This window comes from Gekko japonicus, unplaced genomic scaffold (genome assembly GCF_001447785.1).
Source record: "Gekko japonicus isolate JY-2015 unplaced genomic scaffold, Gekko_japonicus_V1.1 scaffold484, whole genome shotgun sequence".
Taxonomy (NCBI): domain Eukaryota; kingdom Metazoa; phylum Chordata; class Lepidosauria; order Squamata; family Gekkonidae; genus Gekko; species Gekko japonicus.
The window spans coordinates 978135-1049197 of NW_015168059.1; the positions used below are offsets into that span (position 1 = coordinate 978135).

The window sequence follows — 71063 nt, forward strand, 5'->3', positions numbered from 1 at the left end:
AGTCCATGGTAATAATCCAATAGCCCCAAGTCCATCTTTGCCAACCATGAGCTGAGCTCACAAAGCAGTCCTTTGTTCTCTCCCAGGCCACATGGCAGCCCAACATCTCAGATAGACAGACGCAGAGTTGTAGAGATCATAGCAGGAACAGAAGAGAGAGAGAGAGAGTTCTCCCATAGGGTTTAAGCAGATATATGGCAATTCAGTCTTCAAATTAGCTCGGGCCAGGAGCCAATTGAAGTAGACCTGGGTGTGCCCAATGGTAGGGTTGTCATGGCTACAATTTCTGAATGGTCAGTTGTCTTGGAGGCCACACCTGCAGTTGTGATCCCCCAAGCCCCAACTTCCATTGCGTACGTGCAGCTTCTAGCATGCTAGCCTAGCTTCCAGCATGTAGGTGTGAAGGTATATGGTTTATGGCATGGCAATAGAGCTTCTCTGACCAAATGGTCAGCCATTTGGTTTCAATAGGAAATCAACACAGCAGGGGCACATTCCAGGGGGAAAGGCAGGGGTCTATAGGAATCAATTTCTATACAGCTCCTGCTCTCTCTGCTTGTTTTATTGCACCTGAAATGCAGCCCTTGGGGGACAAAGGGTGGCTTTGTGAACTGGATGCATGCTTGCACAACAGGATCACGAAACTGCGGGGGAAATCGGGCGAAGCCGCGAGTCAAAATGCAACCCCGCAGCTTTGGGTGTGAAATTGACCAATAGTATCGGGGCAAACGGCGGCGCAACATCGAGGCAGCTCTAGTGCGAAATCAGCCCTGGTTTCTAAACTCGAACTAAATGGGGGTGGAGACTCCCTCTCACACTGTGGGGGGCAGGAGAAGCTGGAACTTCAGTCCAGGTTTCCCTTCCACATGGACTTCACAACCGATGGCGGGGGGGAGGGGCCGGGGAGTGCAACAAGCAGCCGCCTTTGTGCCAATCACAGGCACCCCTCTGCCTGTCCAGGTCTTCTGCGCTTAGGACTGCAAGTTTCCCAGTTCCCTCTAGCTGTCCCTTTAATATCTGTTTGATCTGCAACCATGATCAGGTGATGGTATGTAGCTTAGCTCCCTGTTGCAAAAAACAAACCCCAAACCCTACCATTTCTGCATATTAAGTCTTTACTAAAGGGACAGCACATGCCCCCCCCCATCCCAGGCTGGCCTCTGCCCACCTCCCACAGAGCAGAGGCTTATTTTTCCCAGCTGCTACTTCCCAGGAGGGCCACGCCCAACTCCTGCCTCATAGACAGCCCCTGAGTCAGCAGACAGGCAGCCTCCAGCCCCAACAGGTCTCGCTTTCCCTCTGCCTTGCTGCAGCCGTTGTCATTGCCATGCAAAGTTCGGATGGGCACCCCAGTGAGCTTTCACAGCGGCAGTAATGAATGATTGTGCAGACTCTCCTAGCTTTGCTGGTAGTGGAAGAGGAATCCATAATCCTAATTCAGAGCAAAGAAAATGGAATCAAACTGGCCAATCAGTTCTAGCTCAGCCGTTTCATGCTGCAGTCTCCTGGTGAAGGGGCTGGGTTTTTTGTTTTTTTTTTGGTGGATAATACAGACTTGCCAGGGCATCAGCAGCAGAAGTTCTGGGGAGACTGAAACTGGTGGCTTGATGGTTTACTTAAAACATTCCTGGGCTGTTTTTTAATTTCTTTGTTTACCAAAAGCATTCACGAGGCGGCTTACAAAAAGTTAAGAATACAAATGTAAAAGAAATAGAAATTAAAAAAAATTAAAACTGCATTAAAAGAGGACGAGGTGTCCTTGCAAACTCACCTGAGCAGGAGAGAATAGAACAGGGTAAGTCCTCCAAAACTGGAGGGTATACAAAAGAACTGGAGGATATACAAAACTGCGTATGCAAAAGTGGGAATCAAAACTTTTTTTGGAGTGGCGACTATCAAGCAAAGCTGTTGGCAGGGTCTGGAACCAAACAGATGTAAAAGTGATCTTGAGATTATGCAGGGTCATGTTAGGCAGGTATGGAGGCTTTTATTTATTTTATTGCATTTATACCCCGCCCTCCCCGCGAACGGGCTCAGGGCGGCTCACACAGAGCACAAAGTGCATACAGTATATAAAAGTTAAAACAGTTAAAAATCGGTTCTAACGGATACACATATAAAACTCCCAACATCTTGCATAGCAGAGGGGAAGTCTAGGGTCATGGAAAGATGTTACCCAGCCCTCCGGCAGTATCTCTCTATGAAGGAGCAGTGGTGGAAGAGGCCGTGGCGGCTCCTACTCGTAAGCCTGGTGGAAGAGCTCCGTCTCACAGGCCCTGCGGAACTGCACAAGGTCCCGCAGGGCCCTGATCTCCTCCGGGAGCTCATTCCACCAGATAGGAGCCGCCACTGAAAAGGACCTGGCCCTTGTTGCTGCAAGCTTGGCCTCCTTAGGTCCCGGGGTCACCAACCGGTGTTGTGACCCCGACCTAAGTGCTCTTTGGGGAATATGTGGGGAAATGCGGTCCCTCAGGTATGTCGGACCCTGGCCATGTAGGGCTTTAAAGGTGAGCACCAGCACTTTGAAGCGAATCCGGTATGCTATAGGCAGCCAGTGCAGCGCTTTCAGTACAGGTCGGGTGTGCTCCCAGCTAGGGACGCCCACCAACAACCTGGCTGCAGCATTCTGCACTAGCTGTAGCTTCCGGATTTGTGACAGAGGCAGCCCCATGTAGAGAGCGTTACAGTAGTTTATTTATTTTATTTTTATTTATTTACATTGCATTTATATACCGCCCATGACCCCTAATGGGTCTCAGAGCGGTTTACAATGTACTGCTACTGGTATAGTTGCAGTAGTTAACCTACCTAGGGCCACAGATTTTTTTTTTTAGGGGGGGGGACTTCCCTACTGACACCCTTGTTGGCGGTGCGTTCTCTCTTCTTTCCGGCGGGGTATGCTGGCGTCCTTGGCTGACCGGCACCACCTCAGGCGGCTTGATGTTTTTCCTTCGTGTGCGACCGCCCTCCGGCTTCCGTCCTTCCGGCTCCTGCCGTGTTGCGCCATCCTGCGCTCGCACCACCGTGGCTCCGCCTTTGTCAGGTCCGGTCATGAACTCTGCTGCCGCCACCATTGTTGTTGCCGCTACCGTCTCCGTCGCCGCTGCCAACACTCCTGGCCCGGAACCAGGAGGTGGGTGCCCCCTGCCGCCTAGGGCAGGTACCCATTTACCTACTTGTATTTACCTTTAACTGTTTAATCAGTTTAAACCAGAAAACATGAAACTGGAGATTGCTGGCCTATCTGTGACTACACCACACCTGAACACGCAGTTCTAAATATTGGGACCAGCCAGAAGGACACCCTGGGTATTTTCTGAAATAGAGTTAACAGTGGAGAATATGGTTGAGGCAAGCCACCTGAGCGGCATCTTTCTCTGTTGTCTCAAGACACGACCTGCAGAGTAGACTGGTACTGTGGTGTATTCAATCTGAAAATGTGAACTCACTCATTGAAACACCATGTGAAGCTTCGTCCTGGGCTAGGATCCAAATCCCTCCAATCATATTGGTAGCCCAGGAAGAACCAGCCACTCAAGTACCAGCAAGCTCCCTAGGCGGGAACGTCCGTGATTGGTCCTTATGTAGACAACCTAATTGGTTGGTATTTGTACAGTAGGCGTGGCTACATTAGCCGGGAGAGTTTAAAAGTGGAACAGCTTCAATGCAAAAGCTGTTCTGGCTATTCATGTTGATCTGTTCGGAGTTGAGTTACGAGTTGCGGAATAAAGCTGAACTTTTGCTGAAATCACTCCCTGACTCTTTGTTAAGCAGCCGACTTCAGGTACTGCCACCCCTTTGGTTTCTCCATATTCTGGGCATGTACAATGTGTACACAGGCCCTGATTGGAGGCAAACCAAGTTCTGCCCACATTGGAGCCACTGGGCTGCCCCTAGGCAGGGATGACGTTATTTTGGATGGATTCCAGCCCCACACCTTACTCTGGAACCGCCTGAATCTGGGAGAATTCCAGATCTGGGTCTATAACCCCCCCCCCCCTTGTGTTGTAAAATTTCAGAATTTCACATGCAGTCTCAAAACTGTAGATCTGTTGGCTGCCAAATGAGCTGTCCAAGACAGAATTTCAGAAAAGATTACCCCAAGATATTTTAAGGTGCTACACTGATCTAATGGGGGGGGGGCATCTATGGCCCACTTAGATTTGCAAGGTCTTTTTCTAAGGACCATCACTTTGGTTTCAGAATAGTTTACCTTTAAGGCCTCTGCTCTGCAGTGTTTCCTTAGCTTTTGTCGTATCTGTTTGAGGCCATGCCTGTGAGAGGGATCAGAACTGTATTGTCACCATGTAAAAGAATGGATATTTTACAGGAACCTAAAAGAGGGGCCGTGGTGGCTTAGAGGTTAAGACGCTCCCATCTCTGGTTCCAGCTCCTGCCAACCTAGCAGTTCGAAAGCAAGAAACTGTAAGTAGATAAATAGGTACCACTTCGGTGGGAAGGAAACAGCATTCTGTGTGCCTCGGCATTTAGTCATGCCGGCCACATGACCACGGAAATGTCTTCGAACAGCGCTGGCTCTTCGGCTTTGAAACGGAGATGAGCACCACAACCCTAGAATCGGATTCGACTGGCTTTCAAGCAAGGGAACCTTTACCTTTAAGGATTCTGATGAATACAATGAACATCAGACCCAGGGCTATTTTTGGGCAGGAACGCACAGGAACGGAGTTCCGTCTGGCTCCCAAGTTGGCCACGCTCAGCAGGACCTGTTTAGCATAATAGGCCACACCCAACAGCAGGCAGGAACTCATTCAGATTGGCTACATTAGGGGTGTGTGGCCTAACATGCAAAGGAGTTCCTGCTCCAAAAAAAGCCCTGATTTTTGACAACAAACAAGGTAAACAGAATAAGAAGGAAAAGGTGGGTGTGGCTGGATGAGCACACTTCTGATAACATGGGGTGTGTGGCCTAATGTGCTAATGAGCTGTGTTGTCAGGGGTGTGGCCCAATATGCTAATGAGTTCCTGCTGTTGGGTGTGGCCTATTATGCTAATGAGTTCCTGCTGGGCTTTTTCTACAAAAAGAGCCCTGACAGGCCTATACTGTAAAGCAATATATCACAATATCCCATAAAAATAAACAAGACAATAAAAGGGAGAAGAAAGAACTCCATTATAAAAGGCAAACATTCAAAATATAATAAAGAAATACACATGTAGATAAGCCCCTGCTTGTACCATACAATCTCCTCATGATCAGCCTCTCCGCACGAACCTCACGATTGCAGCCTTACAATTAATTTGGAGATCAAGAGGATTCTCAACATCTCCTTCTATCTTAGGTCTTCCAAGGCTTTACTGGCGCCCCGTGCCTGCCGGGGGGGGTATTGCCCCTGCCCAGAGCCAAAGGCACCGCCGGAGCCCAGACGTTTCATAAATGGTGTTCCAGGACAGGCTGTGGGTGAACTGAGGCCTCTTAAAAATCACTAGAATAAACAAAGAGCAGCAAATATTTATAAATGACGAGTATCCATAGACAAGCAGCGTGACCGCACTATGATTCAAGAACAGTTGAGCATAGTAAAGTGCCAAGTTTGAGGATAAACATTGTCCCTCAAAAGCAGTCAACTCAAGACCATAATGGAGAAACCTTCAATCGTTCAATACAATGCCATGTGAGTCTAAATATTTTCTTAATCTCCAAATATTATGAATGGTCAATAAGCAATTGGATACAACTAAGAACTGCAAGGGACTGCGGTGGCTCAGAGGTTAAGATGCTGAGCTGCAGACTGGAAGGTCGGTAGTTCGGCATGACGGAGTGAGCTCCCGTCTCTGGCCCAAGCTCCTGCCAACCTAGCAGTTCGAAAGCAAGAAATTGCAAGTAGATAAATAGGTACCACTTCAGAATTGCCTGGAAAACTTTTTTAAATTGCCTTCAGTTGAGGCCATATTCATATCTTGATCAAAATATGATCCAATTTCTCTCTCAATTTCCCTTAAATACATGCTCTCTTATTGATTTATATCCTAACTCACTTAATAACAATTAACCCTATTCTAACCTCAGTTGGTTAAGTTACACCTATGTCATATAGATAGATCTCATAGGTTAGATAGATTTCATAGATGTTAAAAGTTGTTCAAAACATTTTATCCAATTACTAATATTCTCAATTAATTCAATTGATTCATTGGTTAGTCTGGATCATTAGGTAAAGGTAAAGGTAAAGGTTCCCTTGCTCGAAAGCCAGTCGAGTCCGACTCTAGGGTTGCGGTGCTCATCTCCGTTTCAAAGCCGAAGAGCCAGCGCTGTCCGAAGACGTTTCAGTGGTCATGTGGCCGGCATGACTAAACACCAAGGCGCACGGAACGCTGTTACTGGAATGATGGAATTCCCTCCCCATGGAGATTCATCTGTCCCCGTCTATTGTTGGATTAAAGAAGAAAGCAGATGAAAAGTGAAAATATTTATTAGGACTTCATAGTTCCCTGCACATTTCATAGTAAAGCTTCTTCCACAGTTCTTCTACAGGGTTTTTCAGATTCCACCTTGAGCAATGAGGTCCTCATTGAGGTCTGCCGCCAATGCCTGGCCTCCCTGTCTCCTCCCCTTAGAGAAGGATATGGAATATTAACACCATCTGACTAGTTGATCATGCTGTTTTTATTGTTTTTAAATTTTACTTGTATATTATAAGATTTATTAGAATTGTATTTTGCAAAGGCCATTTTGTATTTGCCTTCGAGTTTCATGGACAGCTGTTGAATCTGAGGAAGCATTAGGGTTGCCAAGTGCTACCTTGCCTCGGAGCGGGGGACCATAGAGTTTTACCTCGGATGACCGTGGCCCCACCCCCAGCGTGACCCGCGTGGCACGTCACTCGTCGGGGTGGAGTTCCCCTGGGGCCCGATCCGGCAGCGGCGGGGAACGGGCCTCTGGGGCGGTGTTTTCCCCGTCCCCCGGGGGGACTTGGTAAGCCTAGGAAGCATGTGTTAAGCTCAGGCTTAACTTTCTATTTCGTTCAGTTCTGTTTCTTTTCACCTTTGCTTGTCATTTTGAATTCCTAAGGTGGGACTATGTTGTTGGAGTGCATGGGAGTAGAGGCCATAACTTTCCTGAAGATGCGCCCCATGCTGGTTCCCATGGGACTGACCTTGGAGTATCTCTCTGCCAGCCTAGTTTAGATAGGGCACCATATATCTTCCTGTGTTGCCATAGTAACGCCAGGGGTAGGTGTAACATGGATGGATGTGGAATTTTATGCTTTTACCTATATCTTGCAATTTTCCATGAATTTCTCCAGTCCTAACAAAAGTTCTTGAACCCACAGCATCATATCTCTAATAAAGCATTACACTGCCAATAGTGTGTGTGAATTAGCTGGGGACCTGGCAGCATGCCTGAGAGAAAAGCACCCACACCTTACAGGTTCTGGGGGTGGACTGGAGTATTGTAAACTGGCTCCAAGTGTGAGGTCCTCTAAGACTTGGCTCAAGCTTAGAGCTGAATCTGTGCATGGCTTACTTGTGAGACTATTGTTGTTGACTTTTGCTAAAGATCATGTTTGTGAGGGCTGTAAAGACTCCTCTGGGTAACTATAAAGAGAAAGGATACAGGAGATCAAAAGATAAAGGACAGGAAAAAGCCTAGTTCTGCTTTCTGTCTGGTTTCAACAATACTTTCCACCTTAGAAATTCAAGGCACGGAACCATTCAGGAATGTGCTCCATCTACTGCCAAAAGAAACACACAACAGCTGCCAGGCTTGTAATCCTTCTGCAGATTCCATTCCTTGGAGGAAAAGGAGCGTTTGCCTGGCAACAGTCTCCCCCTGGTGCATCAGAGTAGGGGGTCCCCAACAAGGTGCCAATGGGCACCAAGGTACTCATGGACTCCTTTCCTGTTGCCCACCAGCGGCCAGGAGTGGCTTTTGCCCAGCAAAGCTTCCGATTGGCCACTGGAGATCTGATAGGCTATGCAACAAGAACAGCTAATGACACGGGTATGGCCACAGCGTACTCTGTACCATCTAACATAGCCTTGGAGACGCTTCCGCCATCTATCTGCAACAGCACTTTACGTATAAATGTGATTGATTGTATTTTAGATTTTTGCTTTGTTGATGCATCCATGTTTTATTGTATTTTTTTCTGTTTTTAACCTGTTGTAAGCCGCCCTGGAGGAGCTGCGGTGGCTCAAGTGGTTAAGACGCTGAACTGCAGGCTGTGGAAGGTCGGTAGTTCAGCAGTTCGAGACCCGAGTTGCCGCATGATGGAGTGAGCTCCCGTCTCTAGTTCCAGCTCCTGCCAACCTAGCAGTTCGAAAGCAAGAAATTGCAAGTGGATAAATAGGTGCCACTTCGGTGGGAAGGTAACAGTGTTCCGTGCGCCTTGGCGTTTAGTCACGGCGGCCACATGACCACGGAAACGTCTTCGGACAGCGCTGGCTCTTCGGCTTAGAAATGGAGATGAGCACCGCAACCCTAGAGTCGGACTCGACTGGCTTTCGAGCAAGGGGAACCGTTTACCTTTACCTAAGCCGCCGTGAGCCTGCCCATGCAGGGAGGGCGGAATATAAATCAAAAGTATAAATAAATAAATAAAATGTTGCTTTTGCATCAGGCGCCACCACAGCACAAGGATCATTACAGCACATGGACCATCAACTATTATGTTTCAGAAGTCATGAGTAGACAAGAACTGTCACAGCTCATTAGAAGACGTTTGAGAGACTTTGACTAAGAGAACACGTCGATTAGAGCCTGCAGAGTGTGCTCAACCTTTTCAGTAGGCATTCAGCCTCCAACAGCAGTGCCAAACTACTTATCTGAGATCATTCTTCCGAAAGTATAGAAGGGCATGCATGCTAGCACACCTGAATGCCGTACCTTCAGCTGTGATGTCAGGAAGATTTAATGGGATTTCATACTCAGCTTGATTCTGTAATTGTGGCAGCAGTAAAATTGACTCTGTGGATCATATTTTGCTTGATTGTCCCAAATTTTCAACCCTAAGAGATGACCTGATTTCCTGTAGTGTATTCAAAGCTGCCTTGAATGCATGATATGTTGTGAAACATCTAATTGAAGTGTGATGTAAAGCTTCGTCCTGGGCTAGGATCCAAATCCATCCAATCGTGTTACTAGCCCAGGAAGCACCTAACCAATCACTTTCAAGCAAGCTCCCTGAGCGGGAACATCCGTGATTGGTCCTTATGTGAACAACCTTATTGGTTGGTATTTGTACAGTGGGTGTGGCTACATTAGCCGGGAATGTTTAAAAGCAATGTAAAGGCTGTTCTGGCTATCAGATGTTGATCCGTGTTGGAGTTGTGTTCGAGTTGAAGAATAAAGTTGTGTTCTTGCTGAATCACTCTCTGTGTCACGGTAGAGCCAGGGAGGCAGGCAGACAGGGGGAGTCACAATACAAGTCCAAAGGTCAGCCGGGAGAGCAGTCAGCAGAGCATTAAACAAGTCCCAAAACACCAGACAAAGCCGTAGTCAAACATTACCAGAGGTCAGAGTACCGGGAGCAAAGCCGAGGGCGTGGTCAGGTTCAAAGCTGGAAGTCAGGAGCCAGAGCAGTCCAAACACAAGCCGAGTCCAAAAGCCACAGAGTCAAACAGGAATCAAGGTGCAGAGCTTCTGGCTCTACGAACGAGGTTGCCAGCACAAATTGCTCATGGCCAGAGGCCCTACTAAATAGTGCTCTGGCCCATTAACTCATTAGCACCTTTGTGCGAGGTCCTGGCTGCTGTTAAAACTCAGGGCTCAAGGATCTCCGCCCTCTTGAACGTGCTTCTTTTCGTCGGCTAGCCAGCTCCTGACGTCTCTGATCCCTAAGCCTACTTACAGGTGGGGGAGATGAAGGTGGTGAGCTGCTTATGGCCTGCTCAATCCCAGGTGCAAACCGTCCTGTAGTTGACTCAGATTGCTGTGTATCCTCCTCAGTACTTACAGTAGGTGCAGATCCTGATGCTTCTTCAGCTCTTAAAGGCACTGAATCTTCCCCTCTTAGGCTGTCAGGAGCTGGCTCTGGGGCTGAGTCAAGGGCAGGCATGACACTCCGACTGCTTTGTTAAGTGAGCGACTTAACATTTCCCCTTCATTTAACCAGGGCTTCCTCTCTCCAGAAGCAAAATCATCCTGGTTACTTAGAGACGAAGACAAACAAACTGCTCTGCATGTGGCAGAATTTCTAGCAGGTGTTGTCAGATCACATGTCAATTTTTGCAGTAGTAACCTTTAAGTTCCTCAATGCTTTCCTGTGGATTGAGGTTTATTGTGGGACGTGGGTTTGCTGCCTATGACTCCAGCTGCAAAACCAGTTAAGGTAATAAATAATGTGTGGATGAAGATAAGCTGCGGTAGCCATTTCGTGGCTGGCTCCGCCTCCTGCCGCAGCCATTTTGTGGCTGTGCCCGTCAGCCTGTCTCAGAATTCCAAAGGTGCTGTTGGGATTCTTAATTCAAGGTCGATGGTTGTATTGCAAACACAAGAGCCACACTTAGTAAAATAAAATATCTTTATTATAAAAACAAAATAAAACATGGGTATGTTACTTTGGATAAAAGAAATAAAATAAAAGTTACATACAGCTACATCTTTCTATCTGTCTTGGCTTCTAGAAGAGAACTACCTCTTTGGTTCACACAAAGGGCCATAAACGTGTGAATACATTAATGCTAGATCAAAGCATTCCTACAAACAAGATGTTAGCTGACCAATACAAAGGTTACAGGTCACTTCATCAGGGTAAACAACTCCCACAAACTTTCCCGCCGTTGAATACATTATGTAACGTAACATCCTGTTTCCTAACAAACAACATTTAACTCTGTAATGACTGAAGTGTAAGCAACTGGCCATTCCAACAGGTGCCCACAGGCTCAAAAAGGATGGGGACCCCTGCATTGGAGCTAAACGGAAAGCCTGGGGAAGGGGAGGTAAAGACCCAGCAAAGAAATAAGGGTGGTGCTGGGGTTCTGGAATCTGGCCGAGACCTCAGGGTGAGAGCACCTCCCTTAGTAGCCCTGTTTAGTTGACGGCTGGCCGGCACTGGCTTAAAGGGCCATCCTTGGGATTCAGCCACATAGTGACCAGTCCATGCTGGTCACGAGGGAGGAATTCCCTGCAATGAGGCAAACCCAGAGGATGGCAGCCAAAGGGCTACGAGAGTTCTTGAAAGGCAACGGCTCCCGGTAATCCGGTGCTCCGTGCCAAACATGAGTGGGAAAGTGGCGTAGGAACAGCAGCCGTCTCAGAAGGAGCTGCGTAATGCCTCCGAATTACAAAGCTCTCCTCACCCCATTAGCCAGAACTGATGCCATCTCCCTCGAGGCAAAGAGAGAAGAAGCAGCGGGCACCAACCGGCCTGAGTGGTATTCAGTTAGCTGGTGGAGGTCAAATTTCAAAGTCTGCTTGGCTTGCCCAGATCTTGCCATGTCTTTCTCTCATTGGAGACTTTCAAAACATCCCACACATTTGTGCCCATCAGTTTGGCATAACAGTTTCAGGCTTGGATTTGAACGGTGCAGTCCTCAGCAGAGTTATCCTATTCTGCATCAATTGGGGGAGGGGGATGCCCCTGTAAATTACCCTTTTGCCAGCATAACAGCCGTTCTGCTGATGGGACGATATTTCTGTTTGTGGAGGGGGGAAGGGTGATTTTGGCTGATCCCCCCTCCTCCGGCCCAGAAGCTGCAGTTGCGAAAGGATGCTGCAGACAGAATGTTACTTGGGTCACTTGGACCAGATCACTGCCATGTTGACCCATCTGCACTGGCTCCCAAATCAGGGTGCTGGCATTGACCTTTAAAGCCCTATATGGGCTGGGCCAGGTCTCCCGCAGGAACCCCCACCCATCTGCTCTAGCCGTCTTCGGAGGCCCTGCGTCCGGTTCCCCCACCATCCGAGGCGAGACAGACGGTGGCCCAAGAAAGAGCCTTCTGAGCCATGGTGCCCAAACTCTGGAATTCCCTCTCTGGTGAAACCCATCGGTCTCCCTCTGCCATCGTCTCCCACCAGTAGGTGAAGACTTGTTCTGTTTCAATTGGCATATTCCCCCCATATTGTGAGCCCTCCACCCTGGTTGTGTTTTTCATTTATATGTCTACATAGGTTCAGGAGGGTAGCCGTGCTGGTCTGAAACAACAGAATAAAGTTTGAGTCCAGGGGCACCTTTAAGACCAACAAAGTTTAATTCTGGGTAGAAGCTTTCCTGGGCACGTGAGAGGTTCCCTTGGACTCCAATTTTGTTCTGTATGTCTACATGTTCTTACTGTAATGTTAGATATTTATATAGACATTTAAAATTCTGTTTTGAGCGTCTTAATACCTCAATGTTCACTGCCTTGGGGACCCATTTGGGCGGAAAGGCAGCATATAAATGCCTTAAATAAAATAAGTTGTAGACCCCCCCCCCCTGTTCCTGGAGCTTTATTGACCCACAAGAGCACAATTTGGGGGGCACAGAAGGAGGGAAGCTACTTTCCTGTAGTGTGACTCCTGGGGTGGACCGGAAGGCTACAACGGCCTTCGAAAGGGCCCCTCCCACACCACGCCTCCCTGAGAGAGGGAGAGCCGGGTGCCACTGGTGAGTAAGTCGGGAGGCAGCAGGCACAGGAGGCTCTCCTAAGCCAGGCAGCGGCCTCCTCACCTGCCTGGCCAGTCAGCCCAAAAGCAGTGTTGTGGCCCAGGTGAGGTGCCGCAGTCTCCTGTTACCTGGCAGCAGCTGGTGCCCAGCCAGGCCAGTCTCTTTGCCCCCAGGCCAGCTGCACCCCCCCCCCCTCCGATTTCCCCCAGAGATTCTAATGGCCAGTCCCACCCATCCATGCTGCCCAGGACTCAGGCCTCGCTCGGTCTGCCCCATGCCAGTCTCTCCTCAGTGTATCGTGCTCAGTACCTCTGCGGTCTACAAAGAGCTTTCTCTGAAAAGAAGGGAGATGTCTTAAACTAGGAGTAGTGTTGGATTCTCTGGACTAGGTACTGCCAGGGAACCGCGGGAAAAACAGCAGAGTGCTCAAAGGCTTAAACGCAGCAGAGTTCGGGGCTGGGTGTGGCGACAGACTCACAAAGTCACACGGAGTCAGCAGTCAGTTCTAAAACCAGGGCTCTTTTTGTAGAAAAAGCCCAGCAGGAACTCATTAGCATATTAGGCCACACCCCTGACAGCACAGCTCATTGGTATATTAGGCCACACCCCCATGTTACCAGCAATGTTCCCTCTAAGCTGTGGAGTCTTGTGAGCAAAAATTCTACTTTGTGAGCTACTGGCATTAAAGTTCTGAGCAAGCAATTTGGCTACTGCATAAATTAATTTGTTCTGGAGCCATCCTTCCTGAGCTAAGACAAAAATGTGTGAGCCAGAGGCTAAAAAACTATGAGCTAGCTCACACTAACTCAGCTTAGAGGGAACACTGGTTACCAGAAGTGTGCTCATCCAGCCACACCCACCTTTTGCTTCTTATTCTGTTTACCTTGTTTGTTGTCCAAACCCAGGGCTTTTTTGTAGCGGGAACTCCTTTGCATGTTAGGCCACACACCCCTAATGTAGCCAATCCTAATGAGTTTCTGCTGTTGGGTGTGGCCTATTATGCTAATGAGTTCCTGCTGGTCGTGGCCAACTTGGAAGCCAGCCGGAACTCCGTTCCTGTGCGTTCCTGCCCAAAAATGGCCCTGTCTAAAATAAGTAACATTTCTTAAAGGAAATACGTGGTTGAGAGGGCAGGCAAGAGATAGATTGCCTGTTCTAACTAGCTAGATGGTGTTGGATGCTGGACGCATGTCCAGCCTCCATGGTGCAAGATGGAGATCAAGCACCTTCTTCGTGCACGGGAGAGACAGGAGAGTGTGAGAGCAGAAGCAGAGGAAATTGCCTCTAGGAGTAGCATCCTACTTCAAAGGAGAGGATCAGATAGCAGGAAGGAAAGGATACTCTGTATGTCCTGGACTCTCTATCTGTCTAAACTCTTTGGTGCCATCTTCTCAAGGCTGAGGCAGGAGACAGCGCCAAGCCCTCCACTTCTAACAAGTAGAATGCGTCCGGAGGGAGAACTGAGGGAAGACATCTGCCATCTGGAAACATTCTCTCCTGCTGCCAGGGGTCCGAAGCCCAGCCCATGGCTCGGAGTGCCTGACCCAGGCCGGATGGATTCACTCACCTAGGAGGTCTTGTCTGCTCCGGGTCTTTGGGTTGTTTTGTTGTTGTTGTTTTTTAAATACTCTACTGTATGTACATTTATTTAGAAGGGTATTTTCTGTAAGCCACTTTAGGGTCCCCCATCAGGGCTCCCTCTAAGCTGTGGAGCCTTATGAGCAAAAATTCTACCTGATGAGGTACTGGGATTAAAGTTGTGAGCCAGCGATTAGGCTACTGCATAAATCAGTCTGCTCCTCTGGAGCCCCATCCCTTCTTGAGCCAAGACAGAAATGTGTGAGCCAGAGGCTGAAAAGCTGGTAGCTGGCTCACACTGACTCAGCTTAGAGGGAACACTGGTCCCCCTTAGGGAGGAAAGTGGGATGAAAATATACGAAATAAGTAAATCTCATAAACCAAATGTGGTGAAAAAGAAGAAAAAAATGAATCCATATAATCAACAGGCTCTTAAAACCCCTGGTTTATTAACAATAAGTTAAACAAAGTAAAACTCTTAAATAACATCAGAGGTTCCTGCCCCCTGCATACATATTACATATTCATTAAGAAAAATGTACTTACAAATCATTAGGAAAAAAGTAATTGCCAAACTATATATTAAAATATTCTTCATTATGAGGGGCAGCCACTTGCCAGACCTCATCTTTGTTGTTGTTGTTCCAAAGCAGGCCCATAGCTACGATGGGGCATTTTGGGGCTCTGCCCCCTCAAATGTGAGGCATGCCCCCAGACAGCCGCTGCCCCTCCTCCCTCTCCCTCCCATGACATTAAAAGGGCCCTCCATGTGGCCTGCCAATCAGCTGAACGGCCCTTTGAAACTTGCAGGAAGGGGAAGGAGGGGGCAGCTGCACACCTTCCCTGGATTCCAAGCAGTGGTTTTGCCCCTTGGAGCTCAGGTGTGGGCAGCCCCTGGTTGAAAAACACAATTTAAAGGGAACCGTTTCAATTTTTTTCCAGGCAAGGACTGCCTGCACCTCAGGTGTCTTACACGACCTCCCACCAGCTGCCCAGGAGGGCCAACGAAGAGGGCACAGAGGCCAAAACCCTCCTCTGATGTCACCTCCTGGCACGTGGGCTTCAGAGGTTGACTGCCTCTGAATATGGAGGCTTCCTTAACTCTACGCCATGGATGTATCTGTGTCAGCTACAACTGTTACGCTAGATCCAGTAATTTCAAGAATGGTCCTCTTAGCAACAGCAATTGCTTCACTAACGGTTTTGCTGGAACTAGAAAAGGAGCGCATGATCAGTCCCGGGTAACCTTCCCCCCTTTCTGACGCCCTCAAACTTTTTTCCGTGTTTGGAGATCATAAGGGCTGGTGGCCATTCGTTATTTTAAAGAAGAAAAAATATTTTAGACACAAAAAAAATCAAAATGTGGTAAAAGCTGAACGGAGAAAGTTAAGTGCACTCGAGAAATGCAGACACCAACATTTCAAAACAATTTAGCACTTAGATCTCACTCTATTCGATACAAAGGGACTTCAGCAGGCTTACCTTTCTCCATTAGCCCGTTAACAGCTGACTTTTAAATCTCTCAAAAACTATTGACATATTATAATACCTATCCCTGTGAATAATAATACCATGTAAAGTACATCAGCTGGCAAACACTCAATATTTAAATGTTAAATATAACACAGTAGTTTGTTCCCAATGGAGAATTTTTGTATCATCCATGGAGATAATTTCTGTTCAGACAAACTGGGATGAACATTAACAAATGACCCCGTGAGAAGTCTGAAAAGCTACCCCCGAGAGAGGCTAAGATCAACTCCAAGGCCAGACTGGGCGTTTCAATGCACTGCATTGTAGTTAGGCTCAGTATTCACTAGTTCGGGGTTCCACGCTCTGGTTCCACGCTCCAGGTCCCTGCTGGGAAGGAAATGCTGCTTTCACTTAGGAGGGTAGTAGCTTTTGAAGTGCACTCCGTTCATGTGGGATTCGATCCAAGGGAGGTATCTGGTGACCCTGGTGTAGACGCCGGGCTTCCTTTCCTTGGCACAGCCATCTCCCCAGCTGACAATGCCGTAGAGCACCATCCTGTTGTTGGACTCACAGACCAGAGGGCCCCCAGAATCACCCTGATACGGCAAAACCAAGAATGACAGTTACACTCTCCTATGTAGCTATGAATGCGTTCTAGCACCAGTCAGAGACTGGACATGGGATTTATACTCCGCGCTTTACTCAGGGCCTCAGAGTGATCTCCCTTCCCCTCCCCACAACAGACACAACAGAGAGCTCTCTTGAGGACTGCTTTGGAGAGAACAGCTCTGAGACAACTTGTGACTGGCCCAAGGTCACACCAGCAGCTGCATGTGGAGGAGTGGGGAATCAAACCCGGTTCTCCCAGATTAGAGTCCACTGCTCTTAACCAGGACACCAAACTGGCTGCAACCTGAGGGCTCTTTCTACCACCACCCATGAGAAGCTTGGGGTGGAGGAGAGCCCGGCCCTGAAGACCCCAGCTATATGTGCCTTAGGAATATGCCATTCACGTGGCGGTTGCGTTTGCCCAGGAGACAGAAAAAGTGCAGAAAAGGGCAACTCGAATGATCAAAGGGTTGGAACACTTTCCCTATGAGGAAAGGTTAAAGTGCTTGGGGCTCTTTAGCTTGGAGATAAGACGACTGAGGGGTGACATGATTGAGGTTTATAAGATTATGCATGGGAAAGAGCAGGTAGAGAAAGAGGTACTTTTCTCCCTTTCTCACAATACAAGAACTCGTGGGCACTCCATGAAACCGCTGAGCGGTCGGGTTAGAACGGATAAAAGGAAGTCCTTCTTCACCCAAAGAGTGATGAACACATGGAATTCACTGCCACAGGAGGTGGTGGCGGCTACAAGCATGGACAGCTTCAAAAGGGAATTAGATAAGCATATGGAGCAGAGGTCCATCAGTGGCCCCTATTAGCCACAAGGTATAGATAGGGACTCTGGGGCAAGAGATGCTCTGTCTTCTTGGTGGTTGAGGGGGGGGAAGAGTGGAAGGGGTTCTGGTGTCCTGGCCCCACTGGTGGACCTCCAGGTAGTTTTGGTATTTCTGGCCACTGTGGGATACAGAGTGTTGGACTGGATGGGCCTTTGGCCTGATCCAACATTGGCGTCTCTTATGTTCTTATGTTAAGAGCAGAGGTCCATCAGTGGTTATTACCCAGAAGGTATAGATAAGAACTCTCAGACTGGGGCAAGGGATGCTCTGTCTTCTTGGTGCTTGGGGGGGGGGGTCAACAGTGGGAGGGCTTCCAATGTCCTGGCCCCACTGGTGGACCTCCTGATGGCACCTGGTATTTCTGGCCACTGTGTGACACAGAGTGTTGGACTGGAGGGGCCTTTGGCCTGATCCAACATTGGCGTCTCTTATGTTCTTAACTTAGAAGTGACTCCTCAGCCCGACTTACTTGGCATGCATCCGTCTTCCAGCGTGGGTCTCCAGCACAGAACATGTTGCCGTTCAGACCGCGATTGTGATAGTATTCATCCCGGCACACAGACTGGGATATCAGATTCACATTGGTAGATTTCAGAATTCTTGCATACATAATATCACCTGCAGGCAACAGACATGGCATCCGATTAGGAGGACTTTCCCCAGGGAAGTCTAATGCGATCAGCTTTCCCGATAGCAAAGCCCATGGATGACTTTCAAGGCTTGGGGGGTCTTGCTGTGGGTTTATTTAAAATATCTACACCGTAGTCCCTGGGGCCAATATTATGCTTTCAGGAGCGAAGTTTTCAGACAAATCATACAAGCCAAGTTTTCAAAATGTAGACACTTGTTTGTTGCCGGCACAGGTCCCCGAGGAGCCAATCCTGGCCCAGCGACTGGACTTTAGCAATGCTGGGCACCACTCAGACGTACCATGCAAGAAAGGAAAGAGAGTTCACTTACTGCTGTTCGCTTTCCCGTAGCCAGAAACTTCGCACCGGAAATTGTCATTCAGTACTAGGTTTTCAGGCGGCAAACAAACGGTTTTGATAGAGTTCGACTCTTCTGCACACTGTCCTGAAGACGATCTGATCTTCAGAAGGGCTAAAGCAGGAGCAAGGAGTTGATTTTATCAATACAACCTTCAGCCACCGACTTTGATTAAAAGCAAAGATGTCTAAGTTTATAGGTACTTCCCATTGCTCCTCTAGATCATTTAGCTTTCACATCTTACCAGGGCGTTTTTTTCTGGAAAAAGAGGAGCCGAAACTCTCAAGAGGAAAATGAAGTTTTCAATCTGTATACTAACAACTCATGAACTTTTAAACATTTTTAAAAGAATTTTGTTGAAGAGGTTCTGGAACTACATCCCGGCTCGTTTCCCCAGGAAAAAAGCCCCGCATATTACTGTTGTGTTCATACAAACACAATTGTTCTTTGATGCTTGTGACACTTGCTTCTTACTTCTCTCTCGCTTTGCTGTTACTCTCCCCCCCCCCCCAAAGCCTGGGAAAGAATGCACTGTGCCACTGGGCATTAGGTATGTGCATTCGGTTCGTCCGAACCGAATGCACCCCCGAAAATGGCCCATTCTGACCCCTTTCAGGCTGCTGCAGGCCGATTCAGGCTTGCCCCCGAATTTCGGCAGCAATTCGGCCCCATTAGATCCTATGGGCCATTGAACATAGGGTATATTCTGGGGGCTGGAGGGGAGGGGGTTTGAGGGAGAGGCTCCAAATTCACAGGGTAGCTGCTGGAGCCTCTCCCCAAGATACCAACCAAGTTTGAAGAACATTGGGCCAGAGGGTCCAATTCTACAGGCCCCCAAACAGGTTGCCCCTATCCCCTCCATTGTTCTCTATGGTGGGAAAAAGTAACTTTTCCCCCCACCATAGAGAACAATGAAGGAGATAGGGGCAACCTGCTTGAGGGCCCGTAGAATTGGACCCCCTGGTCCAATGCTCTTGATTGGTGTCTTGGGGAGAGGCTCCAGAAGCTACCCTGCGAGTTTGGAGTCTCTCCCTCAAGCCCCCTCTCCTCAAGTCCCCAGAATATACCCTATGTTTTCGCCATTGACTTCAATGGCCCATAGGATATAATGGGGCTGAAATTGACATTCGGCTGGCGGAAAGACTCTTGAATAGGCTGGTACTGATGAAACTGACATGCCGGAGTCTTACCGCCAGCCGAAATTGATTCTGCCCGATTCGGCGGAATCCGAATGGGCCAATTTTTTTTTTTTTTGCACACCCCTGCTGGGCACATAGGAAACGTGTAATTAAACTGGAACTTCTTCAGTGGTCTCCTATAGAACTCTTTCTGCTTAAACATGGCCCTGTTTCTACAAAAAACATGTGAAATATGCCAGTGACTGGAAAGGAAACTTGGGGCATCACCTTACCAATGTCATTGTCAAGATTTTGAGATTCTTCTGAAAATCCCTCATGCGGGACAACACTTTCAACCTCAAATCTTTGTTCATTCGCTTCATCAGTGGTCAGCGAGGTCTTTCCAAGAACGACTGTGAACTGGGATGGGTCGGGACTCCTGAAGAGAGCAAAAGGCACACAGCCCTGAATTTCAGCAAGATTTCTAAAGCAGTATTTTCATGAAACAGTTTCCCACGGCCCTTCCGTCACTTTTACTTTGTTCTCTGATTTATGGAATAGTTTGTGTTGCTTCACCATTATAAAATATACATCATTTTATATATATTATACTGGTCAATATTTTTATTAAACAAATAATACTTGTTAGTTGTTGTAGATTTTCTGGGCTGTGTGGCCGTGGTCTTGGCATTGTGGGAGCGGACGTTTCGCCAGCAGCTGTGACTGGCATTTATTTTTAAACTCCTTTCCTGTTGAAATTGTGTTTATGTTTATGAATTTCAATGGCTTCCCTGTGTCACCTGACATGGTAATTGGATGTGTTGTCCAACCTTTTAGTGGCTTGGAATAAGATACTGTGTCCTCTTTGAGTTAGGCTATGTTCCGCCATGGCTGATTTTTCAGGTTGGCCAAGTCTTTCATGTTCAACAGGAAAGAAGCGAGTTTAAAAATAAATAGGGCATGGTTTCTTGTCCTGAAAAACACAAAATGTTCTACATCTTACAATAGCACTACAGATAAGATTAGAATTTCAACAGCCAGCCCATATGCAAAAGAACCTCCTCAGGAAAGCTCCTCCATTAGCATGTCACAGCCTGGGAAACTCAGCCCTACCCCCACCTTCCTGAGTAGATATAAAGTATCTGCCTACCATTTTTCTTCTTCTCACCTTGACACAGAGAGCACTCCATCTTTCTGTGTTATACCTCTGAGGATGCCAGTCAGTTGCTGGTGAAGTGTCAGGTCCTACAATGCCAAGACCACGGCCATACAGCCCGGAAAACCTACAACAACTAATGAACTCCAGCCGTGAAAGCCTTCGACAAAATAATATTTGGCATTTATATAGTGCTTTCAGCACTTCGCACACAAATCAACTTGTAGTCCTTACAATAGTCCCGCATAGCGGGTGAACTGTGCAGTGGTTAGGGTGTTGACTCTGACTGGGGAGATCACGGATTCAAATCTCCTGTCTGTCAAGAAGCTGACTGGGTGCCCTTGAGTCACTGGGAGACCTCAGACAGTTGTTGTGGAAATAAAATGGAGGACAAGAGAACCAGGTATGTTCTTTGTGAGCTCCCCAGTGGGAGGGCAGTGTCAGGTTCCTTAGCCAGGTCACACCACACACAAGGCTTTATAAGAAGATAAGTGCTTTATCAGTAGTCCATTACTAAAGAACGAGTATACAGCTTGTGTCAGGAATGACCTACAATATGATGAACCCCTGTCTTATAGTGTAATCAAACTCCCCCCCCCCCCAAAGAGCTAAAGCCAATGAGTATATTTCGTGCGCGTGGGCTGCAAGAAGCAAGCAAGTGGCTGAGCGCCTAAGCCGTTAACTTTCCCAGGCAAGTTAATTTGCAGCTGGAGAACGACAACAAGGTCAGGCCAGAGATAGCAGCCAGAAGCTAGACAGGGAAGAGCTGGGAACGAGGAGGAGGCGGTGCACCCCTCCACATTCCGGTTCTATGACAGGACTACCTGACAGGCAGGGCCCAAGAGTAACAGGAGAAATGTCAGTATTATTGTCCTCATATTGCTGAGCTTTGGGATGCCGAGGCTGTGAGACTGAGGGCCTCGTGAAGCCCAACTTGTGAGTTTGTGGCTGGCATTTTGGGACCTGCGACCGCCCAGATCACGGTGTGTTTTCATAGCTGCTGGCCTCCTTGAGTCTGGTTAGCAGAGGTGGGGGTGGGGGGTGGGGTTTGGATCCGGCCTCCTCCAAGGACCCTTCCTCCCACTTAAGGAGACTCCCTCCCGCTCCAGTGGCCCTTCCCCTGATGGGAGGCATTTTGCCTTCTGCCTCAAGCAGATTTCAGGAGCAGCAGCAGATTAAGTTTTCTAAACAAATAACATTTGAGAACCACTGGGTTAGACTGATTAAGAACCTTCCTGTTGATTTGATTTGATTTGAAAGGCGCCCTTAACATAGCAGCAATTTTGTTTTAAGAAATCCTGACAGTTTTAACGCAAGTATTTCCCCCCCAAACCCCACAGTGGGCACAATCATCTTAGAAGAGGCACCCCCCCTTCTTTCTCATCTTCTAGAACGGGGAAGAAGAAGAAGAAGAGATTGGATTTATACGCCACCCTTCACTACCCAAGGGAGTCTCAGAGCAGCTTACAATCTCCTTTCCCTTCCCCTCCCCACAACAGACACCCTGAGAGGTAGGCGGGGCTGAGAGAGCTCTGATGAGAGAACGGCTCTTTTTCAAGAACAGCTCTTCTCAGAGCTACGGCTTGCCCAAGGTCATCCAGCCAGGTGCAAGTGGAGGAGGAGTGGGGAATCGAACCCGGTTCTCCCAGATTAGAGTCCGCACACTTAACCATGACACCAAACTGGCACACTTAACCACTACACCAAACTGGGGGTCCTCAGCGTGGAGTGTGTGGGCACCTGCCAAGTGGTTTTTGAAAGTGGTGGGTGCCAGGTGGGCTTTTGCCCAGCGAGGCTTCTGACTGGCTGTGCAGATTTGTCAAAAAAAAAAGTTGCTTTAGTAGCCGCTTGGCCACCCCAGCACAAGGATCTAAAGGTCAGCTGCAGCCAGGGCCGGCTCTATCACTAGGCCAGCTAGTATCTGGCCTAGAGCGCACTGGCCCTCAGGGGCGCCAAACTGTGCCCTGCCCCCCCCGCAAGCCGTCGGCGCCAGCAGTCAAGATGGAGCCAGGCCGGGGCTTCAAGGGGGCGGCCCTGACGCGCCTAGCCACCGGCACGTCAGGTAGCAGCTGGTGATTTGCTGGGCAAGCCGAACTGCCCGGCCGGTGATGCCGACTGCCCTGCAGCCCGCTCGGTGAGTGGCCTCGCGCTCCCCAAGGGCGAGAGAGATGCGGGAGAGGAGAGGGGCGCTGGCGGGGGTCTCCTGGGAGGGTTGGCTCCAGCCGCGCTCAGCTGCTGCGCTGCCCGGGAGCGTCGCCTTTTGTGCGCCAGCTTAGCTGGCGGGGGGAGGTGACAAAGAGTCGCGGAGGAGAGGAGGCGCCAGCCAGGAGCTTGGCGGCAACTCTGGGCCAGAAGCGGCGGAGACAAATGGGGAAGGGTGGATATTTTTGAGGGGGAAACAGGGATTTCGCTCGGTAGCGCGGCGGACAGCTCCCCCCATCCCTGCCAGCGCGCGTGGCGCACCTCCTCCAAAACGAAGAGTTTTTTTGGGACCAACCAAACGCCCCCCCCCAAAGTTCTCCGTCTGAGTTCAGGGTCCACTGCCTGACTCCCGCGGAAGCGTGTGCGGGCTTCTGCACGGCAGCTTGTGGAGTTGGGGGGGTGCGTGTGCCTCTCTTCCTCCCTCCCTCCGGTGGAGGGGCTTCGCTTCCCCTTTCTTCGGGTCCCCCCAAAGCTCTGCCCCGAACCTGGGCGCTGCACGTGATGAATCGAGGCCTCTCTCGCTCTCTCCCCAGGCACGGGAGCGGCGCTTTCCTTCAGGCTGGGCTTGGGTGACGACGAGCAGCAGGAGAAGAAGCCCAAGAGCCGTGTGTGCGTGTGTGGGGGGAGACAAGGGTGTAGACTTTCCAATTTCGGGGGGGGGGGCGGTCAGGGGTTGAGACATTTCCTGCCGGGCGCACGAATTTCCGACTTGGAAGGACAGACCCTCCCCTCCTCTCTCTGTCCGCAAAATGTGTGTGTTTTTCTGCAGCTCCCGAAAGCAGTGTTCCCTCTAACCTGAGTGAGTGTGTGCTGGCTCACAGTTTTTTAGCCTCCAGCTCACACATTTTTGTCTCGACTCAGGAAGGGACGGCTCCAGAGCAAACTGATTTATGTGGCGGCAGAGGGGGGCGGGGACTCATCGGGATCCTTTTCTCCAGGTCCCGCCTGGAGGTTGGCAACCCCCGTAATTGGTGGACGAACGGGCGGGGGGGGCGCCAGAAGGTAGCCCCGCCTAGGGCACAAAAACGCCTGGAGCCGGCCCTGGCTGCAGCCGCCATTTTGTAGCTGGTCCCACCTCCTGCAGCTGCCATTTTTGTAGAAGCCATTTGGTGGCTGTGCCCACCACACTGAGCCCGAATTCCAAAGGGCCCTGCAGGCTGAAAAATGTTGGTGGGACCCCTGTTCTAGAAGGCGCCTGTTCCTACACATACATGCAGCCAGCTAAAAAAAAAGTAAAAGCTAAAGGTAAAGGTTCCCTTGCTCGAAAGCCAGTCGAGTTCGACTCTAGGGTTGCGGTGCTCATCTCCATTTCAAAGCCGAAGAGCCAGCGCTGTCCAAAGACGTTTCCGTGGTCATGTGGCCGGCATGACTAAACACCAAGGTGCACAGAACGCTGTTACCTTCCCTCCAAAGTGGTACCTATTTATCTACTTGCAATGTCTTGCTTTCGAACTGCTAGGCTGGCAGGAGCTGGAACTAGGGAGCTCCCTCCGTCATGCGGTACCCGGTTCTCGAACTGCTGAACTACTGACCTTCCACAGTCTGCAGTTCAGCGTCTTAACCACTTGAGCCACCGCAGCTCCAAAAAGAAAGTAAGCATATTTTTATTCCTTAGGAAAGATCGAGTTATTCATACTCTTTTTATCCATATGTAAATGCTACTGGAAAAATCATGTATTTAATTTATTCAGATTCCTTTATAGCTATGCCTTTATTGCTATGGATCGGGGCAGTTCCCGAGGGAGGAAAAGCTGCCATTCTAAACAAACATTTGTACGTTTTCAACCATTCAAGTCAAGAAAAAGTTGTATTTATGCCAAAAGCAACTGATAACAACATGAAAAGTGACTTATCCCAGACCTTCCTGAGGCACACTTTCAGAGGGGAGCCATGTTGGGCTTTGACTCTAGAAAGCTGTAGCATTTCTGTTTCTCTTTCCCACCTGCTGACTCCACCGCTCCTCTCCACAGTCGGCTCACCAGAGTTTCAAAGACAAAGGAAATCACCCCACAACTCGGAGACCCTTTCCTCGGCAAGTCATGTGCCGTGGCCAGGGTTACGCTGCAGGCAGTGATGCACACACAAGGAAAACGCACAGGCCTGTTTCAGCCACATGTGCTGTGCATCCCAATTATTATCACTTACTCCGGTGCCGCATGACGGAGTGAGCTCCCATCTCTAGTTCCAGCTCCTGCCAACCTAGCAGTTCGAAAGCAAGACATTGCAAGTAGATAAATAGGTACCGCTTCGGTGGGAAGGTCACAGCGTTCTGTGCACTGTGGTGTTTAGTCATGCCGGCCACATGACCATGGAAACGTCTTCGGACAACGCTGGCTCTTCGGCTGTGAAACGGAGATGAGCACCGCAACCCTAGAGTCGGACTCGACTGGCTTTCGAGCAAGGGAACCTTTTACTCCGGTGCAGTTCCAAGTTTGTTTTTTTTAAAAAAGCCCTGCTCTGGATGTTGACCAAAAGTTGAGAAAATGGACACATCCGAAGTGGTGTGAAAGAGATGCTTACCTTCCCTTGAAACAGTGAGCCGCCGTAGCAACCCAGCAAGGATCAATGAGCGTTCCGCCGCATAAAAACCTTTGTGCGGAATTTCTCTTCATGTACTGGAAGATGGTGGCTATCCAGGGCTGAGATTCGATTTCTGCCTTCTGCCCACCCACAATCTTGAAGTACTTGCTAAAGCTCCTCTGGCCACACGTGGCTCCTGGTGGGGGGAAAGGGAAGACGTTCAGGTGGAGGGGCTGTTTCCAGAACTAGGCAAGAAAGACCCTGCTCTGGTCGCTTCACAATCCCAAAAACACTTCTAGGTTCACAGCAGTAGGAAGAGCCCCGTACCCCAAACCCTCTTCAGTTGTGGCTGACCCTCGTGGACTTCTAAGCTAAACCCGAGGGCTGAGGCTCATCCGACACACTCAGGAAATCACTTCCTGGACTGTACCTCTTGGGGTCCTCTGCTTTGTAAATGGTAAATTTGTACATTGGACAATTATGCTTCTTCACTCAAAGATGAGGTCCTTTTATGGAACAGGATAAAGCCGGGCAAAAATGTAAAATCAGGCATACTGACATGACTATAGACATACATTTAATACCAGGAAACCCAAGGTTCTTTTAAACACGGTTATTACAGCTGTATAGATTTTCTCTATATAAATGTTTTGTGATGTTTCTACTCACAAAAATGAGGCTTAGGCTAAATTCGTTGCGCCTAAAATACTGCCTGGCTGTAGACCAAGTATTCTGATACCATGCAGGAGTCCCCAGCCTTTCTGAGCCCACTGGCACCTTTTGAATTGGTGGGGGGGGCAGCCACAAAATCGGTGCTGTAAGAGGCAGAGCCGGCCATGCGACGGCCGCCACGCCCCACCTTCAGACAGTGAAGATCCTTGAGCTGCGGTGGCTGGAGCCACGTTTTTAAAAATCCGCACAGCCCATCGGATCCCCAGTGGCCAATTGGAAGGCTTGCTGGGCAGAAGCCCCCCCTCCCCCCAACCCCCTTTCTACAAACACTGAGTGGGGGCACCAGGAGAGGTGTTGCGATGGCACCCGTGGGTACCGTGCTGGGAATCCCTAACAAAACGGATATTCAGAAGGGGACCACCTCATTGGGCACAGACCAAAAACACCGTCTGGGAAGGACAGGGAGAGGGCCGCGGCTGTGTGGCCCGCAGAAGGTCCCGGGCTCAATCCCTGGCCGCATCTCTGGCTGAAAGGACAAGGCAGCAGGTGCCGTGGAAGACCTCCGCCTGAGACCACGGAGAGCTGCTGCCAGTCTGAGCAGATTATATGAACTCTGATGGGCCCGTGTGTGTGTGTGTGTCTGATTCAGCAGGGTGTGTTGAGGGGTTCACATGAACCATGCCATGTGATTAGCAGCACTACTTTGCAGTCAGGACATACATTGCAAATAAAGTGCATGTACATTCGTTTCCCTTGCGCGGCTAGATCACAGGACTGTGTCGTTCTTGGAACAGATTTTGGATTTCTTTAGTCCTGCCTTGAGTTTGAGATTCATAATATCTGCCACTTGAAGAAGTAAGACATCACTTACGTTTGTGACAGTCTGCTATGTCACAGAAGGTGGAAAAGGTTCGGTACCCCCTCCTAACGTAACACCACGGTTTATCCCGGCCATCTGGATTTCTGTAAAACAGTAAAGCGATGTTTGTACGGATCCTTGCTAGTACTAGAACCCACCGACAGAGGGCTGTCAAGTTCCTTTCATCAACAACAGAACATCATCGAAGATGCTTAGGCCATCCACCAGTTCAGTAACAATTCTTGTTACGTACAACCAAACGCCTCGCAGAAACACAGGCGAAGGAGAACAGGACTCCAGCAGTATTTTTAATAGCTGTCGAACAGACGGACTTCAGCAGGTGCCTCAGCCCACATTCTGTCTCTTGCACAATTTTTAAAAGTATAGATGCCCCATCCCTAAGTTGTCCCGTGGTGCCAAGTGGCAGCATGATGGTAAAACCATAAGAACCACAAAGATCTGGAGAATTCCTAGAGAATCACGATGTGACTTCTGGGTACAACTGGAAGTGACATCATGACACGGAGGGACGTTGGTCCTTGTCCCCCTATTTTTGCTCCTGGGTGTCGGGTGTTACAAGTCAAAACACTTCAGTATTTACAGGGTTAATGATGTTTGTTAAGTCACATGTTTGTTTGTAACCAATCTTGGCCCAACTTTTAGCTGACCCCTATACACCAGAGTGGTCACAAGCCATAGTGAAAAAGGTGGGTACCCTAGGTATTGATCTGGAACCCCTCTATAACTGTGGTGAGGTAGCAATCTTGCAGGTGGTTAGGAGGAGAATTTGGGATATAGAGGCGCAGACCATTAATGCCGGTAGTCTTGGAGTTTGTTCTCCCTATTCATTACCCCTCCTCCCCTTGCATACCTCCATGCTACTACCGTATATCGCTAATCTGACAATCCCAGTTTTTGGGAGGGTTTTTATGCTTGCAAGGTTCAACCTTTTCCCCTCAGTAGTGGTCTCCGGTAGATACAGGGGTGTTCCGTACAAGGATAGACTTTGTAACTGCAATCTTGGGGAACCTGATTCTATCACCCATATTCTCTTTCGTTGTCCTAAATATTTCGCTATGCGCAATGTTTTGATCCGCCTGCTTCTCCCTTTGCAGAGAGATTTTCTGGATAGGGATTTAAATTTCTTTCTAGCAGACAAGAGTCCAGCAATAACACTATCTGTCGCTGAATTTTTGACTTATGTATGGAAGTCAAGAGTAGTACTTTGTAAATCTTGTAAACCATGTTAGGATTGCTTTGTATTTTGAGATATTGGGAATATTGGTTGACGTTGTTTTAGTACTACCCCTTAAGTTTTTCCTTTGTTCTGGTTTATCTGTGTTATGCCAATAGAGGTTTTCTGTTCTGTCTGTAACCAATCTGTTTAGACAATAGAATGCCTGGGAACTTTGGAGCTAGTTTGCTAGTCTGATTGGAAACCAAGGTGTCAAGCATTTAGCATATTGGTTTTCTCCTCCTGTTCTTTGTTCTGACCAGAGAAGGAGACACCATTAGGCTCTTCCCGTTTTACCTTTAGCTTTAAGGATGTAGACATATTAGCTCTTTGTTATTTTTCATATCCTGTGTACCTTTTTCCCATGTTAGGTTTATAGTAAACTTTTATATTAATAATACACGCCATGGACTCAGTCTCTTAATACTCTGCTGACTTACTCAAAAGAAATCCCAACATTGGGACAAAAAGCCCTGGTGGGGTTTGAAGCCTGGGCGTGGAAGTTTGGCCACTGCCCCCGGACAAATGGCAACCCTGTTTGTCCCCATCAGTATCCTAAAAGCAGAGGTCATTTCGGGGGGGATCGCAGTGCCCCCGGGTATGGGGGGCGGGGCACATGACGAAGCCCCGCCCCCTGCTTCCGGCCGCCCTGCTTCCGGCCCTCATTCAGCCAGGAGGAGGCAGGAGAAGAGGGAGGGTATTCAGCAGTGGAGCTGCAAGGCCAGCAGCGGCGTCCGAGACCGTTGGGGGCGGGGTGTGTGGCCTTATGACACACTCCCTGTGATGTCAGGGGGTGTGGCCTTATGACACACTTCCGGTGATGTCAGGGGGTGTGGCATATGCTAATGAGTTATGCTAATGAGTTCCCCTAGCTCTTTTTCTACGAAACGACCCCTGCCTAAAAGCACTAAATTATGTCCTTAGTAACCTCTGTGAGAGTGGAAGGGACGAGTCCCCTTGTGATTCTGAGAGTGACCCATGAGACGGCCTTGGAAGAGCCAGCCAGCTGTCCTCCGGACTGCCCTTCTCAGCTAAGGTCCTCGGAGAAGGGGAGAGGCTGCTGGGACCCATGCCGCTCAAGGCACCCCAGAGGAACTACCAGCACAGTCACACAGCCAGCCGTCTGTTTTGATCCGGTACCTGCAGTAGTTGTGCTTGCCTAGCCCGAGCTCCATGGCGCCTTCCATGCCACTGTTGTACGGCCACCTCTTCAGCAGAGGGGAGTCCCAGTTCAGGCACCGCTCGTTCAGGTCGTTCACCGACTTGGTCCCTCTGTAGTCCTCCCCATTGCCCGTGTAACACTGACTTTCGGCATCTGAGGACAAAGGTGAAGGCCACAGTCAGTCCCGGTTGACAACTGTGAATTTGGCTGCTTCCGCAAGGATATTTTGTTCTACGTTATCCCCCAACCATGATGGTGTGAAAGGTTTCCACTTAACATTGTCATGGGGTCATCCACCTTCTGGGGTTCCCCATGGCTTCATTGCATCTTTCCCCCAGTCCTGCTTTGGTACGAACTTTCCAGACAGATCATACTCAGAGGGGGTTTGCGATCCATGGGGTTGGGAACATGCACATTCCTGCATCTCCCTGCTCACATCCAACATCATTTGCTTCCCTTCCCCTGCCACCAGCAGGTGGCTGCTGCTTCTTCTTTTTTTAAAAAAACCCGGTAGCAACTCTATTGCTTTAGGGGCGGGGGGGGGGATAACAGTAGGCAAACCTGCTTGGAACGGCCCCCTTGAACTCAGAGAGGCTTCTGCTTAAGTAGATTTGCATTGGGTCATATCCTGGCATTGGATCGCAATTAACTTTTTTTAAAATGTTTTTTTTATTTTTTTCAATTTTTAACAATTCTAACACTTCAAACAGTGAACAATTTATCTTCCAATTACATTCACATCCTGTAAATAGTTCCTGAGTATGTACAACGTTATAACATGTTCAAAGAATTACAATACATTACTCATCACACTTCCGAATATGTTTTCAGTAGAAAGATAACAGACTTGGCGTAAACTTAATAGTAACATTAGGAAGCAATCTGAACTATTGGAGCGGTAAGAAAGAGAAGAAAGAAAAGGAAACTTCTATTATCAACTTACAATAACAATTACTTCATATCATTCGACCATTTGGAAGATTTAATGTGAAATATTAGAGCTAGTGGAGAAGAAATAAGTAAATAAGAATGAGATTTTGCGGAACTAGTCATTACATTAATCTTATATCCATTTGTGGTATTGAGACCACAACTTTTGAAATGGCATTACTGGACCAGGTAGCCCACATCAGCGCATAAAACCAGTATGCCAAGAAGAATGCTAGTTCCGAGCAGTCGGGTGAAATGTAAATGGTTGACAAGCACCATACCTATTTCGCAGTGGTCTCCACTGTACCCTGGGGGACACAGGCAGCGTTTGACTCGAGAAAAGAGCTGATAGGAGATGCACGTTCCTCCATGTAAGCACTTGCAGTCTGGAAACAGAGGACACAAACGCACTGTTACATAGCACAACCGTGTACAGCTGCGTGCTCTGCCCCCAAATGTATGGCCCCGTCTCCTAAGGGGCAGGGAGGGGTTGGGACCAGGGAAGCCTTGGGGGAGGATGGGGTGTCGAACCCGCCTCCCTGGGCACCTCTCCCCACCCGATTTCCCACCAGGTCTGTCATGAGCAGTGTTCACGCTAAGCTGAGTTTGTGTGAGCTAGCTCATCGTTTTTTAGCCTCTGGCTCACAGATTTTTGTCTCAGCTCAGGAAGGAGGACTCCAGAGCAGACTAATTGATGCAGGAGCCAAATCACTCGCTCACAACTTTAATGCCAGTGGCTCATATGGTAGAACTTTTGTTAACAAGACTCTACAGCTAAGAGGGAACATTGGTCATGAGTCCTGTAGGTGGGCGGGGGGGGGGGGGCAGTGCCTTGTGCAGCGGCTGCTGGGGAAGCCTCCTTCCCCCTCCCATTTGTCCTTGCTCCAGAGTTGCCTTCTCTGTCCCTAACCTGCTTTTTGTTAAAAGGAGGGATCCTTGTAGTTGTTGCACGTATTCGTCGGGTGACGTGGCCGTCGTTCGCCCTGACCAGGATGGTCCAGGCTGGCCTGATGGGATTTAAAGCCAAGCAGGGCCGGCCTTGGTTAGTCCTTGGATGGGAGACGGCCAAGGACCTCCCGGGTTGCTACGCAGGGCAAGGCGAGGGCCAACCGCCTCTGGAAGTCTCTCGGAAGTCTCCGAGAGGGCCCTTCTGTTGGGTGTTACAACACTTCAGTATTGACAGGGTTAATGCTGTTTGTTAAGTCACATGTTTGTTTGTAACCAATCTGTTTAGACAATAGGATGCCCGGGAACTTTGGAGCTAATTTGCTACTCTGATTGGAAACCAAGGTGTCAAGTATTTTAGCATATTGGTTTCTCCTCCTGTTCTTTGTTCTGACTAGAGAAGGAGACGCCATTCCGGCTCTTCCCGTTTTACCCTTTAGATGTAAGGATGTAGGCGTATAAGCTCTTTGTTATTTTCATATCCTGTGTACCTTTTTCCAATGTTAGGTTTATAGTAAACCTTTTATATTTTAAAACACACCATGGACTCAGTCTCTTAATACTCTGCTGACTTACTCAAAAGGAATCCTAACACCTTCCCACCACCGTAGCTTTTGCTCAAGCAACAACTGAGTCCAGGTAGCAACAGAAGGCGTTCCTGTACCTTGGTGTCCGTATTTAGTTTTGCTCGCCTGCTTATGCGGCTTCTCCCAACGCCGAGCCTAAGAGAGAACAAGAACAGGTGCCCGTTATGCTAAAGGAATCCGACGGGGTGGGATGGTCAGTGTACATACAACAGGTTACGAAAAACGTCCTGGCTGCGTTTGCCTTACAACAGGCGTTTGCCTTACAACAGGCCGATCGTTGTTTCCATTCTGCAAGTCGGGGAAATGACCCACGGGACCTTGAGGGGGAGTCGTCCAGGGAGAGGACGGGGTGAGCTGCAAGATGATGTCCAGCCTGAATCCAACCCCCCCCCCCCCGTCAACTGGACCGCAACGTGACAGAACAGGAGTCTTCAAGACCCTGCTGCAGTCTTTAGGCTGTGAGTACGACTGCGTCAAAAGGGCGAGGATTACAATTATTCTGCATTCTAAATCAGAACTTTCCCCTCTTTGGGATCAAAGGGATGGCATCGGATCGACGGCGCATGGCATCCAAGAGCCAGGGTCCCCAGCCCCACTTCGCCGGTGTCCGTATAGGGTGGCATTTGAGGGTGGTGTGGTGTCACCGCTGGCTGAGACGCCAGGCTGCCTCCCCTAGACTCTACACCATGCTTGGGTAAGTTCCGAGAGTGTCACTGCGTGGAGGCCATTTTGTCCCCCCTGCTCCTCAGTCCCCTGGGGAGAGGAAACTAGGGCCAAGGGCTGCTCATTCCCCACCCCCAGGGGAAACGGGAGGCCCGCTAAGTGTGTGGCTGCAAAGCACAGCTGAGCTCATCTGCAGATGCTAGCCACGGCATCCATCTTCATGGTCATTTAGACGTTGTGGTGGTCCTGGTGGAGAAGGAAGCCCTGGCAGCGGTTGGCTGCACTGCCCGAATGTCAGGGCAAACACACCAGTCTCTGACGTGCACATGGAGCAGCCCCCCCCCCCCCCCCCAAAGGAGAGGGCCCGAGCCTGGAAAGGCAGCAAGCGGTGTGTGTGTGTGTGTGTGTGTGTGTGTGTAGAATGGGGAGAATTAGGGAAGGGGGCTGAACTGGGGGAACAGTTGAGGTCAAGGGGGCTGAAGAGGATAAAGGCAGTGAGAGAAGTCTGACGGGGCAAATGGGAGAGAGCGAAAGGGAGGCCGAAGCCCACGGGTTTCTGGGTGCAAGTTTAGATTCACATTTATTTTTAAGGAGATAAGGACAGAGGGTGCCAAAATGGGCTTGGTCCCCTGACGAAAAGAGGAAGCTTGGAACTTCTGGTCAAAAATGGAAACAAGTACAAACATGGAAGTAATGCTTGGGAGCCTGTGCGGGTTGCGTCACTTACGGATGCCAGGTCTGCGAGGAGGAGAGCGCTCAGCAGTATGGAGGTGACGAAGAGCCACTTCATGGTGTTGGGAAAGAGGTTCCGATTTTCACGGGACTGGCCGTTCACGTCTCCGCTTCCTCTTTCTGTGATTTCTGAAAGCAAAAGAGTGACTTCAGCCGGCGTGTCACTTGGGGTGTTTTGCTGGTGGTTTCTTTTTTCCCCCAGTCCCTTGAATCTCCTCACAGTTTGGGGGAGGGAGGCGAAGCTGCTTTACTCTCCCGCCTCCGTCCTGAACTTCAACAGGAACCAGATGTGGGACTTCAGCCTGGGAGACCCACCCACAGGGGTCTGCGTGCAGCCTCTCCTGGGAGAGGCCAAGGCCCCCCCCTGTCCCCTCCCCCCCACCGTCACCACCTGGTCTGTGGCAGGATCCTACCCCCAAGGAGAGAATATCCACCACGGGGCTGGGCTTGCCACAAAGTGGAGGGTGGTCTGCCGGAGGCAGGATTGTCTGCAGGGACTGTCACCTCTGGCAGAAAAAGATTTCTGTTGCATTAATAAAACTTGTTAGACCAACAACGGTGATAGGATCATATACATGTCCGTATTATCTTGCCTAAAACTGCTGCCTGTTGGCAATTACGATTGGGGGAAAACATACACGCACGAAGGAGGGGTTGTTTCCCTGCCCATAAGAAGGAATCTTGCTGTTTGTAAAATTTCCTCCAGAATTCTGGTATTTTGTAAGTAAGAATGGTGCACTTTTTGCCTGTGTTCCAGCAGCCCTCCCCTGGGTCTGAGTTCTAAACGGCTTCCCCTCCACTCCACCAAGGGCGGAGCCTCCCGGAAGCACCAGGAGTTTTCCTCTGCAGGAGAGGCCAGGAATGGAGGGTTAAGTGCCAAGACCAGGGATACGACTGAACTCCGTGGATGCTCTTGAGCTGACAGGGGTCTGAAAGGGTCCCAGGGCTCTCTGTGGACGGTCCTTCCCCCAGGGTGTGGGTTTTGGAGTGTGGGGTCAGACAAGAGGACAGCAGAGTCCTCAGAGAGGCTGAAGAGACCCTTTAGAGGCCCCGTAAGGATCTTCTAAGAGACCCTCCTGGCCACTTTCCCCACTGGCAAATGGTTTCCCCTGCGGCTGGCAGTTGAGGATTTGGCACTCGGGTTTCAAAGTGTCCATGCAAAACTGACGGAAGTCATCCTTTGAGGCCTGGGGGGGTTCTTCAGTCTCTGCGTGAAGCAACACAGACCTGTGTTTCAGGAAGGTGTTGGGACACAAACCGGCACATCCGGTGCCTGTTGCCAAATTAGGCAACCGACAGTCTTGATTCAGGCAGGATTCGGTGGGAGTATCAGAGATGGCTCACGAGACAACTATCAGTTTCAGCACACCTGCGACTTGGTTTTTTTGGCATAGTCAGGTAAAGAGGAAAATGAGAGCATAGAAGAATGAACACAAACGGGCCTGTTATCTCTGCAGCGCTTTGTCGTCCCTTTAAAATAATTGTTTTATTTCCATTCTATATCCACAAGGAAACAGAGTTAGTCCTGAAAATCCACAAGTAACACCCAGACACAGGCCCATAGCTAACGCGGGGCCTGCCCCCCTAGCATTTCTTCTGGGCCCCCTCTCTCCCGGGCCAGTCCGAAATTGAATTAATGTGATTCACTTTGATTTAATTAGCTGACCCCCCCCCAGGCCCCCTCCTCCCAAAATCCCTAGCTATGGGGCTGCCCAGACATCTGCTATAACAAACCACTACATTTCTAGGAAGAACTTTCCACACACGTTATCATATGTCTCTATCTGTTCACATTTAAATCTCAGTCGATATGTCAGTCTAACCACCCTTGAGAAGCCTCTGAGTTTGTGCAAAGTCTCTCATCTTCGAGGGCTTCCTCCCATAGTTGGCAAATGCTAATCACGCAGCAGGAAATGCCCATAATGCAAAATCTTTTCATTTCCCCAGAATTTCTTTTGTCCTTCCCGTCGCCCAAGCCTCGACCTCCTCCTCACAGGCGGGTCAGAAGCCTCCAGTGGCGGGGCCTCAGCCACTGCACACCCCCTCCAGGCAATGATCACTGACACCGCTGGGGGGGGGAGACATATTTCATTTGGGTGATCATAGTAACTCAGACGGCAATTAAGTTGGAAAGAAAAAAGAGATGGGGGGTGCATTAGCCTCAGTTACCCGCCCAGCAAGTTATTTATTGCCATTTACCCCTTTAAAAAAAACCCACCATGACACATGAGCAGATGCCTACGGGATTTAAAAAGAAAACAATCTCAGTGGCTCTCTCGGAGGCTGAGCTCAACAGCCCCTGGCCTGGAGGTAAGCAGCAGCTGTCTCTGCTGCAGATCGGGGGGGGGGGGGGGGGGAAAAAATTAGCTGAATTAGTCTGTTGCAGCAGCCTAGGTAAAAGGTAAAGGTTCCCCTTGCTCGAAAAGTCAGTCGAGTCCGACTCTAGGGTTGCGGTGCTCATCTCTGTTTCAAAGCCGAAGAGCCAGCGCTGTCCGAAGACGTTTCCGTGGTCATGTGGCCGGCAGGACTAAACACCAAGGCGCATGGAACGCTGTTCCCTTCCCACCGAAGCGGTACCTATTTATCTACTTGCAATGTCTTGCTTTTGAACTGCTAGGTTGGCAGGAGAGCAGCAGCCTTCCCCCCCAAAAAAAGACTCCTCTGGCTCCTGAGAGACTCACCCATTTACTGTCTTTGAAGCTTGGCAGGGAGCCCACTTTTGGTTGGATGCATGAAATGGATTCTCATTCAGCAAAATCGATACTGAGTGGGCGGCGGGGGGGGGATGCACACTGTGGATTAAAAGGTGCTGACATGCAGGACGCCTGGCGGGTGACCCCTGAGACGCAGCCCTTCGCTTTCCCTCTGCCTGTTCCCACGCTGACCTTTTCACTCCCAATAAGGCCTTCCTAAAGCAGTGTTGGCATCGGTCTGTCTTGTGCGCGGCCGGCCTGCCACATGCGTGGGAAAGAAGCGGGGGCACACTGACAGCTGTCCGTGGACGGTGGTCCCGTGGTTTCCCAGCCATCTGTGCCACACCGATTTTCTCCTCTCAGCTCCTCAGTCCCGGTGGAGCTCCGAAATGCTGCCCTGGAACGTTTCCCGGAAGCACCAGCCTGGCACCTGATCCTGCCCGCAGTGCAGAGGGATGCAGGCGGGGGCTGAGAGCTGTACGTAAGGGCAGATCAGCCCCCCCCCCCACGGCAAGGCACGAATTGCAGCTAAGCCAAAAACCACAGTTACAGCCTAGTGGAAGTTAAACGGCAGATCCTTCATGCCAGGCTGGGGCTACTTAAGGCCCCGGACGGGGCTTTTTTGCCTGTCTGTGAACAGAAGCTGCAAAAAGCTGAAGGGGAGGCACGGCACACTCTCAGGAGCCCGGCCTCTTAGGTCCTTTGCCCGCGGCTGACGGCTGACGTTCCAGAAGGCACAGCCTGTCTGCTCGGAATCCAATGAAGGCTGATCAAAGGCTGCTGCACCAAAAAAGACAAAACTACCAGCAACTGCATTTCGCTTGGATAGAAACGGAGACGCGAGAACGCCGTCGGGACTGTCCGTGTTTCAACCCCAGCCAACTCCCAACTCTCTCCCCCCCCCCCACAATTGCATGGCTACTTACAGAAACCTTGAAAGAAACCTCAGTTAAATAAAGAAACCTCAGAAAGAAACCTCAGGAGGTGGCAGATCAGATGCTCCTTCGCTGGACGTTTCCAAGCGGAGGCTGGACGACCCTCTTTCGGGTATGCTGCAGGCAATGCTCCCTCTAAGCTGTGGAGTCTTGTGAGCAAAAATTCTACTTTATGAGCAACCAGCATTGAGGCTCTGAGCAAGTGATTTGGCTCCTGCAAAAGTGAGTTTGCTCTGGAGCCCTCATTCCTGAGCTCAGACAAAAATGTGCGAGCCGGAGGCTAAAATACTGTGAGCCAGCTCACGCTAACTCAGCTTAGAGGGAACATTGGAGCCTGTAGGTATGTCGGGCTCTCTTTTGGCTCTGCTCCTGCAGAGTGCAGGGGGTTCGACTAGATGACCTGCAAGGTCCCCTTCCAACTCTCACATTCTATGATACATCTGTGAGCATTAAAAACAAGCCAAACTGCACAGCTACTTAATGGTAAAGGTTCCCTTGCTCGGAAGCCAGTCGAGTCCGACTCTGGGGTTGCGGTGCTCCTCTCCGTTTCCAAGCCGAAGAGCCAGCGCTGTCCAAAGACGTTTCCGTGGTCATGTGGCCGGCATGACTAGACGCCGAGGCGCACGGAACGCTGTTCCCTTCCCACCGAAGTGGTACCTATTGATCTACTTGCAATGTCTTGCTAGGTTGGCAGGATGCCCAGCTACTTACAGAAACCTTAAAAGAAGCCTCGAATGGTTGCAGTCGTGAACATTAGAATGGGATCCCAGTGCCCTGCAGAGCGACGATCATTTGCAACGGCAAACAAACGAGGGATTAAAAAGAAAGGAAAGAAAGGAAGGGAGCGGTGCCTGGGAAGGGCTGGATGTGCGGTCCTGTCGCCCGCTGCTCTCCGGGGCCGCGTTTAAGGCAGCCCGCAAAGTCCCCGGGGCCGGTCCCGGAGCGCGTCTTTGTCTAGAGCCGGCTCTCCTCTTTGGCAGCCAGACCTCTTTGCAAAGAGAGGAGGACGGCGGCGGCGGCGGCGGCTGCGGACAGGGAGGCATCCCCGGGGCTGCTGCAGCCGCCTGGGAGTGGGAAGGACGCTTGGCTCCCCCCTCCGGGCATGCGGCGGCGGCGGCGGGTCCAGACTTCTCCGGGGGGGAGGAGGAGGAGGAGGAGGAGGGCTTCATTTGCCCCCCAGGGAGACTCACCCCAGCGGTGCCGGATTCCGCTCCGCGCCGACTCTTGCGCGCTCCACGCCGCGGGCCCGGGCTGCTCTGCTGGGTGGCGGCAGGGCAGGGCGGCCTCCCCCCTATAAACCCTCCCGCCGAGCGCCGATTGGGCCGCTCCCGCCGGCGGGGCATTCCAGCCCCGTGACACGGCCCAGGCTGCCTGGCTGGAGCCCAGCGCCCAGAGCCCGCCGCCGCAGCTGCCACCACCCTTTGCAGGCAGAAGTCCCTCCGGGCTAGGGGATTTTTGGGGAGGGGGCCGGGTGGGGGCCGCCGGCTAATAAAATCAAAGTTAATTGAGTTAAAGGTACATTGATTAGTGGGACTCCTTCCCCTAAGGCACCACTGCACCCCTGCCAGGTTCCAGGGCAAGTGGAGGGGGGGAATGAATGACCAAGGCACTCATAGCGTTCAGTTTTCTGGCAGGCAAGTCAGAGGCTGTGTTCCCTCTAAGCTGAGTTAGTGTGAGCCAGCTCACAGATTTTTAGCCTCCAGCTCACACATTTTTGTCTTCGCTCAGAAAGGATGGCTCCAGAGCAAAGTAATTTATGCTGCAGCCAGATCACCTGCTCATAGTTTTAATGCCAGGAGCTCACAAAGTAGAATTTTTGCTCACAAGACTCCGCAGCTTAGAGGCAACATTGGTCAGAGGTGGTGAGTTGAGGCACTTTGGGGCCATCCTGGGAGGGAGGGGCCCAGAAGAAATGCTAGGGGGCCGGGCCCCGTCGCCCCACTTTAGCTACGAGCCTGCCAGGGAGGAGGCGGGGCGGGATTCCACCATGCTCGTGCTGTGCGCTTCCCCTGGACAAGGGGGGGGGGCCACAACCAATGCTCCCTCTAAGCTCTGGAGTCTTGTGAGCACAACTTCTCCCTTGTGAGCGACTGGCATTAAAGGGGTGAGCGAGCCATTGGGCTGCTGCATACATAGTTTGCTCTGGAGCCCTCCTTCCTGAGCCAGGACAAAAATGGGTGAGCCAAAGGCTAAAAAACGGTGAGCTGGCTCACACTCAGCTTAGAGGGAACACTGGCTCACAACCAATGCTTCCTCTAAGCCAGTGATGGCGAACCTTTTAGAGGCCGAGTGCCCAAACTGCGACTCAAAACCCACTTATTGATCGCAAAGTGCCAACATGGCAATTTAACCTGAATACGGAGGTTTCACTTTAGAAAAAGCAACCCATCCATTAACTTAAGATGATCCAAACAAAGTAAGGAAAGCAATCCCAAATGCTTTCATTTACTTAAAATTATTTGGCAGAGAATTCGACACTTTAATGATGGTCTGGGCCTGGCTGGGGCGATGGCACACATGCCCACAGGCTGGAGGGCTCTGAGTGCCACCTCTGGCGCCCGTGCCATAGGTTCGCCACCAGCTGTGGAGTCTTGTGAGCAAAAATTCTCCTTTGTGAGCTCCTGGCATTAAAGTGGTGTGCGAGCCATTGGGCTGCTGCATCAATCAGTTTGCTCTGGAGCCCTCCTTCCTGAGCTGAGACAAAAAGGTGTGAGCTGGAGGCTAAGAAACTGAGCTAGCTCACACTCACTCAGCTTAGAGGGAACACTGGTCACAACACCCGGGCTTTTGTGTGCAAGTTGGCCTGGACCTTTATGCAAACTTCTCTGTCTAGTTTGCCAGCAATTCGGATTTTAATCTCCGAACTGTAGAGGTCTGTCTTCTGTTGGGAAAGGAAGTTGTGATCGAGTATTGCAGCACTTTGCCATTCTCTCCTTCTCCGGGCCACCGCATTCAGAATGTTTTTGTTACCCCCTGCTGGGTGAACTTTTGGTAAAGTAGAGAAGAGAGAAGAGAAGAGATTGGATTTCTATCCCACCCTTCACTACCCAAGGGAGTCTCAGAGCGGCTTACAAACTCCTTTCCCTTCCCCTCCCCAGAACAGACACCCTGTGAGGTCGGTGGGGCTGAGAGAGCTCTTGACAGAAACCGCTCCTTTTTCAAGAACAGCTCTTGTCAGAACTATGGCTTGCCCAAGGTCACATCAGCAGGTGCAAGTGGAGGAGTGGGGAATCAAACCCGGTTCTCCCAGATCAGAGTCTGCGCACTTCAGCAAGACACCAAACTGGTAGCGCCCTTGAATGGAAAGGAATGGTTTTATTTGACCGATGAAGAGAAGCCCTTTAAACATGACGAGGCGAGGGTGGGCGCTCTTTCTCAGAAGATTTCAGTGTTTCCGATTTGCTTCGTCAATAGTGTATATGAACAAGCAGGCATTTATCTCTGGCTCGGAGCCCTTGAAGAAAGTGCCTAGAAGAAATATGGAACCGCTCCTAAGCAGCCCCGTAGCTAGGGAGTTTTGGGGGGAGGGGGCCTCGGGGCCCCCACCAGCTAATTTAATGAAAGTACAGTGCAGGTGGTAAGTTGGAGCTTTGGGGGCAGCCTGGTAGGGAGGGGCCCCAGAAGAAACACTAGGGGGCCAGGCCCCGTGGGCCCCATGTTAGCTACGGGCCAGCTCCTAAGTAATAGAACAAATGTAGAGTCCAGTCAGGCACCTTGAAGACCAACCAAGGTGTATTCCATGTGCAAGGCACACTTGGTCAAATACATTGGAAATGTGGCAGGCAAGGTTCAGACTTATAGCCTTGCCCACGAAAGCTCATCCCTTGAATAAGCCTCGGCTGGTCTTCAGGGTGCCTGACTGGACTCTCTGCTTGCTCTCCTGCTTCAGAACAACACGGCTGCCCCACCTGGATCGTTCCTAAGGAAGCCATAGGGCAGAGCCACTGTGCCCTAGCGCCCTGGCCTGGCGCCCAAGCCAGCTGGACCTGGTCAGATTTCAGAAGCAAAGCAGAGAGTCGGTGCTCGGGTGGGGGAGCGCCAGGGGAGTCCGGGGTCCCTGTGCAGAGGCAGGTAATGGGAAACCACCTCCGCGTGTCTCTTGCCTTGGCCTGGATGGCCCAGGATGGCCCAGTCTTGTCAGATCTTGGAAGCTAAGCAAGTCTGGCCTGCTCAGAGGTCGATTCGGGGGGAATCGCGGGGGATCACCATTCCCCCGGGTGAGGTGCGGGGGGCGGGGCACACGACGAAGCCCCGCCCCTGCTTCCGGCCGCCCCGCTTCCGGCCCTCATTCAGCCAGGAGGAGGCAGGAGAAGAGGGAGGATAAGTTGCTTCCTCCCCGCCTCTCCCCACCCCTGCCTGCCTGGGGCCATGGAGGGCCTTGGCGGGGCTTCCTCGCACTCCCGCCGGCCTTGCAGGTCCACCGCTGGTTGAAATAGCACCTTCAAGACTAACAAATAGCACCTTTAAGACTAACCTTTAAGACTAAGACTGAGTGGTGGGTGTGGCCTTATGACACACTTCCGGTGATGTCAGGATGTGTGGCATATGCTAATGAGTTATGCTAATGAGTTCCCCTAGCTCTTTTTCTACGAAACGACCCCTGGGCCTGTTTATTAGTACTTGGGTGGGGGAGCGCCAGGGAAGTCCAGGGTATGCGGAGGCAGGCAGTGGCGAATCACTGCTGGACGTCTCTGGCCTGGAAAACCCCAAGAGGGGTTGCCGTGTTGACTGTGACTTGATGGGGGGGGGAGGTAATGAAAAAGAATGGTCAGCATTAAAATGAACTGAAAATGAAGACAAATGACATTTTTGTGCCTTTCTGCTCTGTGTAGAGGGCCATGCCTTTCACCATGCGATTATCTCAATGCAGAAATAAGGAGGGAGCACCCACTGATAAGTTCTGTGGGATTCGAACCTCCGGCATAACAGCACCCGTGTTTACTCAGAAGTAAGCCTTTGTGGGTTCTGTGGGACTTATTCCCGAGCAGATTTTTATCAACTCTTCATGTGATCAGTTCTGGCAGATCAAAATGGTACCCACCACCAATGTTCCCTCTAAGCTGTGGAGTCTTGTGAGCAAAAATTCTACTATGTGAGCTACTGACATTAAAGTTGTGAGTGAGCGATTTGGCTACTGCATAAATCAGTTTGCTCTGGAGCCATCCTTCCTGAGCTAAGACAAAAATGTGTGAGCCGGAGGCTAAAAAGCTGTGAGCTAGCTCACACTAACTCAGCTTAGAGGGAAAACTGCACCACCACCTGCGTAGGTTACATACTAGGTGGTGCTTTGATGAGCAGTCATTTACATAGCCAGGTACACAACAGTCAAGATGCATCCATTCTAGATTTAACGCTCTGGCCTGATCTCAACAGATCTTGGAAGCTAAGCAGGGTTGGCCCTGGTGAGTCCTTGGATGGGAGACCGCCGAGGGAAGCCAGGCTTCTTACGCAGAGGCAGGCAATGGCAACCCACCCATGAACACCTCCTGCCTTGAAAACGCTACAGAGCTGTCAGGTTAGATACACCTTGGTGGCAAACAAAGAAACCCCTCCACAAAAGACAACACAGGGGCAGTGATTTTACCAGTGATAGTTACTGAAGAACAGGGCCCGCCAATAGTAAATAGTGACAACAAAAACATATGCAAATGGGGGGGGGTATTTTTCCTTCTCTTTCTGGCAAAGCAGACTTTGCCAAGTCCTCCCTCAGCTTTCTTTCCCGATGTCTTGTCAGATCACGGGGGGGGGGGTTTTGGGGGGGGCTGGCTGCTGCGTTCCGCAAAGCAAAAAGGGATTGGGGGGGGGCTGTCTGCTGCTTCTCGAAATGCAAAAGGTGCCCTCAAGCTCAAAAAAAAATTGAGGACACCTGGTCTAAGAATAGAAGAGAAGAAGAAGAAGAGAAGAGATTGGATTTATACCCCGCCCTTCACTTGGAGTCTCAGAGTGGCTTACAAACTCCTTTCCCTTCCCCTCCCCACAACAGACACCCTGTGAGGTGGGTGGGGCTGAGAGAGCTCTGACACAAACTGCTCTTTCAAGGACAGCTGTGCCAGAGCTTGTGACTGACCCAAGGTCACATCAGCAGGTGCAAGTGGAGGAGTGGGGAATCAAACCCGGTTCTCCCAGATTAGAGTCCGTGCACTTAACCACTTAACCACTACACCAAACTGATTACCACGAAAGGGCCACACATTGCCAACTACTTAGTTTACTATTACATCTTTGCTATTGTAGAGGAGGTGTGCCCATTGGAGAGATTCTGAGTCAGGCACCAAAATGGCCTGCCCCCCCCCAACTACCACCTGTTCTGGGCAAACCCAGGGCCAACTCATCCATCAGACACAGTAGGCACAGTGCCTGGAGCTCACAATACTTTTAGGAGCCCATGAAAACGTTTTAATTGCTTTTCAAATCAGAAGGGAGATAATGAACGTTGAGGGTCAAAGTTTTAGTTTTTTTCCTCACATCAGAAAAGAATGACATTTCAGGGCCCACAAAAAACTATTAAATTTTGCCTGAAAGAGAAAATAAAATAAAACGTTGAAGTCTTTAAAATTATAGCAAAAATAATTTTGATGTCGATATCATTATGGTGGGAGGGGGCCCACAAAGGCAAAAATGCTGAGGGTCCACGAAAGTCATAATGCAGCCCTGGATGGACCTCCCTCACCAGCCCAGGGTCTGAGGTCTTTGTGGGACTAACGCCAGGAGCCGAGGGATTAAACGGACAAATTCCAGGGAGAACGGCAGCTGGGGACCAATGGCCTCGCCAAAGACCTGCTCTCCAGAGAAAACTTTTCAGGAGGAAAAAAGAGGGATGGTCACACTCAATGCTCCCTCTAAGCTGTGGAGTCCTGTGAGCAAAAGTTCTACTTTGTGAGCTACTGGCATTAAAGTTGTGAGTGAGCGATTTGGCTGCTGCGTAAATTAGTTTGCTCTGGAGCCTGTCCTTCCTGAGTGGAGACAAAAATCTGTGAGCCGGAGGCTAAAAAACTGTGAGCTAGCTCACAGTAACTCAGCTTAGAGGGAACACTGGTCACACTATTGAACGAGATGAGGAGTCAGCAGTGACGCTGCATTTCCTGCCTGGAGACTGTGCTGTTCCTCTCACACCTCCTGCATGCCAGCAGGGTTATCTCACCTTGGACAGCCCTCTCCTCTGATTTCAGGTGTTTTCAGCGGGAGGATGTGAGCTGGACAGAGAAACCCAGGAGTGGAAGGAAACGGCAGTGATGATTCAGTGAGAGGCAGCCCCCCCCCCCCGTCCCAGGTACTTTCCTTGCTTGGGCGGCAACGGGAGTCGGGCTCCTCGAAAGCACCCTAAAGAAAGCTCCCACTTAAGTGGCGGAAGGCTCCTGAGGCTGGTGGAAGCTTTTTCCTTAGTGCTTTTTGTGTACAAAGGATATTATAGCTTTGGAAAAAGTGCAGAAAAGGGCAACTCGAATGATAAAAGGAACACTTTCCCTATGAGGAAAGGTTAAGGCGCTTAGGGCTCTTGAGCTTGGAGAAACGACGACTGAGGGGTGACATGATTGAGGTTTATAAGATTATGCATGGGAAAGAGCAGGTAGAGAAAGAGGTACTTTTCTCCCTTTCTCTCAATGCAAGAACTCCTTGTGGGCACTCCATGAAATTGCTGAGCGGTCGGGTTAGAACGGATAAAAGGAAGTACTTCTTCACCCAAAGAGTGATTAACACATGGAATTCACTGCCACAGGAGGTGGTGGCGGCTACAAGCATGGACGGCTTCAAAAGGGAATTAGATAAACATATGGAGCAGAGGTCCATCAGTGGCTATTAGCCACAAGGTATAGATAGGGGCTCTGGGGCAAGTGATGCTCTGTCATCTTGGTGCTTGGGGGGGTCAACAGTGGGAGGGCTTCTAATGTCCTGGCCCCACTGGTGGACCTCCTGATGGCACCTGGTATTTCTGGCCACTGTGTGATACAGAGTGTTGGACTGGATGGGCCTTTGGCCTGATCCAACATTGGCATCTCTTATGTTCTTATGTTCCAGGGGCATGTTGCACTCTACACTCATTCATGCCACCCTGAGCCATGGATCAAAATAAACCCCTACAAATATGAAAGATGTGCTTGTGGGTCTGTCACTTTGACTGCAGGCAGTCTGCTCCTGCAAGCTCTCCGCACACCCCGTTCCGGTTGATCTCTCCTTCGATCAAAGCCCCGAGAGCACTAAGGATACCATTACTTCCAGCAACGGATGAAAAGCGAGCTTGACTAAAAGAATTTTACCGTTTCAATCACCTGAAAGCTGCTGCCTTGACACATGTCCAAAGCCCAGCAAACTTGACAACTGGAATTTCCAAGCATGGCCTTTTTCTGTGGCGCCCCTCCCAAATGAAATATGGACAGAAAAAAGTCATGCTTGTGTATTTTACTAAAAAAAAAATAAGTATGCAATAGTAGACCCTACATGGCAGGATGAACTTTCCTAAAATTATTGGTTTGCCCTGCTTTTTGTATGCCTTGTGAAGCACACATATCCAAATCATGCCTCAAATCCAGAAAATGTTCAGTGTTGCTTGTGTCCCATGGAAAGGAGTGGGACTATCAGTGCCTTCACTTCAATGGACTTATGGACGGCTTCAAGAGGGAATTAGACAAGCATATGGAGCAGAAGTCCATCAGTGGCTATGAGCCATGAGGTCAGGGGTCGTTTCGTAGAAAAAGAGCTAGGGGAACTCATTAGCATAACTCATTACCATATGCCACACCCCCTGACATCAGGGGCCCGGCGGTGGACCTGCAAGGCTGGCGGGAGTGCGAGGAAGCCCCGCCAAGGCCCTCCCTGACTCCAGGCAGGCAGGGGTGGGGAGAGGCGGGGAGGAAGCAACTTACCCTCCCTCTTCTCCTGCCTCCTCCTGGCTGAATGAGGGCCGGAAGTGGGGTGGCTGGAAGCAGGGGGTGGGGCTTCATCATGTGCCCCGCACCCCCTACCTCACCCGGGGGAACTGTGTTCCCCGGCGATCCCCCCCGAAATGACCTCTGCACGAGGTATAGATAAGAACTCTCGGTCTGGGGCAAGTGATGCTTTGTGTTCTTGGTACTTGGTTGGGGCAACAGTGGGAGGGCTTCTGGTGTCCTGACCCCACTGGTGGACCTCCTGATGGCACCTGGTATTTTTGGCCACTGTGTGACACAGAGTGTTGGACTGGAGGGACCACTGGCCTGATCCAACATTGGCTTCTCTTATGTTCTTATCTTCTTAAGAGTGTGATCTGCTGAGGATTCCATTGTAATTTGGCTTTCTAAGAACCTAAGAAAAGCCCTGCTGGATCAGACCAGTGAGGGTCCATCTAGTCCAGCATCCTGCCTCACACAGTTGCCAGCCAGTACAGATCCCCCAGGCCAGATGGTACGCACCTAAGAGTGCTCAAAGAACTTTCTAGAGAGTTTGCAGAGCCTTTGTCCATCATCTTCCAGACCTCTTGTAGGACGGGAGACGTGCCACATGACTGGAGGAGGGCCGATGTTATCCCAATTTTCAAAAGAGGGAGGAGGGAAGACCCAGGAAACTACAGGCCAGTCAGTCTGACCTCTGACCCAGGGAAGATACTGGAACAGACCACAGTCACGTTAAGCTAAGGCTGAGGCTTACTGGACATGAGAACAACTGTCGCTATGCTGTTTATACTTTCCCCAATGAGGAGGTGTGCCTTTGGAAGAACAGGGTTGGTGTCTGTAAATGTACACTGTTCCCTTCCATTTCCAACCCCTGCCATAGCTGTTTACCAGGACATTAAATGCCACTAAACACATTTGAGTCACAGCTATTCTATAATAAGCGCAACCAGGTCCATTGTGAGATTACATCAGAATTGCTCGAGTGTCAAAAAAGTAAAGTACAAATTTAATTATAAGCTAAAACACGTATACACATACATATAAACTAAAAACTGAAGACATGTAATTTCTGCTACCAAAATAACACAACATGTTTGACTTTATCATCTAGCCTTATGAAGCATTCCGGCGAATTTGAAAACTTGCACATGTGCTGCATTATTTTGATGGCTTTTGTGTCGCTTTTGCTTCACAATTCTGTTGTGGGCCAAGATAGAATCACAGAGTTGGGAGGGACCTCCAGGGTCATCTAGTCCAACCCCCCAGGAATTCACAATTTCCTCCCCCCCTACTGTCAAACTCCTGGTCAAGAGACTCCCAACAACACTCTCTTTGGAAATGATTTGTTTATTGAGATACTAGCATGATCCAGATTAGAGCAGCACCGTGTCAGAACTGAGGTTTTTGGTGGTAACCTGTACAGATATAGACAATTTGAAAGTGGGTGTCCCCCCCCCCGGTTCATCCATTCGTTTCACACAGCCATCCCGCCTAAGCCGTTAGCATCTATACCCATCCAAAAGTTCCCAGTCACGTTATCTAAGACAGCGAGGCTAGCACAGAGTTTGCTTCAAGGTTGTCTCCGTGAAGAGGCATGTCTTGGGAAGAGTTACAATAGCCACTACAAAGGTGCCACTCTCATACCCGCAGGCACACGCACCCCCCCTCAGGAATCCCCCCTTCCCCCATAGCTATGGCAAGGGATCCAGAGTTTGACACCTACACTGCCAGTGACCCCTGCTCCATGCCCAGAAGATGGCAAAAAAAAAACCCCCTCCATGACTGTCCCCGTTTATTTGTAGACATAGAAACTGTTCCAGTTGGCTTACAAGCACACTTACTTCCACAGCCTGTGCCGTGGACTTCACCCTCCCCAAAAAGCTGTGTTCTGGAGATAAGTTGTAATTCCAGAAGACCCCTAGACCCCAGCTGGAGTTTTCAGCCATGTGTGGGGGGGCCGGGGGGAGCCCTGAGATAAGGATGTAAAATGGTGGGTCCATGTAAGAAGACAAGAGTCTCCTGGTTCTCATTGCCATGGGCTGGTCCTGCTTCACAGAGAGAGAGAGAGAGAGAGAGAGAGAGAGAGAGAGAGAGAGAGAGAGAGAGAGCTCCAGCTCACTCTGAGACCGCCATTCTCTCCCCCCCATCCAGGGTTGCCAAGCCTCAGGGGGATCCTGGAAATCTCCCGGACTCACGACCGATCTCCATCTGACGGAGGCCCCAGCCCTCCCAGGACAAGAGCGGCTTCTGTGGAGGGTGGGCTCTGTGGCCCGGTCCCCTGCTGAGGTCCTTCAGCCCAAAGTCACCCCCCAGGTTCCACCCTCCAATCTCCAGGAATTTCCCGACTCAAAGGTGGCAACCCTCCCCTATCCCGGTGTTGCCAGCACTCCTCTTGCCTGGCTTCTTCATCTCGTCCCCTCTTGCTGGTGAGAAGGGTGAGGTCTTCATCTGCGACGTCTCTACAGCCAGAAATCAATTTAGCACATTGCGAGAAGAGGGTATTAGAATCGAGCAGGGGTCATTTCCTGCAGGAGCACACAGGAGTGGAGCTCTGGCAGTAAAGAGCCCAGGGGGCGGGAACATGCAACAAGCCCCACCCCCTGCTCCCAGCAGCCCTCAGTTAGAGCAAGAAGCAGCCAGGTAAGCTGCAGAGCTCCCCCCGGTCCCCCCGGTCCAAAAGAGTCTAGTGGCACCTTTAAGACCAGGTCTTATTCAGGTACCAGCTCTCCCTCCTCTGGGAGGACAGATCTGCGCGTTCCCCCCCCCCCCCAAGAGCTAGCCATAAAAGAGTCCAGTGGAGCCTGAGTGGTGGGTGTTGCCTTCTGACGCACTTCTGGTGATGTCAGGGGGTGTGGCATATGCAAATAAGTTATGCACATGAGTTATGCTAATGAGCTCCTGCACCTCTTTTTCTAGGAAATGACCCCTGGAATCGAGTCGTTTTCCTGATACATGGAGGAGGTCATTTTCCAAATGTCTCACAACACGTTCCTTATTTTGGAGCTCTTCAGATGGCAACCCAGATTCTGGGCTACCTCAGAACTCATTTTCGCATGCACCAATGCTGCTTTGAATGTTTCTAAACCACCACACTTTGAAAAATTAAGGCCTAGTGGTTCTGCTGGATTTGCAGAGTCATGAGTGGCAGGTATGGCCTCCCCCCCCCGCATAGCAATCCCTATCTGCATGGGGCAGGTTTTGAAGGCAACACGAAGCAGATCTGCTGGGAAGTGACTCTCATGTTATTCAGTGGGGTTCACTTCAAGAAAAGTGGCTTTAGGATTGTAGCCATTAGGATTACACAGAAGAAGAAGAAGAAGGAGAAGAAGGAGAAGAAGGAGAAGAAGGAGAAGAAGGAGAAGAAGGAGAAGAAGAAGAAGAAGAAGAGGAGGAGGAGGAGGAGTCCCCTCCCCACAACAGACAGACACCCTGTGAGGTGGGTGGGGCTGAGAGAGCTCTGACTGCGAACTGCTCTGAGTGAACAGCTCTGAGAGAACTTGTGACTGACCCAAGGTCACTCCAGCAGCTGCACGTGGAGGAGTGGGGGAATCAAACCGGGTGTTCCCAGATTAGAGTCCGCGCACTTAACCACTACATGAAACTGATGCCGTCTAAGTGGCAATAGGCATTTATTTGTTTCATGTATACCCACAGTGGAGAGACCCAAAATGACCTGCATCATCCTCCCCCCCCCCACTCCATCTGTTCCTTGCAACAAGAACCCTGAGAGAGTGTGCCTGGCCCAGGGTCGCTAGAGCCTCCGACAAGCCGCTGTCTTCTTTTCCTGCAATGTGAGGATACCAGTGGAGTTCTTGTATGGATTACTAAAAGAATAGAAATAGATGGAAACTCTTTCAGCACTTGTGAGTTCTGTGAAAAAGCTAAGCACCGTTATATTTACCTGAAACCTGCCTTTTTTTTTTTACTATGAAAGAATACACGGAGGCTTATAAAGCCTGTGAAAGCATCGTGAAGTCACAGTGAACAGTGAAAGGAATGGCAGCAAAAAACAAAAGGGGCAGTAAGACAGCATTAGCTAAGAATTAGGTCTTTAAAAACCAGGTTCCGTTTCTACAGGAAGGCACCAACTCCCCCCTTTGCATTCTCTTTTCTCTTTTGTTTTTATTAATATGCTGTCATACATTTGCATTCTCATTTAGTTTCCCTCCCTCCCTTCTGGGTCTTGTGGACTATTTTTATTCCACGCAACCACTCACCTTTAAAACACCACCCGGCAGGGCTCATTGTAATGGGTGTGTCGGATGCTGCCTGTCATTTACAGCCATCCACTTCCATGATGTGTGCTGCAGGAACTCTCCCAGGAGGCTGGGCTTCAAGTAAATATGATTCATCAGCATTACTCCCGAGTGACTTCTGATCACTTGCCAGGGTTGCGATCAAGGAGGGAGCGGTGATCTCATTTCCTACAAGCAAAAATTGACCTCCTACCATCTATTCATTTTGTGAGCCACTTTACTCCCATTCATTCCAGCACTCAAATCTTTCCCACTGAAAAACAAGGGCACATGAACGTCTGCCACTTGGCCGTGTTGTGCCCTGTGTGTTCTCGGGTGGTGGTGGTGGTTTTAATTACGGTGAGTGGGGATGGTGGGTTTTACAAACTCTGGTTTCTGAGCAGATTCTCTGGTGGCACATTGCTGATGCCACTTCCGATTAGGTAAAAGCAGCCCGTTTATCCCTGAAAAGGGCCACTGCGGCGGAGATCTCCAAAATCTTTGTTCACGCAGAGCCAGAAACACGCTCCTGTTGACTCAGCAGTTCTTTCCAGGTCATTACCCAGAAAGAGAAATCTTGCCTAGCAAATTCCCCAAACAGAGCATTGGGATACATACTTCAGCCTGGATCCCCGGCGGGACCAAAAGCATAATCCAGGGGCCCTGTTCTTTTGACAGTTCATGGAGAACTCAGCAGTCAAGATTCAGGGGGACTTCTTGCTGACCCAGCCTTCTTTTCCCACTCATTCCCCCCCCCCAAATCAGTTTTATTCAATTTTCTCATTAACTCATTAACAACAGGGTTATGCAAGCTGCGGTGGCTCAAGTGGTTAAGACGCTGAACTGCAGGCTGCGGAAGGTCGGTAGTTCAGCAGTTCGAGACCCGAGTGTGCCGCATGACGGAGTGAGCTCCCGTCTCTAGTCCCAGCTCCTGCCAACCTAGCCGTTCGAAAGCAAGACATTGTAAGTAGATAAACAGGTACCACTTCGGTGGGAAGGTAACAGCGTTCCGTGCACCTTGGTGTTTAGTCATGCCGGCCACATGACCACGGAAACGTCTTCGGACAGCGCTGGCTCTTTGGCTTGGAAACGGAGATGAGCACCGCAACCCTAGAGTCGGATTCGAATGGCTTTCGAGCAAGGGAACCTTTACCTTTACCTATCCAAGATAGGCATATACGTATAATTAACATATTTTTTGTTATGCATACAAAAAGTGCTTTAATCTATACTGTGGTGTGGATTCTTTCTGTACAGTTCATACTATATATCAAATTGTATTCTGCTATAAACGCTACAAAAGGCGAAGAGTACCTATTACATCAGGTATTGAATCTTATCTTTGGAAATTAGGTATGATAAGATAGGAGACCATATACATGTAGTGTCATTGTGTTCTCCTTTGGGTTTGATTTGTTTAAAGATATCTGTGTTTTTTTCCATTAAGTGTAGATTCCATAGTTTCTTGTACCGGAGGTTTACGTTCAGAGTGTTTTGGGACTTCCATGTGGATGCAATTGCGGTTTTAGCTGCTTTTCTCATTCATTTGCTATTCATTCAGCCTTAGATATGTGATCCCCCCCCCCCCCGGTCATTCGTGCTTGCTTATTTATTTATATATAGGATTTTCCCATTAGCACTTATTATTTACAAAATTTATATCTGTATACACACACACACACACAATTGTAATGTATCCAGTCCTGACAAGTCCAGACAAGTCCAGAGACAACCGTTGAGCTTTGCTCCAAGAGACAATGGACTATGCGGATCCTAGCCCGCTCCAATCAGGGGGCTAGGTTTCTGGCCGAGAGCCAATGGGACTCTCGGCCACTGTAAATAACCTATTGGGAAGTGGGGGGTGTGTGTTTTGGGTGGCGGTTTCTCGGGGAATATAAGCCGGCTTGCGAGCCGGCTAAAGCTGTCTTGTTCCTGATTGAATAAAGTACGCTTTGCTGAAATCACTCTCCGTCTGCGTACTTTTCAAAAATATATATGCCTTTCTGCCCTTACAAGGGCCAACAAAGCAGCGAACAATTTAAAACATGCGTGGTAAAAATCACATTTTAAAATAAATTAAAATCAACCTTCCCCCAACACCCATCATTAAAGCAATTAAAAGGACAGAGTGAAAGTACGTACGAAACATAAAAACAGCAATTAAAACATTGGCTAGAAAGGAGGGATCATTCAAAGAATGCCTTCACCCACCGGTGGAAGGCTGCAGCCAAAGGCGACAGACAGATCTGCCCGGGGAGGAAGTCCCAGGGTTTTGGTGCCATGACTGATAAGGCCCCGTCCCGGCTTGCCACCCACCTAATCTCAGAAGGTGAGAACACCTGAAGCAGAACCTCTGAAGATGACTCATCAGGGAGTAGGCGGTCCTTTAGGTATGTTGGTCCCAAACTGTATAAGGCTCAAAATCAAAGCTGGAGAAAGGAATGAGACGGAGGAGATTACAAAACAGAAATGTCAAGAGCTGGTCCCTTCAAGACATTCCATAGCTTGTTTGTAGTTGAGGGGGTCCTCCTTAACTACATGGAGAACGGAACACAGAAGATCCCCTTACAGGGAGTCAGTCATCCAGGTCAGTCATCATCCAACCGGGAGTGTCAGATGTTCTTCCTGAAGAGGCTCGCCGCCATGGAGGCTTTTCTGTTCTTGTGGTTTCCAGTTAGGCTCCTGTAGCTATTCTGCCCTTGAGACTGCTGGGCCTGCCTTGCTGCCAGACACAAACATTTTGTGTTGTCGAAGGCTTTCGCGGCCAGAGTTCATTCGTTGTTGTAGATTTTCGAGGTTGTGTGGCCGTGGTCTTGGCACTGTAGGACCTGCCGTTTCGCCAGCAGCTGTGACCGGCATCCTCAGAGGTATAACACAGAAAGATGGAGTACTCTCTGTGTCAAGATGAGAAGAAAAATGGTAGGCAGGGGATTGATATCTACTCGGGAAGGTGGGGTAGGGCTGAGTTATTATCTTGTAGGTGTTCCCCAGGCTGTGAACATGCTAATGGAGGAGCTTTCCTGAGGAGGTTCTTTTGCATAGAGCATACACAGGGCTTTTTTGTAGAAAAAGCCCAGCAGGAACTCATTAGCATAACAGGCCACCCCCAACAGCAGAAACTCATTAGCATATTAGGTCACACCCTGACAGCACATCTCATTAGCATATTAGGCCACACCCCCATGTTACCAGAAGTGTGGTTGCCCAGCCACACCCACCTTTTGCTTCTTATTCTATTTACTTTGTTTATTGTCAAAACCCAGGGCTTTTTTTGTAGCAGGAACTTCTTTGCATGTTAGGCCACACACCCCTAAGGTAGCCAATCCGAATGAGTTTCTGCTGTTGGGTGTGGCCTATCATGCTAATCAGTTCCTGCTGGGCGTGGCCAACACGGGAGCCAGCCGGAAATCCGTTCCTGTGTGTTCCTGCCCCAAAATAGCCCTGAGCATACATAATGCTCTACATCTTACAACAGCACTACAGATAAGATTAGAATTTCAACAGCCAATCCATATGCAATGCCAAGACCACGGCCATACAGTCCGGAAAATCTACGACAACTAACAAACATTTTGCTCAGCACCATGAAAGCAAGTAGTGTATTGGACTGGACAGAGTATAGAGGCAGAGGCCGTCCCCCCCATCATTACCTCCCAATTTTCGGGTTCAGGGAAAGGTTACCCATCCCTCCTTGTGCCTTTGTTTGCAGGTCAGAATTGTAATGGCCTATAGAATGGAGCTGCGGTGGCTCAAGTGGTTAAGACGCTGAACTGCAGGCTGTGGAAGGTCAGTAGTTCAGCAGTTCGAGACCCGGGTTGCCGCATGACGGAGTGAGCTTCCGTCTCTAGTCCCAGCTCCTGTCAACCTAGCAGTTCGAAAGCAAGAAATTGCAAGTAGATAAATAGGTACCACTTTAGTGGGAAGGTAACAGCAATCCGTGCGCCTTGGTGTTTAGTCATGCCGGCCACATGACCACGGAAACGTCTTCGGACAGCGCTGGCTCTTCGGCTTTGAAACGGAGAGGAGCACCGCAACCCTAGAGTCGGACTCGACTGGCTTTTGAGCAAGGGAACCTTTACCTTACTATAGAATGGAGATTTTTTTCCCCTACCTGCCTAAAATCTGTCCAGAAGAGTGTATGAGGAGGTGGGGTATGAGTCTAGAAATCTTCATCCAAATTGCATACCCCCCCAAAAAAAAAGTTCCGGCAGGAAATATGTTCAATGCAATAACAAAATGAAATTAAAATGTACATAATTGCACACCCCTAATTCCTCTAAGGGAGGGTCACCAATAATCACTGGTTTGTTAATTGTTCGATTACTTCCACAAGGCCAGAACTAAAGTAGGGGTATGCATAATGGAAATCCCAAGCCAAAGATATACACAAAAATGGCGGTTTCAGGTCATTACAGTGGTTTCCTGGATTGGCATTAAGAATCTAGTATTCTCAGTAAAATGAGACTACCCTCCCCGAAAAACACTGTTGTTTTTGAGTTAGGGTGCTTCAAGTCCACTCCATCGTCTTGGAAATGTTTCCAGAATTTGGGCAAGAAGATGTCTGGTTGGAATTCCCTCTGGGTCACCTGTGCAGGAGGGCCTTTCCCAATCCTGAGGCATAATTTCTGGGAGAGAACTCAAGGGGACGATTTTGAAACTCTATTTAAAGCAAGCCAAAAGGAATATGGCACAGGCCTGGTTTTGACTCATTTTCATTGCCTGAACTGGCCCAAACCACCCACTCAGTACTTGAACAAACAGGGACTTGGGCTCAGTATTGCATGTGTCTCTGTCGGTGCACGATCGTGTGTTATAACTGCAGACTTGAGATTTTATTTATGATAACTGAATGAATACAATGTATTTTGGGAACTGAATCAGTGATGATTCATGTACTGTTCTAATAAAGGCTCAGTGGTAGAGCACCTACTTAGTGATAATAGCATAAGAATAGACCTGCAGAGTCAAGAGCCACAAAATGCAAGAAGTGCAGGGTGAAGTGCAATGAACCCAAGGCGATGTGTTGCACAGGACCCTGTCACGCTCTTTCTCAGTTTCCCTAACATAATACAACTGCTAGTGAGAATTCATACTCAAGATCTGAAATGGACTCTAGTCCATACTAGAATTTTTTTTAAGGTTAAACATTAGGATGCCGCAAGGCTCCTATTTCCATTTCTGAGTGTAACTTTTTTTTTTTGTCTTTCACCCATTTGGATGAGATTTTCAGGAGTTGTACTCCTCACCCCGGGGATCCTCTGTGCCAAATTTCGGGCAGATAGGAGAAAGGATCTCTGTTTTGTAGGCAGATCAGGAGAGGTGGGGGGGGGCATTGAGTACCACATTTCGCAGAAACATGGTGCCATCTCTGTAGAGGGCAAAGGACACGGCTGGCGAAACCTCCGGTCCCTGTGACCTGAGCCCTTGTTGTTTCTCTTTACCTCCTGTTCTCTTTCCCAAGGGCTCAACAAGAAGAATCCCTGGAGATTATTGATAAGCTCTGCAGAGCCCTTTAGCATTTTAAAGCAGGTAAGGGCAGGCTTTGGATTGGGTCGTAGCACCAGGGCAGAAGAATAGATTCTTTTGAACTATGGTGCTGGAGAAGACTCTTGAGAGTCCCTTGGACTGCAAGAAGATCAAATCAGTCAATCCTAAAAGAAATCAACCCTGACTGTTCCCTGGAAGGCCAGTTAATGAAACTGAAGCTCAAATACTTTGGCCACCAAATGAGAAGGGAGCACTCCCTGGAGGAGAAGACCCTGATGCTGGGAAAGATTGAAGGTCAAAGAAGACGGGGACGGCAAAGGATGAGAGGGTTAGACAGTGTCATAGATGAAACGAACATGAAATTGAGCAAACTTCAGAGGACGGCGGAAGACAGGAAGGCCTGGCGAGATCTGGTCGCGAAGAGTTGGACTCAACTGTGCAACTGAACAACAACAAAAACGGGGCAGAGGGAAAGGCAAGAATTGCCAAGTAATCCTTTATTAGCTTCAGAAGGGAAATGTATACAGATGAACTTTTGGTACTCAATTAGTTCTAAGACAATTGAATTTGAGTCCAGTAGCATGTTATAGAACAGCAAGATTTTCAGGGTATAAGTTTCCTAGCATCAAAGTAGTCTAATGGAGAGTCTACTACAGACCAACAGGTGTAGTATTGTGATACTGGTTTGTTTAGTAGCTATGGGCACTACTGTTTCAAGAGGGATGCCTCCATGGGGGAAGAAAGAGAGACTTTTCTTGGTAAGTTATTATTTGGTGAACAAAGTCTTACAGGCCATTGTGGTTTATGGTCTACTTGTATTGCAAATAAAGAAAGGCATGTTACACAGTATTAGAGGGACACTGCCTGGCATCCAATGGGGACAAGTACTGAGCCTGCAGTGCTGCCTGTGCTCCAGTGGATGCAAGCAAACTGTGCCTGCCCAGCAGCACCAGGAAACTGAATAGTGCAAGGAAATAACAGCCACTACTGGTTGAGGATCATGGCCCTCTCCAAGCCAGTAAGCCAGGATGTGATTGGTATAAAATGCTTTTGAAAGACAGACTTGTTGACACAATCTTTTTTGGTTGCAAGACCAGTGTAATTCTGCTGGCTGGAGAGTGGGCTACCATTTCAGTTGCCTGCTTCCAAATGCCCCCCCCCCCCACAATGACATCTGGGAACCTGAAGCCAGACAGCCAGGCACCAGAATCAAATCTGACACTTCACATCAGAGTATGATTTTTTTAAATTAAAGATTTAGTTTATTGTTATTAAACCAATTAGTGCTTGCAACTCTGCTAAAAAGAATTGCTGTATGGCTCGGAAGCAACTGTGAACTGCTTCCATGCTTCTCCAAAACCCTTCCCTGGTTCAGCCCTAAGGTGAACGGGAGGGGTCTGGAGCTGATGGCTCGACAATTCTAGCATTTCCCAGCTGTGGGATCTGAGGGTGTGGGTGGGTGCTGGAAGAGCTCCTCCCTCTCAGCTACTAACTAGGGATTAGTAGGTTCTTTCCTGCCCTGAGGCTTCCATTCTGCAGTTAGGGGCTGACTTAACCTTGCCAGTCCAGCTGTGCAGGAGCCACTCTGCAAAAAAAGAGAGTCGGCAGCCGGTGGCCTGTCTGCTTCAGAGCCACTCTGATCGTGGACAAAGAAATCCAGTGGTTCATTCCTGGTAGAAAAGATGCTGAGAGGAGTCAAATCGATCTGTCTCCTCCCTACAGTCGCCGATGGGTGGGGACTCTCCATATTTATTTATTTATTTTTGAAACCCCCAAGAGGGTAATTTTATTGGTTTTTCAATAGACTACACAACTACAACAGAAAATATAGGAAGGGGAACTACAACTAGGGAAAAAGAAAAGATACCCACACTAACTAAAAACCCAAGAGTAGGAGATCATTTCCGTGTTAAACTACATGTTATTAAGGGACTCTCCATATTTATTGAGTGATAAAGGAACTGCACTCGTCACTGTTCCTATTTAATACACTGCAGGACTGAACAACCCTGGTACTGAAAAACAGATATCCAGGATGAGTGTGGGTGAGCCCTCTCATCAATTAAATGCATAATAAATGCTACAATGAGGCAGTAAAAATAGTTTTAAATAAAAAGTTTTCATCCTCTTGTATTAAAAAAAATGTTGGGAATACCTCCGTGCTTCAGTGAAGAGGCTCACCACCATGGAGGCTTATGGAGGCTTCTCCGTTCTCGTCTCTTTTCTGTCCAATCCCCGTGGCATTCCGCCTCTGAGAACCTGGATGGAAAATACATCGCTAGGAGAAAGTCCATCTCAGCACTACTTGTTCCTTGGAAAATGCTGATGTGGAAAGTGTTTTCAAGAGGTAGAAAGTTTGCAGACTGTGCAATCTCCTGTTGCAGGTCAGCTTCCAGTTCCGACCAATTGCATGACAGTGATGAAATGTTAACTTTAATAATAATGCTAATTTAAGCCTACAGGCCTTGAACAATGTCACACGGGATATAACGACGACAACAAAAGCAATTTAAATAACAGGCCAGTTACCACACTAGAGGTCCTTTACTTTTAATTACGTGAGCAAAACAATTGGCCACAACCAACGTAACTCCAAAATCCATGGGTGCCAAGAGTTTCTTAACCTTCTCCAATGTAAACAGCCCCTTGATATTGCAGAGAAGCAGGGCTATTTTTGGGCAGGGACGCACAGGAACGGGGTTCCGGCTGGCTCCCAAGTTGGCCACACCCAACAGGAACTCATTAGCATAATAGGCCACACCCAACAGCAGAAACTCATTAGGATTGGCTACATTAGGGGTGTGTGGCCTAACATGCAAAGGAGTTCCTGCTACAAAAAAAGCCCTGGGTTTGGACAACAAACAAGGTGAACAGAATAAGAAGCAAAAGGTGGGTGTGGCTGGATGAGCACACTTCTGGTAACATGGGGGTGTGGCCTAATGTGCTAATGAGCTGTGCTGTCAGGGGTGTGGCCTAATATGCTAATGAGTTCCTGCTGTTGGGTGTGGCCTATTATGCTAATGAGTTTCTGCTGGGCTTTTTCTACAAAAAGAGCCCTGCAGAGGAGTGGTCCCAGAAGTCCCTAAGACCCCAGAAGCTCCTGCACCCCAACAAGGCCCTGCTCCAAAGCATCTGTCTGTCTAGAAGCACAGCCCACACAGTCTGTCAGAATACACGAAGCTCTTTGCACTCAGCCATGCAGGACTTGGTGCTTGGGGGGGGGGTCAACAGTGGGAGGGCTTCTAATGTCCTGGCACCACTGGTGGACCTCTTGATGGCATCTGGTATTTTTGGCCACTTTGAACCAGGCCCATAGCTATGGTGGGGCTTTGGGGGGCTCCGCCCCTTTCTTAAAGGCACAGCCTCACAATAATTTCTCCTGTAAATGCTTTCCCCCCAATCATTTAAAAACATTTTTAAAGTCATGTGCTCCTTTAAACAGCGTGGGGTGCTGTAGTTGACTAATTCCCGCACTGAGCAAGGGGGTTGGAGTAGGTGACCTCTAGGATCCCTTCTAACTCTGTGTCAAAAAACTGGTCTTCTTTAAGAGAGTTTTTCTGCCTAAGTGTTAGCTTTCTTGACTATAGAAGTCATCACCCCCACCTGCAGGCTTGCTATCAGAATTGTTGCTTAGGCTGGCAGAAGTGATTAACTTGCAGCAGCTGAGAACTCTTATCTAAAGTGGTTAACAGCTTGCAATTTAGAGATATATCCTGGTAACAACTTTCTATTGGCTAAATGGCTTTTCTTTCTGCACTGAGAACTTCAGCCCCAACAGAAAAAAAAATTGCCCCACAAGGAACAAAACAGTGGCTATGGGCCTGCTTTGAACATCTTATAAGGAGCTGTTGTTCTGGAGTCTTGAAAAGATAAATTTCCACAGAGAGGTTTAGTCCCTGAGACACCACTGGAGCCTTTGATCTATGAAAACAGGAGTCACTCTAATGATTCAAAGATTGAGTAAGGAAGAAGTATTTGTGTGCTACAGATAAGTGATACGACAGCAGACAGGTAAAACAAGCAGAATCGCATCAAAATGTAAAAAAGGTTGAGAGTGGGTACGTGACTCTGAGATAATTAGCTCTGCCAAAGCCGTTCTTGGCCAAGAGACATGCAAACTCAAGATCAGTGTGATTTTAGAGGTGAAAAATAAACAGAAAATACTGCAAAGTGTGCATATGTATATTCAAAACCTTATAAGCACATGTATGGCTGCGAGAGTTGGACTATAAGGAAGGCCGAGCGCCGAAGAATAGATGCTTTTGAACTATGATGCTGGAGAAGACTCTTGAGAGACCCTTGGACTGCAAGAAGATCAAATCAGTCAATCCTAAAAGAAATCAACCCTGACTGTTCCCTGGAAGGCCAGATAATGAAACTGAAGCTCCAATACTTTGGCCACCCAATGAGAAGGGAGCACTCCCTGGAGGAGAAGACCCTGATGCTGGGAAAGACTGAAGGTCAAAGAAGACGGGGATGCCAAAGGATGAGATGGTTGGACAGTGTCATTGACGCGACGAACATGAAATTGAGCCAACTTCAGAGGACAGCGGAAGACAGGAGGGCCTGGCGGGAGATGATCCATGGGGTCGCGAAGAGTCAAACTCGACTGTGCGACTGAACAACAAAAAAATAAATATACAAAAATACAAAGTTACAATAACAAGTTCTTGTGTTGTTACAGGTAATGGGTGATGGACGAAATTCTCCAGAGTATCTTCCGTTTCGTGAGAAATCTATCGAACAAAAGAGATTTACTCCAGGATTGAAATATTCGCGGCCACTGACTCAGCCCAGAGGCAGCTCTCCGGGAAGACGTGTCCCCCCTCACACACAGCTTCGCCTCAGCACTGAGGGACACAGCCCATTCTGGGGATCACAGTTCTTGCTGCTGCCCCGGCCAGAAGAAGGACAGTCCTCGTGGCTGGGCAGGAAGGAGAAAAGCGCCACCCTGGGTTCTGTGAACTAGTCCCGTCCCTCTTCTCAGGCTTGTTCAAGCCTGTCCCACATGCGCTGAGTAGCATCTTTTACTGCCCATATAAAGCCTTCCTTTCTCTCTTCCTCTGGGCTTTCTCTCACTGCGTTTCCCCAGTTTCAGGTTGTTGGGGGTTTGGTGGTTGCTTTTAAAAAAAATCCCCATCCGGGGGCCAAGGAAGGGCGGGGAGACCGGAGGGAAGCTGAGGGAAGGTCTGGGGCCAGTGATTCAAGGGAGAGGAGGAAATTGTCGCAACTGATCTCCACGAAGACCATGACATGAATGATCACACTTTCCTGTTTAGAGATACCTTGTGAGATCACGAAATCTGGGTTATGTGGCTGCTTGTAAAGATTTAGGCCATCTTTATCGCAAGTCTTCCTCCGAAGAGCTCAGTGCAACACACTCAGCTCTTTCCTCTGCTGTTTTATCCTCGCAGCAACCCAGTGAAACAGGTTAGGCTGGGAGAGTGTGGCTGGCCCAACAGTGTGTCGGGGTCCCCGTCAGTCAACTCACCCTTCACGCTAACTTTCAGTTTTGAAAAGTTTATTAGAAGATATGAGAAGTGTAGGGAGGAATGAATCTCTTGTCAGGTCTGAGACCGGGAGGCGGGAAAGTTGGACACAGTTGCCGTCACACATTCCATTCACACACGTCAGCGGCCTACATGGACCTACGAAAATAGGATCCAGTTCTAGCGAATCAAAGTTGTGTCTCCCAAGGAAGTCTTCCCGTGAGAAAGCATCTCTTGAGGGCTTCATGGAAAGTTACATCTGCAAGCTCAGTACTCCTACACACATTCACACTCCCTGTCCCATGTCGTGTCAGGTGAGGGGCGATAACTGCACTCAAACACAGGCAGGGGAACTTGGTTACAGAAAGAGTGGGCAGGAAAATGGAGTCAATAATGTTAAGGTACATAGCAGGGGATATACATGATCGACCCGAGTCTGACACAGAGCTGCCAACCTCCAGCTGGGGCCTGGAGGTCTCCCAGAATTACCACCAGGGGTCATTTCGTAGAAAAAGAGGTGCAGGAGCTCATTAGCATAACTTATTTGCATATGCCACACCCCCTGACATCACCGGAAGCAGGGGTCATTTCCTGCAGGAGTGCGCAGGAGCGGAGCTCCGGCAGTAAAGAGCCCAGGGGGCGGGCACATGCAACAAGCCCCACCCCCTGCTCCCAGCAGCCCTCAATCAGAGCAAGAAGCAGCCAGGTAAGCTGCAGAGCTCCCCCTTGGCCCCCGGTCCAAAACAGTCCAGTGGCACCTTTAAGACTAGGTTTTATTCAGGTACAAGCTCTCCCTCCTCTGCAAGGACAGATCTGCACGTTCCCCCCCCCCCCAATAGCTAGCAATCCAAAACAGTCCAGTGGAGCCTGAGCGGTGGGTGTTGCCTTCTGACACACTTCCAGTGATGTCAGGGGGTATGTCATATGCAAATAAGTTATGCTAATGAGTTATGCTAATGAGCTCCTGCCCCTCTTTTTCTATGAAATTGATTGATTGAATGATTGATTTCTCCCCATCAGCCAGAACGGGCTCAGGGCTGCTAACAATTTGGGCACAAAGCCAAGATTAAACAATTAGGGCACAAAGCCATGATTAAAACACTAAAGACAGAATAAAAACAATCCAATGACACATAAAATGCAGGTGCTCTAGATCTTGCTACAGTCCTCTAGATGTCACTTCAATCCTCAATTCCAAAATGGGTTCTGGTAAAATAAGCCCAGAAGAGCAACGTGAGTTCCATAGCAACACTGCCAACACTGACCCCTTTCTGCGGCCCATTCCAGCGAGCCAAGCACAAGTCTCCCGTGGGCCATTGGGAGGGAGGCAGGCCAGTGCGCATGTGTGCCCTGCCCGTCCCTGGGTCACCCTCGAGCAGGTGACCCAGCCTCCGGCTCTTCTGCCACGGCTTGATTTCGAAAGGGAATGACATGCAACACAAACACACTTCCCTACGGCGAGGGTCTCTTTCTCACTCCCCTCCGGCAGCCTGCTAATTTAGCCCCGGAGCGCCTTATTGCAGGTCTTGGGGGGAAGCGAAGGAGTGAGCGGAGACAATGGTGCACTGATCCAAATGATACTGCCGAATTATAGCAGTTAGGTCTCTGCTCTGCAGAGAAAACCATGCTGAGCTCAGCCGAACAAGCTGAGGCCAGTGGGGAAGGAGAACAAGTGGCCCAAGGCAGGAGGAGCCACCTACCCTGGCTGCCCCGCACGCCCTGCTGTGCAGTCGGGTCTCTTGCCCTGCCTCCTCCCTGCCTTCCACGGCTGCCTTCCGTAGCAGGGTGCCACGGAAAGGGCGAAACCAACGAAGACGGTGCACTGGCACCGACTCCCAGAATGTCGTTCCGGCTCGTTCCGCCTTGAAATGACCCCTGGTGGGAAGTATGCATGCTTGACTTTGAGTAGTAACAGTGTACCGTAGATTTTAGCAGGCTGGATGTAGGGGTGTGACTAGTTTTGTCACAGGGGGGGATTGTTTGAGTAGTGTATAACTGGGGAAATGGGGCCAAGAGAGTCAGTTCTGACACAGATTCATCTATGCTTGAAACCTCTTTATCTCTCAATAAACAAAATCACTGCCAAGAGAGTTTTGTTGGGAGTGAGTTCCTTCAAGACCTGATAGACTGTCAGCCTTCCCTTGCAGGGCTTGGTCTCCAGGTCCTTCTCTCTGCTGCATTCACTCCACGTTATGCCTCTGTGATACACCCCAAGGCCACATTCACCTTTTTTGCTGCTGCCATCACACTGACTGCTCAGTCACTTGCTTTGTTCCAGAAAGGAGACATGTTCCAGAAAGGAGATCTTTGTTCCAGAAAGGAGACCTTTGCATGCCTTCTCGATTGCTCCCACCTTGACAAAGAGGAAAAATATACCTCTCAAACCTTTGGATGGAGTCCGAAATCTGTATGTCTTAATTATTTCACATGCCCTGCTGTCCCTGCAAGAAACTCAAAAGCAGCTCACTTTTGGTTCGCAAGCTGTCTCCTGCCCCTGTCATGAAAACAAACACCTCGGAACAGCAGCAGATATCTGCTGAACCCACTGCACTTTGCAACGTACATGCACCTTTCAGGGCCACACACCTGTTTAGCTCCATTCATAGAAATGTAAGTTGTGCCTTCAAACCCATCCCTACCCTGATTTCCCAAGAGTGCCTTCATCCAACTCACTGAAGCCTTGGATGAACAAGGAGGGGAATTCAAGCACAAAGAAGCTGGAAATTGTTTGTTAACCTGCTTGACAGTATCTGCCCAAAGAACAATCACTTCTGCTGCCTGCAGTGGAGGAACAGTCCCACAGTTAAAGAATCAACTTTTTTGTACATGGGATTATTGTGATGTGCTGTCAGATGATCCTTGTGTATCCTGTTTTACGCGTATTAGAACCAATAGTGTTTTGTTGTAATCGCTTTGTGCATGTAACTTGTTGGCTCTCTGGAGAGACAGGGGATAAATAAATTAAATGAATCGTCCTGTTTGACTTGGCAACGTCAAGGAGATATATTTGCTCCTGGTGTTTTCAGTGGGCTTTGAATGAACGAATGTGACATGAAACATCTCCTGCCCTTTAGTCTGACACTCTGTACTCCGAGCTGTTGACTCTTCCCATTGGTCTTATGATTACTGGTCTTTCTTAGGGTGTGTCCTCATATCGGTTTTCATGGCCGCAGGGCGGTGGTGGCAGCTTAAGTCCCTCTAGAACACCCATGAGGTACAAGAAGATTTCGTTGAAAGATGGCAGGATTAATGTAGGACATGAATGTGCGAAGTTTGGCTGGAAATCACAAGACCCAATGAGACTTCAGTCTTGTGCAAATTCAGTTCATTAGAGATGGTCTGTATCTGCTCTTAAGCCCAAGTGTTCAAATGTCAGTCTTGCTCTTTGAATGTACAAAGTTCAAGAGGCCCTCAAATATTTTGCTAAACTTCAAAACATTTGCTAGGTGATTTTTTTTTTTTTGGTGAAGTCCCAGGAGTATGCGTAGAACTTTACCATCTCGTCATCCTTCCCAGAAAATGGAGAAGGGAAGGAATCCCTGGAGTTTCTTCTAATGAGATTTCCAGATCCAGACCCGGAAGATTCCCATCAGATCTTGATGCAATAATAACAACAACAGTCTGCTTCTCATGAAGAGAATAAGCGCCTTTTGGGAAATGAAATTAGAAATAAACAGTCCTTTCTGTGGAATTTAATGTACCTACTTAATATATTTAATTTATTTGGCTTTATCCTGCTTTTCAGATGGAGATCTCAGAATGTTTCCTGAAAGACCTCTTTAATCTCACTGATTGGAGTCCTCCTGTGCCAAGCACCCATGGCCTGGTTGGAAGGGGAGGCCGGAGGGCCATCCTCCTTCTCCGGAGGCGACTGATCCTGGCCAGTAATGGAGACGTTTGGCTCCCCCGGTCTACAGACGGATGCCCCTCTTTTATTTTGTCCATGAAAATGGAAAGTCAGCAGGAGAGGAGCCCGAGTTTCTTTGCGGAGGGTCTGCTTCCGGGCTTGCCTCTCTTTCCTTGTCTTTGCCCAGGGCTGGTGTTGACTTCACGTGGCTCCTCTGGCTGAGTTCAGTTTTCCCTGGAGGAGCCCTCTTTGTCAGGTTCCACAGCAAGTAACTCTTCACACACGTTTCCTAAGAAGCATTATGCTCTATTAGTATACAAGACTGGTACCATGTCCACAGGATTATTGTTAGGAATAACTAGAAGGCGGGAACATCTCAATACATATAGCTGGGCAAGGCAACTAGCTAAGCAAATGAACTTCGAGCGCGCACACAGGAAGACTCCCGGCGGGAGATTACATAATGAGCGGGAGAGTCGCAGAATATCCTGAGAGCAGAAAGATTCACACCAAATGTGGACCGCAAGCCCTCCCCTACCTCACAAGGCCAGACCGATAACGGCGTCTAGCTCCCACGGCTCCCTGGCATGTTTACAGCAAGCTGCTGAGCTGTAAGCAAGGCGGGAACAGGAAAGGGCAGGATACACAAAAATGGCAGCTAGCTGACACCTCGTCCCCCAGTAAAGTCTTCTCCGGCTCGCTCCTCCTCTTCCTGTCATGTGACTGTGATGTCACGTGAACGGCTCTCACCCGTTGGCAGCCTAGGGGTTCCCAAGCTGCAGCTTCCCAAGTTGTAGGGGGTCTTCAGGGTTACAGCTGGGGTGGGGCGCAGAAGCTTGGAAGCGCCTGCCGATTCCTCCTTCCAGACGGCTTCGTGTCTGCCGGCTGGCTCCGGCTCTCCCAGGCAGAGAAAAGACGCTGTGGAGGAGCATGGATGCCCCGCCCCTTGTCTCCACTTCTTTGCCCCCACCATGGACTGTCCAACCCTCACACTTTTAAGAGGGCAAGGGGTGGGCCGCTTGAAGGTGGTGTGGGCCCGGAAGTGAATGGAAGTGACAAGATACCTTGTGCTGGCCCTTTGCGCTCCAGGCCAAATGGTAAATGAGCAATGTTCCTGTTGCTCTCTGCACACTGGTTGAGGCTATTACTCCATCTGGATCGGCTAGAACTGCACCTATGCACACCCCCAGAAGAGCGTTGCACTCAGTAGATTAGAATCTATTGTGGTCCCCAGGGCTCTTTTGTAGCAGAAACTCCTTTGCCTATTCGGCGACATACCCCTAATGTAGCCAATCCTCCAAGAGTTTACAGGGCTCTTCTTACAGGGACTACTGTAAGCTGTTGGAGGATTGGCTACATTAGGGGTGTGTCGCTGTTATGTCCGCTGACCGCCACCAGGCACCAGCAACTAATACCTGAGCTTGGTTGGCAGAGACAATAGGGACTACTAGGATCCTGAAACCTCTAGTGGTCACCAATAGGAACTTGGCAGGAAGTTTAAACCCTCCAATAGGACCTGTGGGTGGGCCAAGGGGACTGTATATAGTTGGCCACAGGGCTTTTTTTGTAGAAAAAGCCCAGCAGGAACTCATTAGCATAATAGGCCACACCCAAAACCAGAAAATCATTAGCATATTAGCCACACCCCTGACATCACAACACATTAGCATATTAGACCACAGCCCCAAGTCACCACACCCACCTTTTGCTTCTCATTCTGTTTACTTTGTTTGTTGTCAAAACCCAGGGCTTTTTTTGTAGCAGAAACTTCTTTGCATGTTAGGCCACACACCCCTAATATAGCCAATCCTAATGAGTGTCTGCTGTTGGGTGTGGCCTATTATGCTAATGAGTTCCTGCTGGGTGCGGTCAACTCAGGAGCCAGCCGGAACTCCGTTCCTGTGCGTTCCTGCCCAAAAATAGCCCTGGTTGGCCGACCGACCGGTATCTGCGCGTTATGTTGTGTACTAGTAAACATATGCTGAGTATCACTCTGTTTCCTGATCATTCAATGCGTCGAACCCGCCACACAACAGTCGCCTAGTATGCAAAGGAGTTCCTGCTGCAGAAAGAGCCCTGGTGGCCCCCGGCCCGAGGGGTGTCTGGGTGTCCTCAACCAGAGCCAGGATGTTTTCTGCCCTGGCTCCAACCTGGTTCAACTCCCTGCCGAATAACATCCATGCCCTGCAGGACCTGTTACAGTTCCGCAAGGCCTATAAGGCAGAGATGTTCCGCCAGGCATTTGATTGAGGACGGTGATGGTCATATCCTTCTGGCGCTCCCACTGCACCCCTGCCCTCCATGGGAGAGTGGCACTGTTGAACTTTTTCAAAGAAGACGAAGAAGAGATTGGATTTATACCCGCCCTTCACTACCTGAAAGAGTCTCAGAGCTGCTTACAATCTCCTTTCCCTTCCCCTCCCCACAACGTACACCCTGTGAGGTAGGTGGGGCTGAGAGAGCTCTTTCGAGAACTGCTCGTGAGAGAACGGCTCCGAGAGAACTTGTGACTGACCCAAGGTCACACCAGCAGCTGCACGTGGAGAAGTGGGGAATCAAACCCGGTTCTCCCAGAGTGGAGCCTGTGCTTCTAACCACTACAACCGTCAGCTATGCTGCCATAATGTTTATGGGCCTGGGTTAGCTTTCATGACCTGTGTACCAATTGATGCTGCATTCCTTTCCCTGCTCCTCTCCCCTCATTATCGCTGACCTTGTAGCCTGCCTGTGTAGTGTCTTCACATCAATTAACCGTGAGACTAGTTTAGTTTCCCAGCCTCGGCTCTAACTGCCCTGGTCCTCCTTCCTGCCCGCGGGAGTCAGGCCGATTGGCCCATAGGTGGTGGTGGGGGGGTGCATTTGAATGCCCTATATCTCTATCTGCTTTCTAGATGGTAGTTATTCCTAACAGTGGACATGTTCCTGCAACCATAGTACTGAGAATAAAGTATAACCTTCCTAGAAGCGTGTGCTAAATTGTTTGATTGTGGGTCCCGACAACAACAAACACTGTCTTTTTCGGTCAGTTATTGTGTTTTATTGGTTTTTAAATGTTAATCCTGTATTCTGAATTATTATGTTGTAAACAGCCCTGAGTCCTGCTTGGCAGAGGAGGGCGGTTAAAATCCAATAAAGAATAACAATGATGTGGAGCACGTGTGGTTCTTCCAGTTTCAGACTTCCCCTGCTCAAAGGAAGCCTTGGATGGTCTTACCTGAGTTCAGAGAGAGAGTGGAAATGCAACAGGGATATGAAAAAGCAGAATCCTGTTACCTGTGATTGTTCGAACCTGAAGCTCAAGATCCATAAACCGGCACTGTAATGTATTCAGATGCTGCCCTGAATGCATGAGGATGAAGTGTGAATCATCCCATAGAGAAGCTATGCTAAGCTTCAGACGTCGGCTAGGATTCGCGCCGAAAGTATTGTGTCCAATCACATTTGAACTGTCTGTGGTGGGAACACTTGTGATTGGGCTATTATGCGAACAACCTGATAGGTTGGTACTTGTATAGTAGGTGTGGCTACATTAGCCCGGAATGTTTAAATACCGAGCAGCTGCAATGGAAAAGCTGTTCGGGCTATGAGGAGTTGTACCGTGTTAGAGAAGTTGATCGTCGAGCTGAATAAACCTGAGTTTTGCTGAAATCACTCTCTGACTAATTTGTTAAGTGCGGACTTAACAGGCACTTGCATTGGACACCTGTGAATATTTGACCCCTTCTCCAGTGGCTTCAAGCAGCAGCACTGAGACATATAAAGTGCTGGGTCTTCACGGCAGAGAATGGGGTTCCTGTGGGCCCAACTAAACATGATGCAGGAGATCTTTAATCAGGATCTCCTGCAGGTGATTTTAGGGATCAAGGCAGCCATATTGGGGGGGGGGGCTGGGGAACTGGTGATGGAAACAGTGTTGGGTGGGGGGTGCTTCACTTTCTCTCTCAGGCTGTTTTTTAAAAATCTAAATTCCTCTTCTGAATCTACTCACAGCGGGAAATATAGAGTTTCTCTGTACACCCGTATGTTGTTTTATCTTTGGGAACAAAAGGTGGATAACAATTCAAACTGGAAACAGTGAAGTGGGAACTGGAAAACCGATAAAGTGTGAAAAGGTTAAACAAACCTAACCAGCATCTTGACCAACCCTATTTCACACACGCACGCACACGTACACACACACACTTCAGTCTTTTTTTTTAATGAACTGTGTGGAAGATCCTGATTATGGGTCTCTTGGGCTATGTGGTCCATGTCTGCCCAGAAATCCTTGGTGTTGATGTCTGCTCATCAAGAGGAGTGGTTGGTACCAGGATTTTCATGCCTTTTCAGTTCCTGTCCCACAATTGTGGGATGGGATTCTGGAAGCAATGCAACAGTTTCTAAACCTTTTGAGTTTTTAGAAAGGCCTGGCAACACCGGGATTTTGAAAAAAGACTGAAGTGTGTGCGTGCGTGCGCGTGTGTGTCTTGGACAGCCCTTGACAGACCCATGACTCAGCAGCAGGCCAGCTCCTTGGGCTCGGTGGACGACCCCAGCTCTTCCTCCAGCCAAGGCGCATAAAATGCGACAGAACAGTAAGGGAATATATGCCACGGAGCTGCCTTCTGCTGAGTCATGGGTCTGTCAAGGGCTGTCCAAAGAAAACAAAACTGGGGCCAATATCAATCCAAAGATACACTCTAAAAGGTAAGTTGAGTATGCTTAATACATATGCTTTATACTTAATAGTAACTTCTCAGTGTACAAAATTTCCCCAAGTTATATAATCTAGCCATACAATATCAAAGTATTTACAATAACAAGATAATACAATACATTGTCAGTTGCTGCCAACAGCCTGAAGATATCAGTGGAATTCCAAAACAGTTACTGTTGGCAGTCAAAAGAATATAAGGCTATAAAGCTAAAAGCTAATGAAGCTTGACGAAGCAGCCGGCTTGTACTTGGTTTCGTCTAATGACTTCCTCATAAGCAGCTTAACTGATGTTGTATACAAGTTTTCTTAATGTGTGTATTTTTCTGGTTTTTAAAGACTCTTCTCTAGAGTTGCTACCTTTCATATATGGACTAGCCCTTATTTCCTTGGACCATATCTCATGTGGGACCTGTCCTTGATAGACTAAGCTTCGTAGCCAAAGGTCTCTCCTTTGCCCTGCAAGGGCTGTCCAAGCCAGTCTTTTCTCCCCTGACCAGCAGAGACTTCCTGGGATCTCAGGCGGAAGTCTTTCTCATCGCCCCCAATCCGATTCTGTTCACTGGAGGTGCGGCGGATCGGACCCAGGACCTCCTGAAAGCAAAGCGGATGGTCTGCCACTGAGCTGCAGCACCTGTCCTGTTGCTGGACTGGAAGCGTTTGGGATCTGTGTGTGACAGCGTTTCCCTGGGGTTTGGCAGAGGATGGTACAGATGTTTTGAAATAAAAATGGCATGTCTGCTCTGACTCTCAGCTCACCTGCCTAGGGGCAAGGGGTCACAGCCAGCAAGCTCTTGAAACATCCCGTCTCGCATCTACTTGAGGGAGGCGCTTGTTGGCAGTGTTTAAATGTGCAAAGGAAGTGGAGCTCTGACTGTTCAGAGGGAAATAAGTAATTTTATTATAGAAGAAGAAACTGTTATAGAAGATACAGAGAGAATGCCTAAAACTCACCGGTCTGACTGTTGTACAAGGATCAAAGAAGAATTTCTTTTTGGAAAAATATAAATTTATGTAATTTTCCATTCCCTTTTATATTTAGAAGTATTGGTGGAGTTTAATTGGCTATATCATATACAACAATAATATACAAATAAATATATAAGGTAATTCTTACTTTTCATATATAATATTTTTCAATTAGTAGTAATGTAAGTACATGGCCCTGATGCTGGGAAAGATGGAAGGTCAAAGAAGACGGGGACGGCAAAGGATGAGATGGTTAGACAGTGTCATCAACGCAACGAACATGAAATTGAGCCAACTTCGGAGGACGGCGGAAGACAGGAGGGCCTGGCGGGAGATGATCCATGGGGTCGCAAAGAGTCGGACTCGACTGTGCGACTGAACAACAACAACAACAAAGTACATGGGAAACTATAATGAATTTTTCTTTGTTTCCCTTTCCCCTCTTTTTCTTTCTGTAATCAATATTTAGGATACAACATCTGGCCTTATATTGCATATGTACTTAACACCTGATGTTAAAAAAAACTTTTTTTGAATGTATGTCAAGTTTGTATGTTGGATTGCGACCACTGAGGAAGGCCCTTTGGGGCCGAAACGCATTTGGTTCAGTTGCACAGCACTAACCCATCTATGTATGGATGTTGAGACATTTTTTTATGTCTGAATGTGAATATTTTTAATGAGTCTAAGTTTTTTAAAAATGTGTACACCTGAATAAATTTTGTATGTTTATAATATTTAGTGTCAGCTTAACCCTTGTGGATTCATACAAGGACCAAGGAGCAATAGGAAGCTCCCCAGAAGAGCCAATCAGGAGACAGCAAGGACACAATTTGAAAAATCGGGAAGTCCCTCGTCTAGCAATGCTAACTACCAGTCCTTCAGCTGTCCCCCTGTGGGGTGATCTTCAGACTTTCTTCATAAGGCTGCACATTCCAACAGCTCTTTGGGACACAGGAACTTGTGGCAGAGCGGCACGGCAGGTCTCCAGGCAGCCCTTGGGCGTCCACCTGCCGATTCCCCAT

The 71063-nt window shown here is 49.2% G+C and overlaps 1 protein-coding gene across 1 annotated transcript; it reads right to left on the reverse strand.

Moving 5' to 3' along the window:
- Positions 1 to 14899: 14899 nt before the first annotated feature.
- PLAU (plasminogen activator, urokinase) lies at positions 14900 to 37707 on the reverse strand. The gene is made up of 11 exons (XM_015414523.1): positions 37642 to 37707; positions 32819 to 32952; positions 31506 to 31563; positions 30178 to 30282; positions 28945 to 29119; positions 26583 to 26674; positions 25040 to 25235; positions 19455 to 19600; positions 18017 to 18157; positions 17526 to 17674; positions 14900 to 16204 (listed from the first exon to the last, which is right to left on the reverse strand). The coding sequence occupies exons 2-11, from the start codon at positions 32879 to 32881 to the stop codon at positions 16016 to 16018; spliced, it is 1314 nt and encodes a 437-aa protein (XP_015270009.1). The 5' UTR covers positions 32882 to 32952; positions 37642 to 37707; the 3' UTR covers positions 14900 to 16015.
- Positions 37708 to 71063: the final 33356 nt, after the last annotated feature.

Bases quoted from the DNA above. Each gene is read 5' to 3' on its own strand.
- PLAU (XM_015414523.1), bottom strand. From the start codon at position 32,881: ATGAAGTGGCTCTTCGTCACCTCCATACTGCTGAGCGCTCTCCTCCTC. The intron at 25,236-26,582 runs GTAAGTGATGTC...TCCCCCCACCAG, and splicing joins CATAGCAGACTGTCACAAAC to GAGCCACGTGTGGCCAGAGG. The intron at 17,675-18,016 runs GTAAGTGAACTC...TGTTGCCTGCAG, and splicing joins CTACGGGAAAGCGAACAGCA to GTGATATTATGTATGCAAGA.